Raw genomic sequence first — 60,055 nt, 5'->3', positions numbered from 1 at the left:
ACACATAATTTTTGTCTGATTTTTAGTCTCCTTACAGGTCACAATTATAAACCGATGAAAAGCAGAAATTTAGCATGAGGTTAGAGTTTAGGATGATTATCGGCTAATATTTAGACGGTGAAATGACAACAATACTTTTGTCTGAAAAATACCAAAATTTTCATTCCACCGCGGAAATTTTAGTTCTGAAAGTGGCCTCACAAATACATGAAAAGGAAACTTCTGACCTTTTAATTGATGCAAAATAAATACGGAAAATAAATTTTCGAATATTGTTTTGAATTTCCATAAAATTACCACGAAATTTTGTATGGTTAGCGTCTCGCGTCTGCTGTCAAAACGACAAAAAAAAACATTCTTTGAACCCTGATATTTGGTAATAAGTAGCGCAACAATGTGATAATTAGAGTATATTCCTATATCGCTTATGGCAAAAAATTGTAATGACTCGAAATAATAATTGGGAGTTGTAAAATTATCCATCATCTTTGAAAACCTGTTTTGAAAGCGATAAAATTTTAAAATATGAAAAAACACAAATTTGCCTTATTTTACTCTAGAATGAAATTTTTATACCACATTAACTCAACACTCTTTGGTTCAATGGGGGTTACTCCTGTTTTAAAAATTAGAGCGGAATCCGAAGCGATCGAAATTGAGCAAAAATTTACTAAGGAAGCGATATAGATGCATATTTCCCTTTGGTGATCTGCACAGAATCACAGTGTGAGTAGATTTATGCATATTCGTTCGGCTGTCCGTCCGTCTGTCCATGTATTTTTGTAAACAAAGTAGATGTCTCATTTATATGCTATTTTGCACACATCATTTGTTTGGTCCAAGGACGAAGTTTGAGGTAATCGGTCAAAATTTAGCCCGTAAAATGCTCTCTACAACAACGATATTTGGTGCAAGCAATCAGATACACCATAGAAATGCCTCTCTATTCTATAGAGATTCGTTTAGATTTGGAAATAGCTCCCATATAAATATTTATTCGATTTCACGTTTATTGTGCATAAGATAAGATGTATTTTGATGAATATCGTCTCATTCTGTCAAATTTAGTAGAATTCGGTTAAGAGAAGTACTTACTTCCATATATAAGTTCCGTTCGGCTTTAAATTATGTCTGCCTTAAAGTCATAATACGCATTCAAAAGCTATCATCACTACCCCATAAAAATGTTTATTTGCTGTGGGCAGTTAGTGCTCAGTTGGTAGTTCTCATTTTGAACTTCAATTTGGAAACATTCCGATTATATGGGGCCTATACCAAACCTAGGAGCTACATAGCAGATTATATTCAGAAAGAGGCGAAATTCCAAATATAAATTTTCAGATAATTCGGTTAAATTATGTGGCTAAAATTATCTAAATCGAAATACCGAATATAGAGAGGTACATTTATATGGGACACGTACCAAAACTTGGACATATATGTACTGTTCTGAAAGCATGTTTACAGTGAATTCGGTTTAAAATTGTGACTAAAACTGCCAACACACTTTAAATATTCTAGTATGGTTACAATAAAAAATGTGCAAATTAAAAATACAGGGTGAGATAAAAAAACGCCATAATTTTTAATTTTTTTTAAATCTTATCGAATGAAAGCACAAAATGTCGGAATTAGCATCAAATTTTAGAATAAGTTTAGATTTCGAATTGTTCACCTTTGGCACGAATTATGGCCTTTAAACGGCCAATGAAACCGTCAAACGCCCGAATGTTGCTCTGCTGTATTTTGGCCCTTTCAAGGGGAACCGCTTGCTAGAGGTGATTGACACATTGGTATTTTTTTGTAAACACGATCATTTTGTTTGTTTACAAACTGCAGGACAACGAATGTTTTCTCATCGGAGAAAACCAAATTCGGCTGTTCACCACTTTCGGCCAAGTGAAGCAACTCTTTAGCTCTTTTGAATCTATTTTCTTTCTGTTGCGGTGTAAGTTATTGCAATTTTTGGAATTTCAATGGCTTCACCCCGAGTTCATTTTTCAATATTTGCCGAATGGAATATTGCGATATGTTCAGCTCACGAGCCACTTTTTCGTCCACTACGATGCGGGTTTCGATCAAGTCGCTTCTTTACTTTTCGAACCTTTTCTGCTGATGTTGATGTTTTCTTCAGTCCACTTCCTTGACGTTGGGCTACGCTACCAGTATCACGGTAACGAGTGATGGTACGAGACACAAAAGATTTACTCACATTTAAATGCTGGAATGCTCTAATGATAGCCACTTGTGGTTTTTCAGCCAAGTATGAAGAAATCACAATATCCATCATGAACTTTTTTCTTGAAAATTCTTACCAAAATGCTTTTGTACGCTTGCAAACAATATAATGAGCTGTCATTTTAACCGCTGTCGGGAGAGTGGCTTGGAAATGACACCAGTATGAAGTTGGTTGCAGTTTTTTCATCTCACCCTGTATAGAAAATTGGCAATTGGTTTCAAAATGTACTCTAACCCGTTTTTAGTTTGTCTACAAAAATCATTCTTTTCCGTGGAAAGTCTTGGATACTTCTTCGTTTTCGCCGATAGCTCAGCGAAAATATCTCTAATAAATTATATATAATTTTTTGGTATCTGGAGATAAGAGTTCATAAAAGTATAGTGTAACAATTTCCAAATGTATACCTACATACATCAACATACTTTTCATACTCTTTTTGGGATCTAAAATTGCCATTCTTTTTCCTAGTTTATGTTTATTTTTGTAAAAATTATGAATCTTTTTATTCCTTATTTGCTGGTAAGCCTCATTTTATGAATTAACAACGGAAAGAAGAAAACTGATAACAATGAAAGATCTAACACAATTCATGTATAACAGAAGAACTTGTTTTATTCATTTGACGTCAGTTCATATCATTCTTAAGAACATTAATTCATAGACTCAAACGGAAAATATCAACTGCTGTGTATAAAAGCTTCCACAATTATGACAATAGACATCAGTTCATTACGCTCCATTGCAAAGAACCAACTTCAAAAAAAAAAACCCTACTCAAAATGAAAGTAAGTACCTGCTCAAGGATCTGCAGCCAACACTAACCAGGATTATTACTAATAGAAATAAAAATGCTCTTTACAGTTCCTTATCTGCTTGGCTCTCTTCGTAGCTGCTGCTAGCGCTCATGTCGTGGCTCCAGTGACCACTTATGCTGCTGCTGCTCCAGCTTACACCACTTATGCTGCTGCAGCCCCAGCTTATACCACTTATTCTGCAGCTGCTCCAGCCTATACTACTACTACTTATGCTGCTGCCCACCCTGCCTACACCACCTATGCTGCCGCTGCTCCAGTGTACACACGTTCAGTGTACTCTGCTCCCGCTGCCTATACCACCTATTCGGCACCAGCTGTAGTGTCAGCTCCTGCTGCCGCCGTGGTGGCACCAGCTGCCCCCGCTGTCTACACCACTTTGTTGAAGAAGAAGTAGATGCTTTGAAATTGGAACAATTAAATGAAAGTGATCCCTCAAATTTGGCCTATGTGACCAAAATATTGAAAAGTAAAATAAAAATGTTGAAAAAATAATTTGAATTTTTTCTATAACCTATTTTTTCCCAAAAATACTATTTGAGAAAATTGAAGTAGCAGTAAGCGAATACGGAGTTATTCATATAAAATTTACAAGGCAAAATTACCAGGTTGTACACGTCTACCTTCGAAATTAAAGGTCGCTTATTCGAATGAGAAAATACGAAGAGTTTGTCAACTTGTCGTTAACGATGAGTACTGTTCGTAATGGTAACGGAGCACATGGTATGCGTGACTACCAATTAGAAGATCGGAAGTTCAGTCCTTTCATCTGGGCAAAGAAAATACCAAAACAAAGAGCAAGCGTGGTGTATTCTAAAAATTGAGCGACTGCTTTTTGAAGTTCTTCATTAGTGCTTTTTGATAGGGGGCATTTGCCGAATATTTACGCTGGTCATCCAAAATTCTGCCTCTTCTCGTGCAAAATTCCGTATGGATCGGTTTTCAATTGTGACCTGTACATCGACTGCAAAATAAAAAAGAATTTAATTTCTTGGTCCATTTGAACCCCTAAATGTACATCTTCAAAAACAATGGGTTTTACTTCGGACCCCAATGCTAAATTTCATGAGAGATCCTACGATAATTGCAACCTGTATATAATAACTTTCTGTTTTTCTGATTTTGGCCCATTTCAACCCCTAAATATTTTCGATCATCTCCAAAAACAATAGGCTATTATTCTGACCCTATCCCCAACTCCATTTTCAATTTCGAATCGGGCCATAATTGCGACCTGTAGCGTGATTACAAATTAACATGGACAGACGAACGGACGGACATATATACATATATTTTTGGCCCAATCAAACTATAATGCCCCCAACACATAGTGTTGTATGGTACAAGAAGGACTAAAAATTGCGTTTTGGTGTTGCATTCTATACTTTTAGAATTAGAATCTTGAAAGTTCGCATGCAGGTCGATATAGGTTCGAGGTATCAGAAGAAATACTTCTTTGGGAAATTTGTTTTAAAAAGATTGTAAAAAGTACTAAATATTGTATTGTTGGAACTGGAATTCTGAAATTTGTTATTTAGCATTGTATGACGAAGCCAAACATTCTTGCGTAATTTAATTTTAAACCCAGTTAGGAAAGGTCAATAGTCGGTCGGGGCCAACTATATGATACCCTACAACACTATGCCTATTTAGTAGACATCCCATGACAAAAAAGTTTATATTGGGAATTTATGTCAAGTAGATAATACCGACTATGAACCTTATTTGAATGCGTATTATGGCTTTAGAGTGATTACGACTTGGAACTATATCCAACTCTGAATCGATTTTCAACAAATTTGGCATAGGCTTGTGTACCTCTAGTACCAAATAACATTGCTGTATAGTGCATGATGTGACTTCGATAAGAAATATATTAAAAACAGTTATTGGAGCAACACATATACCACACCGAGTTTCACCAAATTGTAAAATTCGGTGGAATTTGAAAAAAAAACTATCCAATTTGATAGATATACCGGACCCAGTTTCATGGAAAAATTCGGTTGAATTTGAAAAAATCAATCCAATTTGGGCTGATGTGGTGAGCAATAACCGTATAATCGGATGAAAATGTATATCATAGCTATGTATAAAAATCTGAACCAATCTCGAAAAAAGTTTGGCAGATGTGTTTCCGAGCTGTATTTGATTTCTGGTATCAAATTTCCTTGTTGTGGAGTGCATATTACGCATGTGAGGGACTTTAACGCCAAATCGGAGGAAAAATATATATGGGAGCTATAGCTATATCTGAACCGATTACTATCAAAATTTGAAACACTTGCTTTTAGGCTGAATTCCGTTGGAAGTGCCAAAATGCAGTCTATTTGAGCTGATGTTAGCCATTTGATACACAAAAATCCTGAGAAGGAGAAGGATATATATGGGAGTTATGTCCCAATCTGAACCGATCTTGACAAAATTTTTGGTTTTTTTTCTGAGCTGTATCTGATATCTGGTACTAAACATCATTGCTGTGGAGGGCATATTACGCATGTGAGGGACTTAAAACCCCAAATCGGATAAATCATACATGGGAGCGGTAGATAAATCGCGATTTCACCAAATTAGATGTTCTTGCTTCTAGACTGAATTCGGTCGGATGTGCCAAAATTCAGGTCATTTGGCCATTTGGTGCAAATTAACCTGAAATCGGTTGAAGATATATATGGAAGTTATATTTAAATTTGAACCGACTTTCACCAATTTCAATAGGTTTCGTCCTTGGGCCAAACAAATATTGTTTGGCTAATTTCATCTAAATCTGATAATAAATCCTACCTGCATTTAGTTCACAGGAATACATTGACAGATGGACGGACTGACATGCATAAACCTACTCAGATAGTGATTCTATGAAGATCTTCAAAAGGAACTATGGGTCTATTTCGCTTCCTTCTCCCTGTTACAAACAAATCACCACGTGAGCTCACCTATAGAGGTTCACCGCGTGAGCTCACCTATAGAGGTTCACCACGTGAGCTCACCTATAGAGGTTCACCACGTGAGCTCACCTATAGAGGTTCACCACGTGAGCTCACCTATAGAGGTTCACCACGTGAGCTCACCTATAGAGGTTCACCACGTGAGCTCACCTATAGAGGTTCGCCACCAGCTCACCTGTAGAATTTAACAAGAGCTCAGTTGTAGAATTTAACCAGAGCTCAGCTATAGAGTTCCACCAGAGCTCAGCTATAGAGTTCCACCAGAGTTCAGTTATAAAGGTTACCTATAGAGGCTCGCCAGAGTTCACCTATAGAGGTTCGACAGAGTTCACCTATAGAGGTTCATGAGAGCTCACCTATAGAGGTTCACGAGAGCTCACCTATAGAGGTCACGAGAGCTCACCTATAGAGGTAACGAGAGCTCACCTATAGAGGTAACGAGAGCTCACCTATAGAGGTTCACGAGAGCTCACCTATAGAGGTTCACGAGAGCTCACCTATAGAGGTTCATGAGAGCTCACCTATAGAGGTTCACGAGAGCTCTCCTATAGAGGTTCATGAGAGCTCACCTATAGAGGTTCATGAGAGCTTACCTATAGAGGTTCACGAGAGCTCACCTATAGAGGTTCACGAAAGCTCACCTATATAGGTTCACCATATACTCACCAAGAAAGTCACAGCTAGAGTAAATTATGACATGACATGACAACATGCGATCACAATTTGTTGTAGTGTTCAAAACAGTTGGCACAATAATTTCACAGGAATTTTTGTATTCACCAGGTAAAATTGATTATCACTATAATCCACTTATTGGAATCAGGAATATCCGGAGTCTAAAAATAACCAACCCACTCACAAAAAAAAATCCAAAAATCTTGATAGAATTTCTTCTACCATTTAAGGGAACATGCGAGACAGATTGATTGGCATAAGCTTATTCTTGTATGTACGTCAAAAACTGGTCCATTGCTCTAGGCATTGTTATGTCTGTACCTTAATCGTATCAATATTAGCAACAAAAAAACTCAAATAATAACTCACAAACAAAATTGCTATAAAAGCAATGATGAATTTGTCAACAGATATCAGTTCATTACGCTTCATTGCAAAGAACCAACTTCAACAAAACAAAAAACAACTCAAAATGAAAGTAAGTACCTGTTCAGAAAGGACATTGAAAAGTGCATATGAGGATTAATTCTAATTGTTGTGTTATCATTGCCTTTTCAGTTCATTATCTGTTTGGCTCTCTTCGTTGCTGCTGCTAGCGCTCATGTTGTGGCTCCAGTGACCACTTATGCTGCTGCTGCTCCAGCTTATACAACATATGCCGCTGCTGCTCCAGCTTATACCACTTATGCTGCAGCTGCCCCAGCCTATACTACTTATGCTGCTGCCCACCCTGCCTACACCACTTATGCTGCCGCTGCTGCTGCTCCAGTATACACCCGCTCGTTGTACTCTGCTCCCGCTGCCTATACAACCTATTCGGCACCAGCTGTAGTGTCAGCTCCTGCTGCCGCCGTTGTTGCTCCAGCTGCTCCCGCAGTCTACACCACTTTGTTGAAGAAGAAGTAAATGTTTTGAAATTGGAACGATGTAATGAAAATGATCCTTTGCTTGACCGAATTGGTTTCAAATGACTGATTGCTGCTAGAAAAAAAGAAATAAATAAAGGAAAAAAAACCTAAATTAGATATTGTGTTTGTCATACATTTATTTAAAAAAGTATTTAAGGATAAAAACAAAAAGAGAATATTTTGAAATATTAGTTGAAATTCGAAATGTAATTAACGAATTTTATATCGATAGATGCTTTCATGTAAATATAATTTTTTTTATAACTTTTCCTATACAAGGTGAGGTAAAAAACCTGCAACAAAATCAAACGCCACATTTTTTACATTTTATTTAAATTTTATTGAACGAAAGCAAAAATTGTCGGAAATAGCATCAAATTTTAGAATAAGTTTAGATTTTTTCGAACTGGTCACCTTTAGCACGAATTATGGCATACGGCCAATGAAACCGTCACACGCTGCCCAAATGTTGCTCTGCGGTATTCTGGCCCATTACCGGCAAAGCGCTTGCTTGAGGTCATCGACACTTTGGTATTTTTTAGTGCCAACCTTGGTTTCCAAAATACTCCAGACACAATAGTCCAACGGATTGGTATCCGGAGATTTTGCACTGGAAATCTCTGGCACATTGTGCACTGGAAATCTCTTTTCTCATCCCAAATAGAGAATAGAGTTGACAATCGAAGAGGGAGATTGGACTCTTTTCTCACTATAACATTGATCCTCAAGCCGGATCGAGAATTGAAACTACATCCAAAGGATAAGGTTGTTCTTTCTTTTCTCGCCGAAAACAAAATACAGTTGACAATCGAAGAGGGAGATTGGACTCTATTAAAACTTAAAAACTCCCCAAAATATTTATTTTGTACCCTATGAAGTATATATATTCCTAATCAGCATAATATTCTAAAACGAATCACGCTAGAGTCAAAACGAATTACGGTGGGATGATAACATTTTGCACAGATCAGTTTTTTTTTTGTCTGCAGGCAGGACAAGTTCGAAGATGGGCTATATCGACCCACGATATTGTATAGTCCTTATATAACGGTACCTTCCGATATTCGGTATTTTATTGATTGTAGCCACAGTTTTAAATGGAATTGGAATACTGTAGCTGTCGATGTTCGTTATTTTTATAATTTGGTCACATTTTTCAATGGATTTGTCTGGAATTAACTCTTTTTATACCCTACAACACTATGTGTTGTGGGTATTATAAGTTTGATTGGTCCAAAAATTATGTAACACCTCGAAATATTGGTATCCCACATAGGAAATTATATATGGACCTTCCTATCTCGCCGAGCTGAGTCGTATGTATGTCCGTCCGTCCATCTGTCCGTCTGTCCATGTTAATTTGTAATCACTCTACAGGTCGCAATTATGACCCGATTTTCACGAAATTGAGAATGCTGGGCAGAAGCCTTCCAATTTTGATGGTCATCGGGTTATATTTAGTGGTTGAAATAGACCATAGCATTTGTGATAAATAAAAGTCAAATTTTCCGATAGTAAAAATATCGGATATATATAGCGAAATATATACAATGTGTATATACAAAGGAAGGGGATGTTAGTTAGAATCTCAAGAAGGGCTGGACCGATTTTGACAAATTTTGTCAATTCAGAATGCCTTCTTGGTATAAAAGAATAAAATCTAAAAAATCGCATAAAAATATGCATATAATCATGATAATATAGATTTTGTAGTATTTTGTGATATTTATTTTATTTTTTCATATTTTTTTTATCGCATGCGATTTTTTCAATTTGACTTAAAATATTGAAGTGTAAATTTTGTGATATTTTTTCACCTTACAACACAGGTTAGGACTATTATATACAGATTTCAATTATCGTCCGATCCACACGAAAAGAGTAGGGTTAGGCTCAGAAGGGCTAGGCCTATTGTTTTCAAAGATGCCCGCAATATATTTAAGGGTTGAAATAGACTAGCTACTCAAAATGTTCCTGGTTTTGCAGCCGTTATAAAGGTCACAAATAGAAACCCAAAGGCACGAAATCTCGCATGAAGTTAGAATTTAAGACAGTGGACAGAATGGACCACTACTTTTGTGTGAAAAAAGCCAACATTAATTACAGGCGATATCCGAAATACACAATAGACGAACTTCTGGCTTTTTATGCTGATTTCGTTGACGAATATAACCAAATATCGTAGACAAGCAAATCATATAGATGAGTCTAAATTTGGAGATACAGAAGGGCCTTTTCTTTTGGAGATGGTCGCAAAATATTTAGGGGTTCAAATGAACCAAGAACAGAACAAAATTCCAGATCACACAATTGATGCCAATCGACACGCCTGAGAAGGTGGTTAAGCGCAGGGAAGAATTCTGGCATTTTGGATGACCATTGGATTATATTTAGCCGTAAAATTGACCATAAAAACCGGACATAAGGGGTCTTCTAACATATTGTAGTGTTGTAGGGTATCACATGGTCGGCCCCGCACGACTATAGTCGTTACTTACTTGTTTTTATTTGTTAATAATAATAACTCCTTCAATAATATCTTTCATGAAATGCGAAATAATTGTCCGTAGTCATATTAGGTCTTATGTAATATTGGGATATGTAGGTCCAATATTTTGCTACGTCCCCAATTTACATAAACAAGTGGTCATATGCTAAAGTAATATATCTTTGGAAAAAACGACTGACATTTTCTAGTTTGTTTTGGTCTCAAATGTTATATTTATACCCTACACCACATAGTGGTAAGGGTATTATGTCTTTGTGCATTTGTTTGTTACATGGAGAAGGAAACGAGGTAGACCCATAGTTACTTTTGAGAACCTTCATAGAATCACTTTCTGAGTCGATTTATGCATGTCAGTCCGTCTGTCCGTCCGTCTGTCCATATATTCTTGTGAACAAAATGCAGGTCGCATTTATTATCGGATTGAGATGAAATTTTCCAAACAATATTTTTTTGGCCCAATTACGAACCCTATTGAAATTGGTGAGAATCGGATCAAATTTAGATATAGCTCCAATATATCTTCATCCGATTTCGGGTTAAATGTGCACCAAATGTGAATTTTAAAATGAATTTTGGCACACCCAACCGAGTTTGGCCTAGAAGCAAGTATATCAAATTTGGAGAAAATCGGTTCAGATATAGCTATAGCTCCCATACATATCTTTCATCCGATTTGATCTTTAAGTCCCTCACATTCCTACTATACACTCCACAACCGTGATATTTGGTACCAGGTATTAGATGGAGCACAGAAATAGCTGTTTTAAAATCGGTTCAGATTTGGATATAGCTCCCATATATATCTTCATCCGATTTCGGGTCAGCCCAAATGGCCCGAATTTTGGCACATGTGACCGATATTAGCCTTAAAGCAAATACAACAAATTTGGAGAAAATCGGTTCAGAAACAGCTATAGCTCCCATATATATGTTTTATCCGATTTGGTGTTTAAGCCTCTCACATTCGTAATATGCACTCCACAAGAATGATATTTGGTACCAGATATAAGATACAGCCCAGAAATAGCTGTTTGTAATTTTATCAAAATCGGTTCAGATTTGGATATAGCTCCCATATATATCTTCATCCGATTTCGGGTTAATTGTGCACCAAATGGCCGATATAAATCCAAATGGACTGAATTTTAGTACGAAATATAGCTATAGTCGGACCAAATTCAGGCTAGAAGCAAGTATATAAAATTTAGTGAAAATCGGTTCAGATATAGAAACCATATATGTTTCATCCGATTTAGTGTTTGAGTCCCTTACATTCGTAATATTCACTCCACAACCGTGATATTTGGTACCAGGAATTAGATGGAGCACAGGAATAGCTGTTTTAAATTTTATCGAAATCGGTTCAGATTTGGTTATAGCTCTCATATATATCTTCATCCGATTTCGGGTTAAATGTGCACTAAATGGTCAATATCAGCCCAAATCACCTGCATTTTCATACATAACCGAAATTAGAAGCTAATACGTCAAATTTGGAGAAACCCGGTTCAGAGATAGGTATAGTTCGTAAAATGCACGATAGAATTAGATAGATTTTGATTTTGTACCAAATATCTCATAGAGCTCTGAAATGGCCTGTATAAACCTTTTTACGAGAGCTCTACTTAATATGCATAGTGGTGTAGGGTATCATATAGTAGGACCCGCCCGACTTTTGAGCTTTCCGTACTGGTTTTAATGTTGAAATCGCTTACTACATTTTTTTTTTGGACTTTGGTGGACCTTTTCAATAATGTAGTAAAGGGTCATAACATGTCAAAATTTTACTGATTACCGTGGTATAAAAAAAATAATTAAGAAAAGTTCAAAAATTTCAAAACATTCTTAGGTTTTCAAACTACGCCTTTAAAACTTGTCAGGAAATTCCCACGATTTAATTCATTTTACATTAAAAATAATATTTAGCCCTATGAACTTTAATGGCATACAATTTGCCCAAAGCTTTGATTGATGTAATTTCAATAACGCCATTATGTTTAATGCCCCCATTAAACAATTTCCATTCATGGCGCAAGTGTGAATGAACAACAGTAACAACAATTCAATGGTGTTGTGTTTATACCAAATATTGTAGTTCCTATTCTAGGGTGTCCAGAGAAAAAAATCAATACCTTCAAGTTCAAGAATAGGAACTCAGTGCACAATATAAGCTTATTAAATATGCTTACAACAAAGAAAACAAGAAAATAAAAACTCGTTTATTTGTTTCAAACAATTGCCCACAATACATGGTAATGCGGCGTAAAGACGTTAATTGCGCTACCAACAATGTGTGCTGTCATATGTACCTATGACAGACTGTCCACGCACAACAATGACACACAAATTCTATGCTGCGGGTTATGGCCCAGTTACTCTTTGTATACTTCTTTTTGGTATAAAAGCCTCGAAAATTTATTGAATTGACATCAGTTCATTACGCTCCATTGCAAAGAACAATCTTCAACAAATCAATCAAAATGAAAGTAAGTATTGACAAACTCAAAAATTATATTTGAAATTTAAGAAACTAGGGCAAATTTTGAAAATATTAGCAAATTTCATTTGAAATTAATATATCCTTCGGACACTTCACAGTTCCTCGTCTGCTTGGCCCTCTTCATCGCCGCTGCTAGCGCTCATGTTGTAGCTCCTGCTTATACCACCTATGCTGCCGCTGCTCCAGCATATACCACTTATGCTGCTGCTGCCCCAGCATACACCACTTATGCTGCTGCTCCTGCCTACACTAGCTATGCCGCTGCTGCCCCAGTCTACACCCGTTCCGTGTACTCTGCCCCAGCCTACACCACCTATTCTGCCGCTGCCGTAGTTGCCGCTCCAGCAGCCGCTGCTGTTGTTGCCCCAGCTGTCCCAGCCGTCTACACCTCTTTGTTGAAGAAGAAGTAAATTCTTTGAGATTGGAATGCGTATAAATACGAAACGAAATGAAAGTGATCGCTAATATTTTTGGACTCTTGATTTTGGATTACGAATAAAAACAAAACAAACCAAACACCCTATTTTAAAGATTTTTAATTCATATGGGAAATTAAGAATAGGTACGCAAGATGACCCAATAATTTGTTAAAAAAAACCGTACTAATTGGTACAAGATGTTGTTTAATAGCTCAAAACCCTAGTATATGAAGAAGAGGGTGGGGAAGGAAGTTTTAAAAGTTTGCAAATTCTTACTAGTGAAATTTGCTCAGCAAACTTTAAAAAGTATGATCAGCTCATAGGAATAACGATTTTCGATCGCAGATATCTTTGGACGTTTTCTTTTTCAGGACATTTGGAGTCCATCTAGTTATGACCGTCTGTCCGTCTGAAGATATACATCGAAGCTATATAAAAATCTGAACCGAAAATTTGGCAGAGATATTTTCGAGCAGTATCTGATGCCAGGTATCAAATATCGTTGTTGACGAGTGCATATTACGCATGTGAGGACATATAACCCCAAATCGGATGCAATATATATGTATGGGAGATATACTAACCGATTTTCACCAAAGTTGAAGTATTTGTTTCTAGTATGAATTCAGTCGGAATTGTCTAAACTCAGTCCATCTGTGCTGATATTAGCGATTTATTGCACACTAAATCCGCAATTGGATACAGATATACAGGGTGAAATAAAAAACTGCAACAAAGTCAAAGGTTTATATACCCTACACCACAAGGTGGTCAGGGTATTATGTCTTTGTGCATTTGTTTGTAACAGGCAAAAGGAAACGAGATAGACCCATAGTTCCTTTTGATGATCTACATAGAATCACATTCTGAGTCGATTTATGCATGTCCGTCCGTCCGTCTGTCCATGCATTTTTGTAATCAAAGTACATTTCGCATATATTGCCCGATCCAGATGAAATTTTGCACTATTCATTTGTTTGGCCCAAGGACTAAGTTCATCCCGAATGGTATGGAATTTTGTACATACAACGAATTAGGCCTGAAAATAAGTATGCCAAATTTTATCGAAATCGGTTCACATATAACAATAGCTCCCATATATATTGTTCATCTGATTTGTTATTTTTGTCCTACGCAGCCGTAATATGCACCCTGTAACAACAATATTTGGGAAAATATATCAAATGCAGCTCAGAAATACCTTTGCTAAGTTTTATCGTGATCGTTGAGATTTGGACATAGCTCCCATATATAACTTCGTCCGATTTACTTTTTATCGTGCACCAAACGTCTAATATTTGTCCAAATATGATGGAATTTGACACATACGACCGAATTGAGTCTAGAAGCTAGTATGTCAAATTTGGTGAAGTTCGGTTCAGTTATAGCTATAGCTCGCATATATATTGTTAATCCGATTTGTTGTATTTGTTACCCACAGCCGTAATATGCACTCCGTAACAACGATATTCAGGGAAATGTATCAAATACAGCTCAGAAATATCTTTGCCAAATTTTATCGAGATCGGTTCAGATTTGGACATAGCTCCCATATATATCTTTATCTGATTTCAAATTAATTTTTCACCAAATGGGCAATACAAGTCCGAATTTAAAAGATACAAATGCATATTTAGTCCTTTGAACTTTAAATTATAATTATAATCATGGCGTGTATGATTGAATTCTCCCATTAAAACGTCGGCCCCGCCCGACTTTAAGACTTTCTTTACTGGTTTTTTTCTGAATTCGAGCTATGGGTGTACTAAAGTAGGAATGAGTTTGGTACAATTTGGTTTTATGTGAAAAGATAAAACTAAAATTTTGGCACTTGGTATAGGAATTATGTTTGGGAAGTAGGATTGATATAAGGAGGTGGTTTCGGAAATATGTACTAAATATAAGAACTGTACTAAATTTGATACAAATTGAGTTTGAGTAAATGGATGGATCTAAAAGCCTGAAATGTTGGTATTGGGTTCACGGTGACAGGCTGTAGCACTCATTACGAACTTCAAATTCGAAATTTGAAACAATTCCGGTGAATAACATAGCTAAAATCATCAAAATACCGAATATGGGGAGGTACCGTTATATGGGGGCTATATGAAGACGTGGATCTGCATAAGCAATTTTCTGTAATAGGTTGTAGTACACATTAGGAGTTTCAAAAATTTCCGGTGAAAAATGTGATACAAATCATTAAAATACCGAATGTCTCGACGTAGTAGTAGTGTGGGGACTATACCAATATTTGGACCTATTTTGAGAGCTTTAAGCAAGGATATTTCTTTTATAATGGGAACTGAAGCAAATTTACATCAAATTCGAGTCAAACTTGTGACTAGAAGATTCAAAAAACTTTAAATCTGTCGGTACAGTTATATGGGGACTATACCAAAACGTAAATCTTTATAGCCCATTTTCAATGTCAAAGATCTTACAGAACTAACACACATCTGAGTAAAACTTTATTGACCTACTCCATTTCGTCCGGAAACTAGAGTGATTTCTGTAGACGGACATACATACAGACAGACAGACGGACAAACATAACTAAATCGACATGAAATTGTATGCTGATAAAGAATATATACACTTTGTGGGGTGTCAAATTTATGTATCGAGGTGTAACAAACGGAATGATAAACTTAATATACCCTCCATACTATGGTATGGAGGTATTAAAATTGAAACAATTTCATGGAATATATGATTAAAATAATCTATATAGTGAAAATTTAGAAGTATCGCTACATGGGTGCTATACCATAGACTGTCTGGGTGTTATGCCTTGGAATGTTCATTAATATAGGTAGAACCTATTAAGAACTACTAACTAACTAAAAAGTATGTTTCTTCCAAATCGATAATATGTGAGCTATAGCCATTTCTGAACCGATTTTCAACAAATTTGAAATACTTGTTTCCAGGATATTCTTATATTAGCCATTTGGCGCACAATAAACCTGAAATCGGATAAAGATATATATGGGAGGTAAATCCAGATCCTATCCGATTTCGCTAAAAATTAAGAAAAAAATTTTGGGCTGTATCTGATAACAAATATTATTCTTGTGGAGTGCATATTACGAGTGTGAGGGACTAAAACATCAAATCGGATGAAACATATATATGGGAGATATAGCTATATCTGAACCGGTTTTACCCAAATGTGATGTACTTGCTACTAGACTGAATTCTGTCGGAATTGCCGAAACTCAGTCCATTTGGGCTGTCCATTAGCCATTTGGTGCACAATAAACCTGAAATCGGATAAAGATGTATGTGGGAGCTATATCCAAATCTGAACCGATCTTAACAAAGTTTTAGGGCCTGTATCTAATATCTGGTACTAAAGATCAATGTTGTGGACTACATATTACGTAGGTAATCGACTTAAAACCCCAAATCGAATGCTTCTAGACTGAAACCGGTTGGATGTTCCAAAATTTAGGTCATTTGTACCGATATTGGCCAACAAATGTATCTTGAATACCGATATGGCCCATTTAAGAACTTCTTCTGCCTACTGACAAAATACACAAATAGGTTGGCCTTCTATCTCAATTCGTTTGAAAAATAGCGTGATTATAATAGAGAAACGGACAGACAGAGGGAAACCTCTAAATCGACAAGGATTTTGCGCTTATCATGAATATTAATACTTTGTAGGGTTTAAAGTGAATATTTCGAGAAATTACAAATTGAATGGCAAAGCTTACATGACTTCCATAGTATGGTGGAGTTTATAAAAATGTTATCATTTCTGGAGTCCGGTTGAAATTTTATGGGTATTTCCACAACGTTGGTTTCTTCTTAATACCATAAACAATTATTGTATGTATACATCCGCCTTTCATATTTTAAGACTTAAAAATACTTTGTAAAAAATTAATTCTGTCATTTTCATCTCATCTTCGATGTCCTATAAAATCATAGTAGCAAATTGACTTTCACTTCTTGAAAAACAGTAGCAAATTTGAAATTGCGTACTTATTTTATTCATTTTTTGCACAGATCTTATTATTTTACACCGATCATTATCATTATGCCGACTATTAGGTTTTTCCAAATATTTTTGACAATATCATTCAGCCTTAATGTGGTAGAGTAATAAATCGAAAATCAATTGCTCCCTGTCATTGATACTGTAAAGTTGGATATGCGTTACAATTTGAAAACTGCGGAAGAAGAAATAAAAAACAGACAAAAAACGAAACAATACCAAATCAACAAGACCTATAAAGTTCTTTAGTTGAGAATTGTTGATATCAACCAACAATACAACAACACATAGCACCTCTAAGCCATTGGCCACGCTAAATGGCATTACAATTATCAATTAAATCAGATCATTGAATGACAGCCCCGATATGTGGGTGATTCTGCAGAAATTTAGTGTCAATAACACAGAAACACACACGCACAGCTTCGTATCGTATTGTGGCTAAGAGAATTGCAAAATAAGTTTGAGGACTACTGATTTGTGGCTTCACATCCGCCTTCATTTTTAGAAGTATTACATACGGCCAGTTGTTTTTTTTTTTTTTTTTTTTAAGATTTGTCATAGATGAAATTCCAGATTATTAATCTTCTCGTTTGGGATTTATTTTGTCATCGCAAAGCCAGTGGGATTGCTTTTTGCCAAGCTTTACTATACATAATTATTTTTTTTATTTATGGATCTTTTTCTAGAAGGAGAAATGTGCGATTCTCCCTCTCTCTCTTAAGATTTTTTTTAAATATCGTTGCTTTGATTCTAAATACGTCAGATTCCAGAACTCAAAATAGTATAAAAACCTGAGACTTGTTGCCAAATCCATATCAGTTATCATTTGTAACTCACAAACCAAAAGCTTAATAAAAATGAAAGTAAGTCGAGGAATTGATTTTCAATATTTTGAAAAAAAATCTTACCATCTCTTTTTTTTCCTGCGATGTAGTTCCTTATCTGCTTGGCTCTCTTCATTGCCGCTGCCCAGGCTGGCGTTGTTGCTCCCATTACCACCTACAGTGCTGGCTATACCACCCATGCTGCCGCTCCTGCCTATACCGCCTACTCTGCTCCCGCTTATACCACATATTCAGCAGCTGCCGTTCCTGCCGCCTATACTGCATACAGTGCTCCAGCTTATACATCTTCGTTAGCTTACACCGCTCCAGTGGCTTATGCCGCTCCCGTTGCCACTTTATTGAAAAAGTAAACAGGGATTGGGAGAGGTTCGTATGGTGATTTTGGCTAATGACAATTGACAATTCTTTTTTGTGGATGGAATAAAGGTTACCTGAAAATAATTAAAAATTTGGTTTATTTTAGAGTCAAAGAATGAAATTACAAAACATTCAGTGGCTGAGTGTACGGTATGCCGTACTATTCAAAAGGTCACAATTTTAACAAAAAAAAAAAAAAAAAAAAAAAGTAAAAAAACAATAAGGTCGGCCAAGCCGAAGGAAAACATTTTATATTAAAATATCTGAATTCAAAAGTGTTCCACTCTAAAAACCAGTAAGGAAAGCTCAAAAGTCGGGCGGGGCCGACTATATGATACCCTACACCACTATGCATATTTAGTAGAGCTCTCGTAAAAAGGTTTATACAGGGCATTTCAGAGCTCTATTAGATATTTGGTACAAAATCAAAATCTATCTAATTCTATCGTGCATTTTACGAACTATAGCTATCTCTAAACCGGGTTTCTCCAAATTTGACGTATTAGCTTCTAGACTGAATTCGGTCTTATGTACGAAAATGCATGCCATTTGGGCTGATATTGGCCATTTGATGCATAATTAAAACGAAATCGGATGAAGATATATATGGGAGGCATATCCAAATCGGAACAGATTTTAATAAAATTAAAATCAACTATTTTTGGGCTTCATCTGATATCCGGTACCAAATATCATTCCTGTGGAGTGCATATTACGAATGTGAGGGACTTAAAGACCAAATCGGATGAAAGATATATATGGGAGCTATAGCTATATCTGAACCGATTTTTACTAAAATTGGTGTACTTGCTTTTAAGCTGGTTTCGGTCGGATTTGCCAAAATTGATGCTATTACGGCCATTTGGTGGTCAATCACCCGAAATCGGATGAAGATATATATGGGAGCTATATCCAAATCTGAACCGATTTCGATAAAATTTAAAACAGCTATTCCTGTGCTCCATCTAATACCTGGTACCAAATATCACGGTTGTGGAGTGAATATTACGAATGTAAGGGACTAAAACACTAAATCGGATGAAACATATATATGGTTGCTATATCTATATCTGAACCGATTTTCACTAAATTTGACATACTTGCTTCTTGGCTGAATTTGGTCCGACGTACTAAAATTCAGTCCAGTTGGACTTATATCGGCCATTTGGTGCACAATTAACCCGAAATCGGATGAAGATATATATGGGAGCTATATCCAAATCTGGACCGATTTCGATAAAATTACAAACAGCTATTTCTGGGCTATATCTTATATCTGGTACCAAATATCATTCTTGTGGAGTGCATATTACGAATGTGAGAGGCTTAAACACCAAATCGGATGAAACATATATATGGGAGCTATTGCTGTTTCTGAACCGAGTTTCTCCAAATTTGTTGTATTTGCTTTAAGGCTAATCTCGGTCACATGTGCCAATATTCGGGCCATTTGGGCTGATATTGGCCATTTGGTGGTCAATTAACCCGAAATCGGATGAAGATATATATGGGAGCTATATCCAAATCTGAACCGATTTCGATAAAATTTAAAACAGCTATTTCTTTGCTGTTTGCCTGGTACCAAATATCACGGTTGTGGAGTGCATAGTAGGAATGTGAGGGACTTAAAGATCAAATCGGATGAAAGATATATATGGGAGCTACAGCTATATCTGAACCGATTTTCTCCAAATTTGATATACTTGCTTCTAGGCCGAACTCAGTTGGGTGTGCCAAAATTCAGGTAATTTGGACTGATAGTGGACATTTGGTGCACATTTAACCCGAAATCGGATGAAGATATATATGGGAGCTATATCTAAATTTGATCCGATTCTCACCAATTTCAATAGGGTTCGTCCTTCGGCCAAAAAAATATTGTTTGGAAAATTTCATCTCAATCGGATAATAAATGCGACCTGCATTTTGTTCACAAGAATACATGGACAGACGGACGGACGGACGGACGGACTGACGTGCATAAATCGACTCAGAAAGTGATTCTATGAAGGTTCTCAAAAGTAACTATGGGTCTATCTCGTTTCCTTCTCCATGTTACAAACAAATGCACAAAGACATAATACCCTACCACTATGTGGTGTAGGGTATAACAAATACCAGTAAGATCGTTTGGATAATGCTGTTAAACTTTCCAAAAAACAAAGTGGGTGCGGCCGTTATATGTAGGCCATACCAGAACGGGTACCTCTATAGACAATTGTATACTTCAAGGATTGTCATCAACCAAATCTTCTTAAATATCAAATTTAAATAACAATTTCGTGGTTAAATGTGACTAGAATTATAAAAATACCGATTATCGGTGGGTATCGTCATATATGCGCTATAGGAAAACGTGGATCTAAGTTTTCAACGTTCTGCCACCGTATCTATAACCCGTTATGGGACAAATACAAATTTTTGGATAAATCTGTGAAAAAAATCTGGCAAAAATCAATACAATACAGAATATCGGAGGTACCGTTATATGAGGACTATACCAAAACGGGGACCCATACATACAATGTTCGCCCCCGGAGCTATAACACAAAAATAAAAGTTTTTTTATTGGGGCGATACAAAAACGTGGACCGATATGTTTCATTTTCAATACCAACCATCCCAGACACAATACAAATTGTTCTGCCAAATTTTGAAGCTCTACGTCAAATAATGTGGGCTGAATCGCGATTTCAACAGACAGACAGTCGAACATCGTTATATCGACTTTATGTTGATAATGAATATATAAACTTTATGGGGTCTACGACGAGTTTTTAGAGATGTTACAAACGGAATAACAAAGTTTATATACCCTCCTGTTCAAGGTGGTGGGTATAAATATATGACTAAATCCTAAAAATACTTTAACCGCAAGTATGGCTGGGCCGAAATTTTAATACCCGATAGTTATGACCAAATCGGCTATCTTCTTCTAAATCCAAAAAAAATTTGAAGGTTTCGGTACTTGTGGCACTACTAGTATTGCATATTTTTCGGACGATTTAATGTACCTAACAGAACCCAAATCCTCATCTCACAGCAGAATTGGTTGAAAATTTGGGCCATTAAAAAAATGTTTACCTACATTAACTATTTTTTCAAGGAGAATAACTACCCACTGGGAGACCGACACTTCTGGTGGTATCACAAATTGGGCCTACATTGAATATTTCTGGAGATGGAGATAAACTGCCCACCACTGATGTACACAGAAATGTATTTCGGAACAAATTCGGGGGTATACGTCCCTGCTAGCCGCTGAGATTTTTTTTCAAATATGGGTTGGATATTTGGACCAAAAGGGTGGCCCCATATATTTCATATTTACACCAGATCTATAGAGTTTGAATCTGACTTGTTTCATATTTTATAAGAGTTATAATTATTCAAAATGTTAACCCTTTGTTGGGAAGGTACCAGAAGGTGTAGTGCGATATATTCCTTGTTCACACTAGATCTTACTATTATTACTACTGCGAACTGATGAATTAGAAGGTCATTGTATGCTCATTTATCAGCTTCGTGGTTATTCTAAATTTTGACCCGATGTGAGGGAGGTACCAGAAGGAGGGGACCGATATGTACCATCTTAACATCAGATCCTTTGTTAGTAGAAATATTGGTTTGTGTGAAGTTATAGAGACATAATCTTATAAGAGATTTATTTATTCAAAAATTTGTACAGTTGTGGGGATATACGATATTTGAAGGCTAACGGACTCTTATTTCACATTTTATAAGAGTTAGGATTATTCAAATGTTGACCCTTCGTGGGGGAGATACTTGATGCAGTGGACCAATATTGTCCAAGCAGTGATAAAAGTACTAGGATTTGTAAAATTTGAACAAAACTGGATGATCCTTTTTTGTTATATGAGGTAAATCATTTTCAATGAAAATATTGAACTTTTGTGGGGGAGGTACAAGAAGGAGTGAACCAATATTGATATCGCGAGTTATCGTTATATGGTGGCTATACGTAAACGTGGACCGTTAAGCTCGTAAATGGACCAAACGAAATTTACCTGTCTACTTCTAAAAGTCACATGTGTGGAAAATTTTAGCCTTCCATCTATTAAAACAAACAAGCAGACGGTATTGTGAAGGGAATAAAAATGACGGACCGAACTCTGACAGCATAGTTTGCTGGGTAACTTCTATACTCTCACAGAGTGTTTTTATACCCTACACCACATAGTGTTAAGGTTCTTATGTCTTTTTATACCCTCCACCATACTATGGAGGGTATATTAAATTTGTCATTCCGTTTGTAACTCCTAGAAATACTCATGTCAGACCCAACAAAGTATATATATCCTTGATCAGCGTAAAATTCTAAGTCGGTTTAGCGATGTCCGTCTGTCTGTCCGTCCGTCTGCCTGTCTGTCTGTCTGTCTGTTGTAATCACGCTATATTTCGAATGAATTGAGATAGATGGCTAAAACTTTGCACACATGTTTATTTTTCCAGTAGGCAGGTTAAGTTCGTAAATGGGCCATGTAGATCCACGTTTTCATATAGCTCCCATATAACGGTAACCCCCCTATATTCGGTATTTTGATGATTTTAGCGACGTTATTCACCGGAATTGTTTCAAATCTGGTATTTGAAGTTCCAAATGGATACTACACCCTAGGACAGAAAATTGTCTTTGCAGGTCCACGTCTTCGTATAGCCCCCATATAACGGTACCTCCCTATATTCGGTATTTTGATGATTTTAGCGACATTATTAACCGGAATTGTTTAAATTTGGTATTTGAAGTTCGTTATGGGAACTACAGTCTGTGACAGAAAATTGTCGGTGCGGGTCCAGTTTCGAATTTGAATATGGTAATGGCTTATGACAAACAATGCATATGTATGTCCACGTCGTATAGACCCCAATATAACGGCTATATTCGGTATTTTTAAAATTTTAACAGAATTTTTTAAGGATTTTATTTTTTGAAAATTTCCAAGTTCGTTGCAAATGGTGGAGGGTATTTAAAGTTCGGCCCGGCCGAACTTACTGCTTTTTAACTTGTTTTATATAATCCTTCTCGATGTGATATCATGCATCCTATAGCAATGTTATTTGAATTAAAATGTCTCCGTCAAATTTAGTGAAAATCGATTCAGAATTGGATATACCTCCCATATATAAGTTTCATCTGAAACCAAACATATCAAATGTTGATATGTGGCATGATCTACTTTAAATAAATTATTTTGTTACGGAAGCTCTACTAATATGAATAGTGGTGTAGGTTCTCATATATTCGGCCCCGCCCGACTTTTGATTTTTCCTTACTGGTTTCAATATGTTATACTGTTTCGGATTTCGATTAAGTTTTCTCAATGAGTCTCATATGTATTCATATATCAATCTTTCTCTCTCTCTCTCTCTCTCTCTCTCTCTCTCTCTTACTCTCTTAGTAATAACAGGAATGTACATATTAATATAAAAGAGTGTTTATTACTATTTTCGACACAGTAACAAAAGCATTGATTAATTGTTGATATTGAATCTTGGAATTTTACTGTTAATAATCTCACCTTTATTTTCAAACTTTAAATTTATTATATTTTTCCATTTCTATATCTGTTCAAACACCAACTTCTAAGCCTGACCAACTTTAGAACCTTGCGAATTTTCATTTTGCTATGAAAATAATAATTAAAAGATCTAGAAAATTTAGATCAATTGATATAAGAGGATTTTTATTTGCTTCATTATTACAAAATTATTAATAAATCATTGATATAGACAACATACCTTGGCAATTACAACGTTAAAAATTTGACTCATATTTACTCTTCATTGAAAATTTAAACTTAAATACTGAACTTAAAGTTTTTGCAACAATAGGAACTACAACATAGCCGAAGTACTAATTATAAATGCAACAGCCTACAGGAAAAGGTTTATGTGTAAGGATGATAATGGCTGTGTATATATGTGTGTGTGTGTTTCATTTCAGTAAAACATGCCTTAATACTTCCGGTTCACTCATGGCGTCCTTTTTTCTTCTTCTTTTATTCCACGTGAATAACTTAATTTCCACATATACACAGACACACACATGCACATGCACGTGGTCTACTATTACATACGTGCCGTGTCGTTAAAATCCAATGAAGAATAAAACGTTTTATGAGCTTGTTTTCATATTATTCTTGTGTTTTTTCTGCTTCCCTTTTTTTGCAAAATGGTTCACCAGCATATCAGGTACTTGGCATTTATGGTTGTCCGTAGCTTGATTTCCGTGGCAACAACGGAAAACACAGCAACGCAACACAGCACAACACACAAAATTGGCTCAAGGCATTAACGTTCTTCATTCATAAAGCTGCAAAACTATGATGTCTTTACACGCACAACAAACGCATACACTCGACTATATCATAATATGAGTAGTTTTATATATCCTTTCACATGTACGCATAATACCGACAACTTCCTTTACGGGCATACATTTTTAAATGGCTAAAGCTGAAACGGAAGGTCGTTACCAAACCGGTCGGCATAGCATTAGGTTAGGAGGTTGAAATGGTGATCGAAAGGTGTGGGGCAGTTGATGTTGCTATCCTGGATTAACTATTGTAGTCAATTTAAACCGGTAAAAATGGTTGATATCTCCCACCATGTGCAAACTTGAATAAGCCAGAAATCAATTTTAGAATTCCGAAAATATGGGACCTATTCATATCCCAGCAAAAACTTGGCACCTGTGTGTGGCGAATAATCCATTAAAAGGTAATGTGAATAAACTATCTTCTGTATTACCAATAGGTTGAATTCCACATTCCTCCACACTTTTGGCAATGTTCGAATCAAAATTCCTCGGAACCTGTGCATATTGGGTATACACGTATAAGTTTATATTGCAAATTTATGTGAAGTTGATCATACCAACTATGAAACAAATAACATTGCTGAATAGTATATGATATGACTTCGATAAGGATTATATTAAAAAATATTTATGGGAGCAATAGATATACCGGATCGAGTTTCACCAAATGGTAAAATTCAGTTGATATTACATATATGGTATGCAATAACCGTAAATTCGGATGAAGATGTATGTATATCGAAGCTATATAAAAATCTGAACCGATCTCGATAGAATTTGGCAGAGGTATTTTTGAGCAATATCTGATGCCCGGTATTAAATATCATTGTTGTGGAGTGTTTATAACGCTTGTGAGAGTCTTACACACCATATCGGATGAAACATATATATGGGAGCTATGGCTATATCTGAAACCATTTTCACCGAAATTTGAAGCACTTGCTTTTAGGTTGAATTCCGTCGGATGTGCCAAAATTCAGTCCATTTGGGCTGATATTAGCCATTTTGTGCACAAAAACCTGAAATCGGATAAAGATATACATGGGACCTATATCCAAATCTAAATCGAACTTGACAAAATTTTAAACACTTATGAACTTTATCCGGTATCTGGTACCAAAGATTATTGTTGTGTGGGGCATATTACGCATGTGAGGGACTTAAACCCAAATCTGATGAAACATATATATGATAGCTATAGATATATCTGAGCCGATTTTCACCATATTTGGTGATAGATATTTGGAGTGCATATTACGCAAGTGAGGGACTTAAAACCCCAAATCGTTTGAAATATATTTATGGGCGCTATAGCTATATCTGAACCAATTTGATGTATTTGCTTCTAGGCTGAATTCGGTCGAATGTGCCAAAATTCAGGTCAATTGGGTTGCTATTGGCCAATTGGTGCACAATCAACCCCAAACCGGCTGAAGTTATATGTGGGAGTTATACCCAAATGTGAACTGATTCTCAACAATTTCAATAGGGTTCGTCCTTGAGTCAAACAATCATTGTTTGGGAAATTTCATGTCAATCGGATAGAAACTGCGACTTCCATTTTATTCAGAACAAGTTAAAAAGCAGTAAGTTCAGCCGGGCCTAACTTTGAATACCCTCCATCATTTGGAACGAATTAGAAAATTTTCAAAAACTAAAGTCCTTAAAAAATTCTGTTAAAATGTTATATACGACGTGGACCTAAATAGGCCTTGTTTGTCACAAGCCATTACCATAATGTAGCTAAAATCATCAAAATATCGTATATAGGGAGATACCGTTATATCGGCGCTGTGCGAAGACCTGGACCAGCATAGACATATTTCTGTCACAGACTATAGCATCCATTACGAACGTCAAATACGACATCTCAACAAATTTCGGTGGGTATTGTACCTACCGAATATAGGGAGATACTGATATATGGGGCCTATACGAAGACCTGGACCTGCATAGACAATTTTCTGTCCCAGACTGTAGTATCCATTACGAATCTCAAATACCAAATTTGAAACAATTCCGGTGAATAATGTCGCCAATATCATCAAACTACCGAATATCGGGAGGTACTTATATATGGGGGCCATATGAAAACGTGAACCTACATGACCCATTTACGAACTTAACCTGCCTACTGGAAAAATAAATAAGTGTGCAAAATTTTAGCCTTATATCTCAATTCGTTCGAAAGATAGCGTGATTACAACAGGCAGACGGAGAGACAGACAGGCAGATAGACGGACATCGCTAAATCGACTTAGAATTTTACACTGATCAAGAATATATATACTTTGTTGGGTCTGACATAAGTATTTCGAGGAGTTACAAACGGAATGACAAAGTTAATATACCCTCCATAGTATGGGGGAGGGTATAAAAATACATGGACTGGCGGCGGACGGACTGACATGCATAAATTGACGCAGAAAGTGATTCTATGAAGATCCCTAAAGTAAATATGGGACTGCCTCGCTTCCTTCTCCATGTTACTACCACTGTTGGTCCGAGCGTGGCTACGGACTAGATGACAGATATGGGCAACGGGAGGAGAGTGCCGGGGAGTGAAAGAGGGACCAGGAAGTTTGGAATTTGTAACGCGCGATTTCTAGCACTGTTGGGTTGAAGTATTGAAAAGTTGTAAAGGAATTGGCTGTGGTGCGGACATTGGAGAAACCTAGGTGGATGAAGGCTGGTGGAGCAAATTTTGCATCTGTACGGACTGGAATTGGGTGGTGTGGACAGACAATTGCCACAACATTCGTTAAGTGCGACCACCCTCAGCCCGCCGCACCTGAAATTCTTTGCTGTCCCTGAGAAGATGTTTGCCGTTGCATATCGGGCAAACTTTTTCGAATCCTTGTTCATCTGTCAGGATGCCTGAAAGAACTTCTGTGACCGTCGTAGACGGATCTTTGTTTCGTCCGAAGGAGGAGCAGCTTCTGGAAATCGGGGACGTCGTCCTCATAATCAGGAAGTGTTGCAGCCATCCTGCCCAAATCTTCCATTTTCCATAGAGTCGATGCAATAACACATCGATGAGGAGAACAATTATTACTTGGCCAGGATGATCATGTTACCACATGTTCATGTGTTGTTCGGCCTATGGAGGGGTTGAACTTGGTAATTTGGCAATTTGAGCCAGCGAACTCAGGTTTTATAATCGGCGTGTACGCCCGCGATTTATCATCGTCATTATTTTTGGTCTACTGACAATGCAGAGAGCAGGTAATTTTCATTGAGTAGTACTCAGCGAAAAATCCCATTACCAAATAATGGATTTATCAAGTACATATAGGAATCAGTAATTACCAAGCCCTCATTTTTATCATGAACATGTCATAGAAAGTAATTAATTGCAAACCTGCCACCAAGAATCAATAATCAGTAAGGGGTGTTTGTTTGCAATTGCGGAGATTCGAACCAACTATATTAGGTTATATAGTCGGACGTGCAGGCGTTGCTTATTACTTGGCAAGCCATATGGCTATAGAGGGTATATATCATTTGGTAAGACTAAAACGTGCCACATGGAAATAACAGATCCCTTTTGAATAAATCCGTTTCAGGACATTTGGAGTCGATCTAGAGGTGTCCGTCTCTCTGTTTGGTTGGTGCGCACAATAACTTGCGAAGAGAGTATTTGATTTGGTCCATACTTGAAACATTGGCACATTATTGTCAAACTTTTATCAAGTTCGGAGGTGGGCAATATCGGCTTACAACTTATGGTACCTTCAATTTGGTGCAAACATTGCAAATCCCAATGTTTGTATTAGTGCTACGAAAAATGGTGCGAAAATAGACAATATCGAACCAATCTATCTTATACCCCTCCCACAAAGGGTCAATATTTTGAATAATTATAACTCCTATAAAATTGAAAATAACCATCGGATTCTCTCCAAATTTCACGCAACCCAATATTTTTGATAACACGAGATATGGTGTAAAGATGGAAGATATATCGGACCACTTCTTCTGGTAGCTCCTCCACAAAGGGGTTAACATTTTGAATAACCGCGAAGCTTATAGAACCCGAAGTGAGCGTCCGATAATTTTCAAACAAGATCAGGTGTGAAGTTGGATTTCGTCGGACCACTCTTTTTGGTGCCTCCCCCACAATGGGTCAAACATTTTTATACCCTCCACCATACTATGGAGGGTATATTAATTTTGTCATTCCGTTTGTAACTCCTCGAAATACTCATGTCAGACCCAACAAAGTATATATATTCTTGATCAGCGTAAAATTCTAACACGATTTAGCCATGTCCGTCTGTCTGTCTGTGTGTTTGTCTGTCTCTCTGTCTGTCTGTTGTAATCACGCTATTTTTCGAACAAATTGAGGTCCACGTCTTCATATAGCCCCCATATAACGGTATCCCCCGATATTCGGTATTTTGATGATTTTAGCGACATTATTTACAGGAATTTTTTCAAATTTCGCATGTGAAGTTCGTAATGGATACTTCAGCCCATGCCAGAAAATTGTCTGTGCAGGTCCACGTCTTCGTGTAGCCCCCATATAACGGTACCCCCCGATATTCGGTATTTTGATGATTTTAACGACATTGTTTACCGGAATCGTTTCAAATTTGGTATTTGAAGTTCGTAATGGATACTACATCCAAAGTCAAAAAATGAGCCATGTAGGTCCACGTCTTCATATAGCCCCCATATAACGGTATCCCCCGATATTCGGTATTTTGATGATTTTAGCGACATTATTTACAGGAATTTTTTCAAATTTCGCATGTGAAGTTCGTAATGGATACTTCAGCCCATGCCAGAAAATTGTCTGTGCAGGTCCACGTCTTCGTATAGCCCCCATATAACGGTACCCCCCATATTCGGTATTTTGATGATTTTAGCTACATTATAAACAGATTTTTCTTCAAGTTTAGCATTTAAATATTGTAATAATTTATGACAAAATTTGCCTATGCAGGCCCACGTCGTCGTATAAGCATTAGGTATTTTTAAGATTTTAACAGAATTTTTAACGGGTTTTATTTTTTGGAAATTGCCAAATTTGTATTAAATGGTGGAGGGTATTAAAAGTTCGGGCCGGCCGAACTTACAGCTTTTTTACTTGTTAATATTTATATCTGTCATAAATGTGAAACATGCATTCGTTTTACATATCCCAATATTTTTATACCCTCCACCTTGGAAAGGAGGGTACATTAACTTTGTCATTTCGTTTGTAACATCCTTAAATATTCGTCGTAGACCCCATAAAGTATATTTATTCATAATCAGCATAAAATTCTAAGTTGATTTAACGATGTCCGTCTGTCTGTCTGTCTGTTGAAATCACGATACAGCCCACATTATTAGACGTAGAGCGCCAAAATGTAGCAGAGCAATTTGTATTGTGTCTAGGATGGTTGGTATTGAAAATGAGATCTATCGGTTCACGTTCTGGTATAGTCCCCATATAAAGGTACCTCCCGATATTCGGTATTTTGATTATTTTTGCCAAAATTTTTCATGGATTTGTCTAAAAATTGGTATTTGATGGTCATAATGGGTTCCAGCTCCGGTAGCGAAACATTGCATGTATGGGTCTATGATTTGGTATAGCCCCCATACAACGGTACCTCCCGATATTCGGTATTTTGCTGGTTTTTGCCACATTTTTCACTGATTTGTCTAAAAATTGGTATTTGTGGGTCGTAATGGGTCCTAGTTCGTGTGCGAAACATTGTATGTATAGGTCCACGTTTTGGTATAGCCCCCATATAACGGTACTTCCCAATATTCGGTATTTTGATGATTTTTGACACATTTTTTCACGAATTTCTCTGAAAATTGGTAGTTGTAGATCATAATGGGTCCCAGTTCGTGTGGCGAGTCATTGTAATTATAGGTCCATGTTTTGGTATAGCCCCCATATAACGGTACCTCCCGATATTCGTTATTTTGATAATTTTTGCCACATATTTTCACGGATTGGTCTAAAAATTGGTATTTGTAGGTCATAATGGGTTCTAGCTCCGTTGGCGAAACATTGCATGTGTAGGTCCACGATTTAATATAGCCCCCATATAACGATACCTCCCAATATTTGGCATTTTAATTGTTGTTGTCACATTTCTTCTAATGTTTCCTTTACCCTAAGGTGGAGGGTATTAAAATTATGGCCCGGCCGAACTTAATGTTTTTTTTTACTTGTTATTAACACAAGTTCTGGCACCTTCCCCACAAAGGGTCAAAATTTTAACTACGTACATCTTTCATAACTTGCGAAACAAGTCAGCGATTCTTTTCAAACTTGGTGTATCTAATGTATCTTCTGTTAACCATACATCTGATGTGAATAGGGAATTTATCGACTCATTCCTTCTAGTACCTCTTCTTTATAACAGAATTAGTTCATATGAGAAGTGGATAATATTGGTATCTCCTTCGGTATCTCCGTCTCGAATAATACCATCTGTCGGCACAACCGACTGATACTTTTTTATTTAATTTTTTTTTTTTATGCCTTTGGATAGTGGAGGGTGTATGTGGTTGTCATTGTAAGACTGCGGAAAATGACAAATGCGCTTACCAAATTTTTGATGAGTTTGTGAGTTTACCGAAGAATATTTTGAGGTGTTTGCAAATGGAAAGACAAATTCAATATACCAGTTCATGGACCAAGGAAGAGATATTCGGGAGAACCCCATATTTTTTTATCTCTCATGAGACTGGGCTCCCCTTTGCACACTAAAATATTGTCATGAAATTTACATTTTAGAACAACAATTCATTTCGATTAAAAATATTATGCTGATAGATAAAGTGCATCTCAGAATATTAAAGAAAACATCATTTATTGTTTCCTCATTTCTCACATTTTCCTGCTATTCTCATTTTTCACAACACTTTTTTTATGATTCACCCAAGACATTGACCAAATCATAGTTAGCGATAGTTTTGATTTAAAAAAGAGAAGAAAAACGTAAGAAAACGAAGAACATAACATCTCGCGGAAAGAGTCACAACGTCTTGTTCATAAGATTTTCATCACATTTCGTGAAATCTCATTAAAAATATCCTTCCGGCTGCAAACGCCATAAAATTGCCGAGCAACACAAGAAAATCTCTCAACGGTTTGTGTATGTGTTCAAACACTAGGCGAGGGGTGGGGCCGGCAAAGGCAAATTGAAATGAAACCTAGAATGATGGTGGTCAGATGGGAAATATTATAAAACATGGTGACCAACTTCCTGGAAGCCCAGTGAAGTTTTTTTCTTTCTTTTTCAAATCAACATTATACCAATATTAATACAAAACCTACACACACAGACATAGCTATTTGCTGTGTTTTCATTTTTTTTTCCATAAAGCAAAAAACTTAAAAATATCAACAACAACAACAAAACAAAAGCCATGGACATGGTGAATATCCACCAGCCCCACCAAACTCCCAAGGGGGCCATACCGTGCCGTAAAATTCCATTTAAAAAGCAATTATTTTGCGTTTATTCAATACAACACCCATACCGCATCTGTGGCAGTAGTTATGGTCCCTGATAGCTATTATCTGCTATGACGAAGACCACGACGACAGCAACGACGGACCAACAGGCAACCAGGGACCAAGGACATAAATTTCAACCATAAAAGATAGGCAAACGATAAAAGAAAAGAAACAAAGAAAGCAAAAAAAAAAAAAAAACGACACTACTTCTGTCCCGACTAGAAGTGACAGAAAAAGAAAACGCACCTAAAAAATGTTGATGCACTAACGGCTGATGACAACCTTCAATGCGGCAGAGGGAAAGCAACAAACACAACGATAGCAAAACAATTAAAAAGAAAAACGCTCCCAGAACTGTGTTCTTCAATTGCACCCATTTAGTTGAGGTTGATGTTTAGATGGTTTTTCTCGCCCATATTTTAAGAAGAAGGTTACACGGAGAGAACTTATTTGTTTGCAGTTTCAATTAATCAGTAATAAAAGAAGACCTTGAGGTCTTCTAAAAAGTAGTAGACGCTCTTACGGTAGTCTTTGAAGACGCATTTCCGATTGTCTAAATTGGTGCTTTTCCGATCGCATAAATTGTCGTCCTTCCGGTGGACTATAACCCCAAGCCTTAGGTCCCCCTTCTGAAAAATGAGCGGTTCTAAAAGATGTCCTTACCGTGAACCGAAGACACCTACCAGGTAACTTTTTTTGGTTAACTGTTGTGACCTTAATAAAATAAAGACAAGCTGAAAATAAAGACAAGCTTCTAGTAGGCAATCCCATTGCCTTTGAAGATGACCATCGGGGCTTCTATAAAGACGTAGAATTGTCCTCGTTAACGAAATCTTTCTCCCGGTATGTAATGAAGTTCTGGAAACCACCAGTAAAATTCTCCTCTGGTCCTTCCAAAATAGTAGTCTGTAGAGACGCCCTTTTTCACCTCTATTGAGACGTCGTCAGCAGACCTTCATGCAGTCCATAAAGACGGACTTCTTGGCGAATAAAAATAACTTCTTATCTCAAGGACTTCTATAAAGAGACGGGTTCTCTCCAGATAGTCTATAGAGGGCGAGAAACTAACTCTTCTGTACCTAGATAAAGTCTTGCTTCAGCTTGTCTAATTGAGGCAGATTCGCTCCAGCTTGTTTATGGAGGGAGAGACTCACTCGTTTATGGAGAGACACTCGCTCGTTTATGGAGAGAGACTCACTCGTTTATGGAGAGAGAGGGAAACCTTGCTCCTATGGAGAGAAATACTCAGACTTCTATGGACACTGGTCCATATACAGAGGAAGACTCGTTCAAGTTCGTATATTTGGAGAGAGACTCACTCGTCTATGGAGAGAGAGACTCACTCGTCTATGGAGAGAGAGACTCACTCGTCTATGGAGAGAGAGACTCACTCGTCTATGGAAAGAGAAACTCACTCGTCAATGGAGAGAGAGACTCACTCGTCTATGGAGAGAGAGAGACACTCATGAATAGAGAGTGACTCACTTTTCCTCATCTATTAAAAAGAGCTCTAGTTCGCCAATAAATATTCTATCCAACTCGACTGTAAAGATTCACTCCAGCCCGCCAGTAAAGACTTGGTTAAGCTAACCTATAAACACTCACTCCAGCTCGACAATAAAGACATAGTCATGCTAGATAGTAAATACTTGCTCAAGCTCGCCACTAAAGACTTGCTCCAGCTCGCCACTAAATAGTTGCTCCAATTCGCTAGTAAAATTTTACTGTAGCTCGCCTGTAAAGTTTCTCCCAGCTCGCCTGCAAACACTCACTCCAGTTCGAAAGTAAATACTTATTCTATCTCGTCTGAAAACGCTCACTCCAGCTCAGCCTGTAAGGTCTTGCTCCAGCCTCTCTCATGCCTCTCTATCAAGCATCCCTCAAACTCGTCTATAAAGCCTCCTTTCGGCTTGTGCATCAAGCCTCTCTTCAGGTCGTCTACATAGACCCCTCGGTCTTATCAATAAAGTCTTTTTCTGACTTGCTCAAAAAAACCTTTCACCGGCTCGTTTTCTTTTTTGACTCACTATAAAGCCTTCCTTTGACAAGTCCATAAAGTTTTCCTCCAGCGCAACTGTAAATTATCTCTTCGACTCCTCTATAAATCCCCCTTTTCGGGTCGTCTATAAATCCCCGTTTTCGGGTCGTCAATAAATCCCCCTTTTTGGGTCGTCTATAAAGTCTGGCATCTGGGTCTCGTCTATAAAGATGCCCTTTGAGAAAACACCCTCCGGTTTGTCTCCGTTTATTTATTATTACTACCCTCGACAAGACAATGGAGCCTATAAAGTCTACCTTTTCCTCGGTTCAAAAGGCTCCCTCCGGCTCGGCCAAATAAAATATAATTTCACTCGTCTATTTACTCGAACATAAAACTTTCAAACGCCTTTCTGCTCATCTTTAAGTCTCTTCGATCCGTCCAAAAAGCCTTCCTCGGACTTGTCTGAAAGATTTCCTCCGGTTTCTCTTTAATGGCCTCCTTCGGCTTATCTATGAAAAACAAATTGGCTCATATACAAAACTTCCTTCCTATTCATCTACAAATATTTCCCTTGGAGTTACTCGCCTTTGGAGACCATAAATTCTACCAAAGTTGTTTTTCTGGCGGTTTTCAAGAAATCAAATTCCCACCCATTTTTTCAGTGTAATTGAATTGAATACAACCACCACTACTCTTCCTTAATATCCCACAGATAGAATAAACAAAATAACAAACCACCTCAGGCAAGGAGTGGCTGGTACATCACTCAAGTTTCACCTCAAGTATTTGTATTTGGTTTGACAAACGTCTGTGGCTAAGGTCCTGCCCATGGTATTGCTTGGGTCATAAAACATTTAAAAATTTTTTTGTTGTTGTTGTTTTAATGATTTCTGGCATTATGCTAGGAATGATTGAAGGAGTCCTTTGCCAAAATAGTAAGTGGGAGCGGGGGAGAGAGATAGAGAGAAATGGTAGAAGGCCAACGGGCGCAATATTTATTTTCATAGTGCCATTCAAATACTTGACTTATTATTTCTTGTTGTGGCCATCTTGGGCCCGGCCAAACAATTTTGAATACCTTGCAGAAATTTGAATGCTTAAATGCTGCGTCCTTAATTTTCCTTTGGCAGCAAGATATAAATTTAATTCCTTTAGATTTTTTGTCGTGGCACAAGTGTCGTAATATTTGAAAGGTTGGTTGTTTGTTTCGGGGTCTGTTTCAATATATTTTAATAAGAAGTTGCAAGCAAGTCGATCAAAGAAATTGCTTTTGTGTCGTTTGATTTATGTGATGTCATAATCGCTTTTTATGAACGGGAAGGAAAAATAAATTAATTTAATGACTTACACAAGATTTTCTTCTAAGAAAGATGATGGCGCCCAAATGCATCGTCTGTAATAGTTAAATTAAAAAAAAATCTTACGTAAATAAAAACATTTGTAACACATATTTAGAAGAAGATTCTTTTTAAACAGATGCCTCATTGCGCGATTCTGAGGTAATTTTTTGATTAGAAACTATTCTCAGGGATTTTCTGGGTAAAATGAATTATGAGGAATCTGTTCTATTAGCAATAACGAGATTATGAGTTTTTTTATGCCCTCCACCATAGTATGGATGGTATATTAAGTTTGTTATTCCGTTTGTAACACCTCGAAATATATATATATTTTAGACCCCAGAAATTAGGTACATTCTTTATCAGCATAAAATTCTATGTCGATTTATGTCCGTCCGTCCGTCCGCCGTCTGTGGAAATCACTCTAGCTTCCGAACGATGAAATAGGTTGTAAAAATGTTAAAAAATGTATATTATGTCTACAGGACTTTTGGTATTGAAAATGGGCCATGGTTTTGGTATAGCCTCCATATAACGGTACTTCCCGATATTCGGTATTTTGATTATTTTAGCAATATAATTAACCGGAATTGTTTCAAATTTAGTATTTAAAGTTCGTAATGGATACTAAAGCTTGTGACAGAAAATTGTCTGTGCAGGTCCAGGTCTTCGTATAGCTCCGATATAACGGTACCTTCGGATATTCGGTATTTTGATGATTTTAGCGACATTTTTCACCGGAATTGTTTCAAATTTTGGATTTGAAGTTGGTAATGGATACTACAGCCTAAGACAGAAAATATTCTGTGCAGATCTAGGTCTTCGTATAGCCTCCATATAACGGTACCTCCCGATATTCGGTATTTTTGATGATTTTAGCGACATTACTCACCGGAATTGTTTTAAATTTGGTATTTGAAGTTTGTAATGGATACTACAGCCTATGGCAGAAAATTGTCTGTGCAGGTCCACGTCTTCGTACAGCCCATATAACGGTACCTCCCTATAGTCGGTATTTTAATTATTTTAGCGACATTATTCATCGGAACTGTTTCAAAGTGGGATATGAAGTTCGTAGTGGATACTACTGTCTATGACAGATGATTGTCCGTGCCGTTCCACGCCTTCGTATAACCCCCATATAATTCCCTACATTCGGTATTTTGATGATTTTAGTTACATTATTCACCGATTTTTTTTTTTCAAGTTTGGCATTTGAATATTGTAATGGGTTATGACAAAAGTTGCCTTTACAGGTCCACGTCGTTATATAGACCCTAATATAACGGTTTTATTTTTTAACGGTTTTTTTTTATTTATTTATTTATTTATTTTTTTTTTTGAAGAAAATTAACAAATTCGTTCCAAATGGTGGAGGATATTCGCCTTGTTTACTTGTTTATTTTAAATATTGTTGAAAACAAAACATTCTCTCTCAAAAAACTTTCCATAAAGGTCCACCCTGTTTGCTTTACTATTAATTATTATTGCTTGTCCACAACGCCATCTAACATACATTTCATATTTTTTCTTTCCCATTCCCCTAATTTTCCCCACCGGCTTTAGTATGTCTCTTAACATGGCCTCTTTGTGGCTATTGTCTTGTTAGTGATTGCTAAGCCTGATTCATCTTTTTTTTGCTTTCAAATATGTGTTAGATTTAATGCTTTCATTCCTCTCCTTTGGCTATCAATGTTTCTCTTGGGGTTTTGGATTTTTCCTCATTTTTTTTGTTTTTTTGTTTGCAATATTGGTGACGATATTCCATATTTCTTTCTGTTCTCTTTAGCCTTTTTCCTAGTTGTCGTTTCATCAACATCGCCAACGTCATCAGCTCCCCTGATGGCAATGTGTATGTGTGTGTGTTTGTGTGATGATTGTTTGTCAAGATAGACATTGAAATTATTTGATGAGAAAGTCATTTACTTGTTGGCTTCTTGCCAACTTGGTCGTCATCGTCAACATCAGCATTTTTTGCTTGAAAAAATGTGATGGTGTTGTTGTTAGGCCATTCTGGATTGAAATCATAATGGAAAACATCAAAAGCCTCCGCAACTACAACAACACTGCAGGATGTTTTAGCACTTATTAGAAGAAATAAAATGTAAATATTTGCATAAATGTGAAGAGATATTTATTTTCAATTAGGTCAAAAGGTCCAACAATACAATCCATAAATTATTTCTAAAAAATCACAAAAATAAACAGGTTGATGGGAAATTGATTTTTTTCATGTTTTGTGAAAAATAAACGATGACATATTTTCTAGGACAAATGGGTTTATTGTTTTTCATCTTTTGTAGTTTTTTTATGAACGGCGATATCTTTTCTATATTCCTAGACATCCGTTTGATGTTTATTTCGATTGAGTCAAAATTGTATAAATTGCTTTAATTTATGATAATGTCAAAGAAAGTTTTCATAAAACTATTCATTTGTCCTGTTTTTCTACAACCATTCGTAATACCATAATACCCTTGTTGTGGCCTAAAGGTTTATTCTCAATTATAGAAAAATCTGGAGCTAATCGCAATCGGTTCTCCATACGAATAATTCTACACAAAATGTAAACTTTTGTATCAAATTTCAAAGCACTACTTTAAATAATGTGGCCTCTAACTAGATTTCAGCAGACGAATGAACAGACGTACTCTTTTTAGACGATTTAAAAGGGGAATGAGGGGGGAAATTTCCTAGACAAATAAAGGTATGGGCGAACTAAATTCTGAATTTCTTCTTTACGCGGGGTTAAAAAGGGAGTCCTCTTTCCTTCTTTTGGAAAATTAGGGGTAGGGGCATAATGTCTTTGTGAATTTGTTTGTAACATAAATAAGGAAGCGAGATAGACCCATTGTTACATTTGAGGATCTTCATAGAAACACTTTCTGAGTTGATATATGTATGAGAGTCCGTCTGTCCGTCCATGAATTTTTGTGAAAAAAGGCAGGTCGCATTTATTATCCGATTGAGCTGAAACAACATTAGTTTGGCCCACGGACGAATCCTATTGAAATTGGTGATATAGATATAGCTCCCATATATATCTTTAACCGATTTCGGATTAATTGTGCCCCAAATGGCCAATATAACTCCTAATGACCTGCATTTTGGAACATCCTACCGAATTCAGTATAGAAGCAAGCACATCAATCAAAAATTTGGTTCAGATATAGCTATAGTTCTCATATATATGTTTCGTCCGATTTGGAGTTTTAAGCCAATCACATGCGTAATATGCACTCCGCAAGAACGATATTTGGTATCAGATCACTTACGGAGAAAGAGGTACCTCTGTCAAATTTTATCGAGAATAGATCAGATAAGGATATACAGGGTCAAATAAAAAACTGCAACCAAATTCAGACTGCTGTTATTACAAAGCCACTCGTCCGACAGCTGTTAAAATTATTCCAGTGACAGCTCATTATATTGTATACAAGCGTACAAACGCACTTTGGTGAGAATTTTCCAGAAAAAAAGTTATTCCTGATGAAATTCAAGCGTGATAGTGTGATTCCTTTATATTTAGCTGGAAAACCACAAGTGGCTATCGTTGGAGCACTCCAGCATGTGAATAAATCGTTATGCTCGTTACCGTGATACGGGTAGCGTAGCCCGACGTCAAGGAAGTGGACGGAAGAAAACAGCATCATCAGCAGAAATGGTTCGAAAAGTAAAGGAGCGACTTGATCGAAACCCGCGTCGCAGTGGCTGAAAAATGGCCCGTGAGCTGAACATATCGCAATATTCCATTCGGCAAATATTGAAAAATGAGCTCGGTGAAGCCATTGAAATTTCAAAAAGTGCAAGAACTTATACCGCAACAAAAAGAAAATAGACTCAAAAGAGCTAAAGAGTTGCTTCACTTGGCCGAAAGTGGTGAACTGCCGAATTTGGGTTTCTCCAATGAGAAAACATTCGCTGTCAAACAGTTTGTAAACAAACAAAATGATTGTGTTTACTTGCCAAGGGGGTCAGCTAAAAATGTGAACCTTCAGTTGGCCACCAGATTTGAAGCGCCGGCCATTGTGATAATTTGGGCCGCCATAACAGCCTATGGTCGCTCTCCGCTCGTATTAATCGACCGTGACATCAGAATAAATGCCGAATATTATCGCGAAAATATTCTGGAGGGTGTATTAAAGCTTTGGGCACGCAAACATTTTGGCCGCAGACCTTGGATATTCCAACAGGACTCAGCACCATCGCACTCAGCACGCGCCACCCAAGAATGGTTACAAAATGAGGTTCCTCGCTTCATTTCCAGCTCACAATGGCCACCAACTATTGTGTTTGGAGCATTTTGGAAAGCTAGGTTGGCATTAAAAAAAGCAAGCGCTTCGCCGGGACTTGGCCAAAATACCGCAGAGCAACATTTGGGTAGCGTGTGACGGTTTCATTGGCCGTTTGAAGGCCATAATTCGTGCCAAAGGTGACCAATTCAAACAAATCTAAACTTATTCTAAAATTTGATGCTACTTCCGACATTTTTTGATTTCATTCAATAAAATTAAAAAAAAAAATAAATATTATGGCGTTTGACTTTGGTGCAGTTTTTTATCTCACCCTGTATTTCTGTTCAATGTTACGACTCTGTAACAGTGTACGCCTTCTTTATTTGTAAAATAATAAGGAGGTATACAGAATATTTCGTATACGTTATATTAAATCCGAATTAAAATACGAATCATACATATTGAATATTGAATATGATTCATCATATTGTACAGTTTTCAAGAATTTGCTGAAATATTTCCCAGCTGTTAAATGACCAAATATTTCCATTATCTGTACACTATGCACTAGCAAAGCATAGGTAAGGTAAATAATTTCCCATCCAAAAATGCTACCATAGAAAGCATAACTAATCTATCTTCTGTCGGTAATGAATTTTAAAAGAAACATTTGTGTCTGTGTGTAAGTGATTTTGGAGAATCACAGTAAAATACTAAAATGAGAAAATAAAGAAGAATGAAAATATTACAAAGCAAAACATAAAAGCTATGGCGAAGAATACAACAATGACTTGACATATTCAGTTTTGCCTAAAATATCCATTAATGAATGCCCTCAAAAAAAGGATAACACTCATTCTACTAATGTACCAGCTGAAGGAAAATAAAGAAAACTGACAAATATTCTGGTAAAAAAACGCGTTCGGTAAAGGATTGCCCATTTCCATGATTCACTGCCCCTACTTGTTGTTAAAGTCCATTAACATGATTTTGAAATCTCTAAATTGCCAAATAAATATTCTATTGCCGTGGTTAAGACAAGCCATTACCGCTATAAATGAAAATTGAGATGATTCTCCACAAAATGGCCTCAATTTAAAAAGGTAAAACTTCAGGTTTGTTTTTTTTTATGTTGTAAATTACATTGCCAATATTAACAAAACACAAGAAATTGGAAAAAGATTTACAAACTGAAATGATATGGCTCATTTCGAGTTTACAGTCAATTAGAGTTGTAAAGAGGAAGGGTTTATACGTTTTAGATGGTTAATGATTTTGGTGGAATTTTCCGACATTTTTGGATAAATATTATTTTTTTAGATCGTATGATTTTCCTAATTAACAAATATATATTTTTGTATATAAAATCAACATTGTCCCCATTTGATTGACTGAAGAATCAAGTCTCTGGCAAATCGGTTGAAGTAGGGTTATTGATATTGCGTAGAAATGTATAAGACTTATCGATAAAAGTTATTGATCCTGCGGATATGTGATATAAGAAGAAAGGGTTAGAATAAGGCGGTATTTTTTTATCCGTACTCCAAATGTACGAGAAATAGTTAAAGTTGTTGTTGAAAAATTCATAAAAAATATCAAATGATTTCAAATGAGAATGAGTTGAATTAGAATTAGAAAAACTTATTTAAAACAGGATCGTAGCAAGTAATGTTCTACAAAATTATTTGTCATAAAATTATGCTATAAGTCCTAGAAGACGTCAAAAGTCTATATTTTCCTTAAACGCATTATTGTTGTGCAAAAATCTCATACAAAGCATAATTTTTGATAGGGTTCTTTAGTTTACATCCCGATTCATTAGCACAGTATAAGGACAACTCCTATTTCAGGTATTTTTTAAGTTTTGGCTTTGTTTTCCATTCAATATTCCCGATTTTGGCTTTTTGATTTCTTAGTATGTAGAAACGCTTTAAAATAAGTTATCAACACAGGTTCACCTTTTACTACAGTCCTTATATAATAACACCCCTGAGTGTTGTTGCAGGAGTGATATCCATTTATATACTATTTAATACTTTTCGTACAATAATTGTACGTGTTTGCAGAACGACCTGTTTAGAGTTTAGAGATAAACTTAAAAATGCCGCATTTAGCCATTCATCACCCAAAACCACCTCCTTATATCAGGCACACTTCCCAAACTTGATTCTGATACCAAATGTTAAGCTTTTACCTCTATTCATTCACATAATACCAAATGGTACAAAATATATTGTTCTTTTGTTTTTTTTGGTACACTTACCATTCTAATTTTAAAAAATCCTTTTGATTGTCTTTCTTTCACAGCATCAAAGACCAGCATTTCAAATTTCAGATTTCCTACTATGTGCCTTTTTCAAATGCTAAATTTAATATCATATCATATTTCTAAAATCATTATCAAATCTTATACCCAATATTAACGGTTTAAAATATCAGCTCCATTCGTATACCCAAAATTTTACCAAATTTAGGAGTATTTTCTGCAGTTCTATATATGAGGGTAAATAAGCAGCTTGGTATAATGGCTAGGCATTTTAATGTCAAATTATAAAGGGAAACGACGCAGAATTTGAGTGCGTTTCTAGCACCCCTTTATGATATGTCACAAAATATGCCATGCAAAGTCTTGAAGCTCTTTATGTACTCTAACCTTAACACTCAAAATACATTTCCAAAACTACATCCATATACAGGGTTGCCCATATTCGACGGACCATGGGGACCTCTCAACACTGGCTCGTACGGCAGCGATATTCTCGGCCGATCGCCTTGGTCGACTTTTATATGGCCTCTTCGGATTAGAAAGAGCCTTACCAGTCGTATTTCGTATAAACGCTTAATGGTGTTCTTAGAAGGCGCACTTCTCACATTTTTTAATGCTTTAAAAGCACGTTGAGTTTTCACAATTGACTTCTTCTGTTGAATGTAAATTTCAACTATTTCAGAGCGGTCGCGTGGCGTGTATTGGTTCATGATAAAAATTTGCTTGGACTGACGCTTCAAACGCGGTATGTCATTAAGCGATGTGACATCTCTGTCAAAAGTTATGGCGTTGCCAGATGGGTCCGTCGAATATGGGCAACCCTGTATCAACCCTAACTCAATTCTACCAAATGTCACGATTTTAGGTCTAGCTGTTCACATACCAAATGGTACCAAATATAGTGATTTGTAGAACTTTTGAATACTTATAGTTCGCATTTCCTAAAAACCTTTGGTTCTTCTATCCGACACCTTATCAGCGACTCTCATTCTAAATTCTACCGCTATCCGTATGACTAATACAATGGACTCCATTTTTAGTACCTTTTAGTACACCCATGATTCGAATTTCCAAACCCTAGCTTTATCTTACACCTGTACACCGTTTCGGCTGGATGTTAGTGAATAAGTCAGTCACTCTTCACTTTATCCTTTAATTTAAAGAGTCCTTATTTCGTGAATGGTAACACTCAGCACATGTCTGACTTCAAAGGTAATCAGATGTATCCTTCAGGGAATATGATTGTGTACACGCTTGAATAACTCTGGGAAATATTGCGACATTACTTTGAAAATCCGCAAGACTAGCGGACCCTTTGGTTGGTATAATTTCTGGGATAATTTGTATTAAAATGCGTTGTACTGGCCCACGTTTAGTTATTGTCGCCATTTAACAATAGATTCTGTTTTTCGCTTTTTTACATTGTCTTTTTTAATATCTTCGGACCCTCTCTGAAATTGTTACTTCTCAGACAATTTTTGTACGATTGCCATAGAAAAGATGAGTTTTATACCCTACACCACATTGCGGTAAAGGGTGTTATGTCTTTGTGTATTTGTTTGTAATATGCAGAAGGAAACGAGACAGAAGCATAGTTTAATTTGATGATCTTCATAGAATCATTTTCTGAGCCGTTTGTCCGTCTGTCAATAAATTTTCGTAAACATAGTACAGGTCGCATTTATTGGCCGATTGAGATGAATTTTTCCACAAATCCTGCCTATGTCAGTGGTGTACTTTTCTGATAATTTGTATACATTTACCATATCAAATATAAATGTTTGTTTTGATCAACTACGGAAATGGGTAATATCGGTCCACTCCTTCCGGTACCTTCCCCACAAAAATTCAAAAGTTTTAGAAGAAATCAATATCTAGTAGAAAGCGAAAAGAACTTCCGCTGTGAATGATGACGGACAACTTTCTTGTACCTCCTCCGCAAGAGGTCAATATCTTGAAAAATAAAATCTCTCATGTTGAAAATGGGCTATATATGTCCACGTTTAGGTATAGCCCCCATAAACGGCACCCCTATATTCGATATTTTGATGATTTTTGAATTTAAATTTCGTATTTGTAGTTCCTAATGGATTGTTGAGTTTTTTATGATTTCAGCTTCTGAAACGGAATTGTTTCAAACTTCGTAATGGGTACAACAGTCTATGACAAAAAATGAAATTGTATATGCCGGCACAATTCTTCGCATAGTCCCCATATTACGGTATCTTCCTATATTCGGTATTTTGATGATTTTAGCGATGGGTACTACCGTTTATAACAGAAAATTGTCTATGCGGGTCCATGTCTTCATATAACCTCTATATAACCGTACCTTCCTATATTCGGTATTTTGATATTTTTGCGACATTATTCACCGAAATTGTTTCAAATTTCCCATTTGAATATTTTAATGGCCTATGACAAAATGACCTGTGCAGGTCCATGTCCTCGTATAGACCCTAATATAATGGTTACTCCCTACATTAAGTATTTTTGAAATTTTAACAGCATTTTTAATGAATTTTATTCGTTTATTTTTTTTTTTTTTGAAAATTTCCAAATTTGTTCCAAATAGTGGAGGATATTCAAAGTTCGACCTGGCCGAACTTACTACTTTTTTACTTGTTAACTTCTTAAGACTTCTATTGCAATTTAAAACCGACTCAGCAGTAATTTCTCTGGGCAAATAAATTTCGATATAGATTTACCATTTGGGATAGCCCTCATATAACAGTAGATTTTCAAAAAATAAACTGTAATTTGTTTATTTTTTCAATTTTCCTTATAGTAAGGGGTATTTACCTCAGGCGACAGAGGCCTGACTGTCCTCGCGATACTAGAAGACATGTGAACGCAGAGGTTCTAAGTGATAGCTGAGGATACCTTGTCTCTTTTCAACTCAACTAAACTATTTCCAGTGAGAGCCAATCAACAACAATCACCGACCGTTGGCATTTGCACTCTACGGTGTACAAACATCCGTGATTAAATGGACTTGAGAACTTGTGGTGGAGGATATGAAACTTCTGCAGGGAGTATAAAACTTTCGTTCCTAAAAATGCTGCAGGACACCACAACGATGGCAAATTTTTATTAATTTGTTTAAAAATATTCAATAATGTACGTGTACTTGTGTTGAAGCCAAATGTACCATTCACTTTTCTATGGATATAAATATTGCATACATAAACAATAACACAATGTAATGAGACTTACCAACTTTTTAATTGACCAAGTTTTTGTTGACTTTACATTAATGCGATTATGTTGGGTGTGTTTATTACGACACTGTGATGGGTGATGGCCAAAGTCCTGGTGTCAGACAGCCAACCATACCTGGAAAAAATGGGTAGAGAATAAAGCCATAAATTAAACTGTTATGAGATATAAAAAACCAGAGAACTACCAAACAAAACCCCCCACTAATAAAAAATACAACTACTTATTTAGAAATATCGTTAATACCAATATGGTAATATGTGCATGTGTATTCATGAGCTGTAAAAAAGTCCACCATGATTATTGCATCATTTAATATTGTCTCTCGCTAGAAGTTTATCCTGCACGCCATACTGCATGCCATCTAATGCGTGAAAATAATAAAAGTTCCTGTTTGCGGTAGCAATTTTGCGAATTGTTATGGCCTAGCATTGTTGTCAAATATTTTTCCGATTTCTAACGAGTTGTAAACAACAACAACAACGCCACTAAACCAAAATAGCGACAGTATCACAGTCGTTATTATTGTTATTATTGTCATTATCATTGTCAATGAGATCTGTTGTGCTGTCGTGGCTCGTTAAAAAAAAGCAGCAACCACAAAGTTCACGAACAAAATTCAAACTTTGTATTCGCATTGTAATAACCAGAGGAATGTTAAAACGCAGGATTACGTTAACCATAAACCGATTGCATATTTTGCACATAATTGTCTACAATGTTTTGGAATATTGGTATGTGACGATTCAAAGTGGATTATAATGTGGAAAGACACTTTTATGACGTTTTGATGTAAATAATATTATTGGATATTATTTTATTTCTCAAATATCAGGTTTGGGGTAACTCTAAAGTTGTATTGTTGTGAAATAAGAATTGTGTAGTATAAAATATATGGGGCTTATATTTGAACTGTATTATGTACATATCCAGAGCAAACTATATAAGTTCGAAGTTTTTTAATTTTATTGCCGAGCTAAACTAGAGTGTAAACAGACGGAGATATCCCATAAAGATCGAAAATAAAAATGTCCATTAAGGATAGTTTACACATCATGTTGGGTTTATGTGTAAAGTTACTTTTCCAAAATTTCTTAAATATTATATAGCATACTTGTTCCAAATAAAAAAACCGTTTACAGTTAAAATTAATATATTTCTAGTACAGTATTGAAGTTTTTATAAGTTTAAGAATTGTTGGAAGCGCTTAAAAGTATGCTATAAAAATGCTACATATAAATATGACTAAGACATTTTGCATATTATTCTAATATAGCCTCAGTTTCAGAACTACACGAACTACGTCAACGGATTTTTCCTTTATGATATCAGCAAAATTAAAAAACTAGTATATTTTGGAGGTTCTGGAAAAAATGGGTATATTATTCGCTAAAGGTCAAACATTTATATTAATAGAAGCGTAAAGTAATTCCCTGGCTGACCTAACGATGCATATATGTACGTCCGTACGAAACGCCTGAAGCCAGAATTCTAAAATTTTGGGTGAAGGCCACTCTTGGTTCGAAGGGGTCAAATAATGTACAGTAGTATTGAAAGTAGTAAAAGTGTAAAGGTAATAAATGTAATACCCTTTGTAGAGGAAGCAGTAGAGCTAGAACTCTAAAATTTGGAATGAGATTCACTGATGGAGTGCACGATAGATGCATTTAAATGGATTTTGGAAATTTCCACTAAAAATATACGAAAAATACTAAATTGTACAACATTTGGTATCATTTTATAAAATAAACTTGTATTTTGGAATGGGAATCAAAGTTGAGGGGTAGAGTCTATATAGGTTAGGTTAAAAAGAGGATCGAAACAATCGCCACATGTCAACAATCGCCAAATGTGGCTAAAATAATCAAAATGCTGAATACCGGGGGGTACCGTTATATGGAGGCTATACAATATTGTGGACCTATATAGATAATTCTATGCCGAGGTATAAAGTACCCACAAGGAACTACTTGTGTGGATTTTCAGACAAGTCCATTGAAAAATGTGGCTAACATCATCAAAATACCGAATATTGGGGCTATACAATATCGTGGACCCATAAAGCCCATCTTCGAACTTGACCTGCCTGCAGACAAAAGCAAGATCTGTGCAAAATTTTAGCTTCCTATCTTAATTCGTTTAGACTGTAGCGTGATTACAGCAGACGGACAGACGGACGGACAGGGCTAAATCGTCTTAGCATTTTACGCTGATCAAGAATATATATACTTCGTTGGGTCTAAAATGATTATTTCTATGAGTTACAAACGGAATGACGAACTTAATATACCCTCCATACTATTTTTGGTGGAGGGTATAAAAATTGTTGAAAAAGGGCCGGCAGCTTAGAGTCTAAAATATTTGAAGTTCAGTTGCCTTAAAATAATCCTTAACTATTTTACTTCATTTACCATGATCTGATTAAGGTCTGGTATGGAGTCGTTCCCTAAAAATTGGAATCTGATATTTGCAAACGTTGGGCATTGGCAGAGAAAATGTTCCAATATTTCGTCGTCTTCCCCGCATGCCCTGCATATGCATCCTATCTTATACGAATGAGCCTGTAAGGATGACTGTTACCCCACTAATCTCTTTCTTACCTATTAATAAAATATTCTTCGTTTTTATATCATTGGGGTTGACCCATATGATTTTTGTGGTTTTCCCTATGCCTTCATTGTTCAATTGGGTTATGTGGACGTTTTTTGACCATTTCTATAACTTTAGACGTGATGCTTTTAAGGGTAGGTAGTTTTGGAAGTGTTTGGAATTTAGTACAATTTGAATTTAGAGGAACAGATAAAACTGATATTAACATTATTGGCGGAGTGTAGGATTGGACTATGGGGGAAGCTTTTGAAATTTGGGAGAATATATATAGCTGGAATTCTGAAATTTAAAAATTAGATTACTGTTGCATTTTAGCACTGAGGAATGCAGATAGCTTAGGCAATTCGTACTTATGTGTACTAAATGGTTCTAAATTATGGGTGAACCGGTAGAGTTGTAATCGTGAAATTTGAAAATATGATCTCTATTGGACTGTATAATGTAGGTAGTTATGAAATTTGTACTTAAGTTTACTAAATTTGGTACAATTTGGATCTGAATGAATCAATAGAGCTGGTATCCTCAAAATTGGTTATAGGATTATTGTCTGAGAATAGGTCTGAAATATATAGGTAGTTTTGGAAGTACTTATATTTACTAAATTTGGTTCATTAGAAAATATGTCTCAGATCATCAAAATATCGAATATCTGTAAGTACCGTTCTATGGGGACTTTTCGCAAACGTGGACCTATATATACAACGTTCGGAAACCAGAGTTAGAACCCATAAGGAACTACAAATACTAATTAAAAAAAACCAATAGAATACCGAATAGCGGGAGCTACCCTTATATTGGAGCTATTCCAAAATGTGGGCCGATATATCTTGTTTTCAATACCAACCATCCTCCACAATGCAAATTCTAGTGCCAAATTTTGAAGTTCTACGTCAAATAATGTGGACGAACTTCGTTAAATCGACTCAGAATTTATGCTGATCATGAATACATATACTTTATGGTGTCTATGACGAATATTTACCTTTCCAAGGGGTGGGTATAAACATTTGCGCGTTTTGGAGTCTTGGCTATAAAATCTTGACAAACTTGAAACTTTACACTAAATGATTAAATAACAGTTGGTCTTGAATCTTATGTGAAATCTCAAAGCAATAAAATGAATATAAATAATGTGTAATGCGTAGTTTTGAATAGCTATTTAAGGTATACTCTGATATTCTTATGAAAAACCTTTCACGCATTTTCTTTATTCACATTAGAATTTTACAAATATCATAAACGTCAACACCATTACACTTCCATTTAAAAATGTGTGTGTGTGTACGTTGTATCTGCGCAAGTTTTTATGTATTGAACACATGTGCATGTGAAATAAACACACACGTTATACTTGTGTATTAAACACATGTCTATGTTTGTGTGTGTGTGAGTGAATGCACTTAACTCGGTACAAATGTTATTTTTGTAAATAGGATAATACAAAATGCTAATGCTAATCCTCTTTAAAATTACATTTACATGTAACACTTAATATTTCTAACACTTACACGCTGACACGTTTATAGAAATTTTCACACATGCACAAAGGCACAGACACATCTGCGAGTGTGTGCATGTGTAATGTGTCGGAATTTTGCATAATTATGCTAATTATCTTATGTTATTTTAGAATGGATTTATTTAACATGTTCTGTTTTTTTGTTTGGAGGGGAAATTGTAATGAAATATGAACTGAATGTTTGTGTGAAAAATCAAAGGGAATCTCTAGAGTATAAATAAAGAATTGTAAATAAGTGAGAGGGAGATGAGAGGGATATTTTTATACACGCAACAATATGGCTATAGAGGGTACATATCATTTGAAACGTGCCTCATCGAAGTAAGGGTTTTAGGCCCTAGGTCTTTTTAGACCAAACCCGTTTCAGGACATATGTAGTATCAGATTTGGTCCATATTTGGTACATTGTAATATATTTTTCCAACTTAGATCGAGTTCGGAGATGGGCAAGAGCGGTCCTCTCCTCAGGTAACTCCTAAAAATTTTAATAGAAAATAATTTACCACGTAGGAAGATTTTTCAAACTATGCTAATCGTGATATTTTCATTTCCGCAAAATTGGATGCGATAATGGAAAAGTTCGGCTACTCTTTCTATTTTTTTTTTTTTTTTTAAGTACAGGTCGCATTTATTGCCCGATCCAGATGTCATTTTGCATAAATCATCTGTTTGACCCAGGGACGAACACTATTGAAACTGGATATAATCGGTCAAAATGTAGTATAGCTCCCGTATATATCTTCGTCCGATTTTCCTTTTATTGTACCCAAAACGTGCAATGTTAGCCCAAATGGTATGTAATTTTGCACATATGACCTAATTAGACCTGAAAATAAGTATGGCAAATTTGATCGAAATCGGTCCAGATATAGCTATGGCTTGCATATATAAGCATTGTTCATTCGATTTGTTATTTTTGTCCTCACCAGCCATAATATGCACTCTGTTACAGCGATATTTGGGAAAATATATCAAATACAGCTCAGACATACACTTGCTAAATTTCATCGAGATCGTTTCAGATTTAGATATAGATATAGCTCTTATATATATCTATCCGATTTCAAGTTAATTGTGCACCAAATGGATAATACAAGCCCGAATTAAAGAGGCGCAAATGCCTTGACAAATTTAGTAGAAATCGAGGAGGATATTCCTCCCATGTATTAAATCCTTTCGACTTTTAATTATTACTATATATAAATTCCCCATTAAAACTATTTGTTATGTGAAGCTCACTAAATATGCAAAGTGGTGTAGTGTATCATAAATTCGGCCCCGCTCGACTTTAAGACTTTCTTTTCTGTTTTTTTTTTAATTTTTTTGAAAGAAAGCTAAAAATGTCGGAAATAGCATCAAATTTTAGAATAAGTTAAGATTTGTTCGAATTGGTCACCTTTGTTACGAATTATGGTTTTCAAATGGCGAAATCGTCATACTCTGCCCGAATGTTGCTCTGCGGTATTTTGAACCACTCCCGGCGAAGCGCTTGCTTGAGGTGAGCGACACTTTGGTATTTTTTAGGCCCACCTTGCTTTCATAAATACTCATGACACATTTCATTTCATTTGTAAGCATTCTTGGGTGGCGCGTGTTGAGTGCCATGGTGCTGAGTCCTGTTGGAATGCCCAAGGCATGCGGCCAAAATGTTTTTCGTGCCCAAGGCTTTAATACACCCTCCAGAATTTTTTGTGATAATATTTAGCCTTTATTCTGATGCCACGGTCGATTAACACGGGCGGAGAGCGACCATCGGCTGTCATAGCGTCCCACACCATCGCCATGGCTGGCGCTTCAGTTCTGGTGGCCAACCGAAGATGCATATTTTCAGCTGACATCTTTGGCAAGTACAGTTTGTTTACAAACTGCTGGACAACGAATGTTTTCTCATCGGAGAAAACCAAATTCAGCAGTTCAGCACTTCACGCTTGAAATCCATCACGAATAACTTTTTTCTTCAAAATTCTCAGCAAAATGCTTTAGTACGCTTGTAAACAATATATATGCTGTCACTGGAATCGTTTTAAGGGCTGTCGGACGCTTAGATATTACAGCAGTCTGAAGTTGGTTGCAGTTTTTTCGTCTCATATGCTGTACATATACTTTATCCGATTTGGTGTTTAATTTCCTCACAAGCGTAATGTGGACTCCACAACAATGGTCTTTGGTAAGTAATATCAGGTTTAGCTCTGAAATAAGCGTTTCAATTTTTTTTTCAAAATCGGTTCAAATTTGGATATAGCTCCAATATATATCTTTATCAGATTTCAGGTTAATTGTGCATCAAATGGCTAATATCAGCTCAAATGGACTGAATTTTGGCATTTGCAACGGAATTCAGCCTAAAAACAAGTGTTTCAAATTTTGGTGAAAATCGGTTCAGATATGGCTTAAGCTCCCATATATATGTTTCGTCCGATTTGGTGTTAAAATCCCTTACTGTGTAGTATGGGCTCCACAACAATAATATTTGATGCCTGATACTGCTTAAAAATATCTCCGCCAAATTTTAGCGAGATCGGTTCAGTTCAGATCAGTATCTAGCTTCGAATACATCTTTATCCGATTTTACTGTTATTGCTCACAATATATATAAAAGCAGTCCATATTGAATAGATTTTTTCATATTCAACCAAATTTTACCATTTTGTGAAGCTCGGCTCGGCGTATCTATTGCCCAATTTTTTGTTACGGGAGCATATAGTCTGCCCGCCCGAATTTTGACTCTTCGTTAATGGTTCGTATTTTATTAGAGTTAGAGTTATTAAAAATGTTGATCCCTTGTGGGGGAGGTACTTGATGGAGTTGGTCGATGTTGTCCAATAGAGCACCTGACATAGCACTAACATATTTTTTTTTTTTTTTTTAATTTGCAATGTTTGCACAAAATTGGAGTATCCTTTCTTGTTCTGTGGGGAAATAATTTTCGATGAACAATTTTTACCTGTTGTGGAGAAGAACCAGAAGGAATGGACCTATATTGCCCGTCTCCGAACTCGATCTTAGTTTGACAATAATATTACGATGTACAACGTTTGGATCAAATCGGAGACTCCCTTCGAGAGTTTAGTGCCCGTCAGCCAGACAGACGGACGAACCCTTAGATCGACTCCAAAGGTCCCGAAACGGATTTGTTCCAAGGAGACCTTTTAATAATGAGTGGATTTTTGATTTTTTTAAATCCATGAAATGACTTCATAACATTCGTATTTCTACTAAAATATGTTACTACCCTACCATAATTTTCCGTTTACTAATCTAAGATGATGTAAAATATTCACCCATTCAGTTCATTTTTAATGGCGTATATCGAAAAGCTCATACCATATAATATGAGATGGGGACACAACTGAATGCATGGAAGCAACATCAATAAACGCGTTACAACTCTTTCTACCAGTCAAACATTAGAAAATGTCCAGAGAATTTTGCACGTACCATTACGAAGGATCATAAAATTTATGAACTATAAAAGTTATTGCAGCCATACTTTTGGTTATAGTTTTCCATTCCCTCTCTCTCTCTCTGCCTCTCCATATTTTTAATGATTACCTTCTATGGGTTATTGTGTTTTATTTGAATGCAAGTTCTGCTACCCAACCCTTTCCACCCATACCCATAAACAACTCGGTGGAATATTAAGATTTTTAATGGTCTGAACTATTGGCTCGCTGGAATGGCACGTGTTGGAGCAAAAGTTATGCTTGTTTAGTTCATTCGTTCGTTCGTTAGCTCTCTCTTTAATTTCGTTTATCACTCATTTTTGTGAAATTACATCGAAGTCATGTTTATAGTTTCGTATGCAAAAGTTAAAAGTTTAAGAGTCATAAATATTCGGGAGCAAAAATAGTAAACAGTTGTCGGGCTGGCTTTTTGGCCTGATATCAAATACAATGCAATAAAAATCATGAAAACATGACCATACCATATCGACCGTGCCACCAGCCAGCCAACCACCTTTCAAGGAATCCTCGTTGACACCGGAACAACTTTGGCAGAAGAAGTAATAACTGAATTTTTGAGAAATTTATGATTTTTGGCAACAACTAACCAAAACATTATCACAAAACTTGGTCGAAAAAACAAAAGTGCAAACAGATGTTGTCACCGTAAAATGATGCGAGCCCAAAAACAGGCAAGACATCTCCTACTTCCTCTCTTTACACACACACACACATCCCCTTTGCAAGCTATCGGCAAATATTGCTATTGCCATTTGATGCTAGACTTTAGAACACCAAAAAGTGCTCAAGTGTTTCATTTTGGAGAAAATATACCGCAATTCTTTGCTCTATGCCAAGAAATGTGTTACCAATACCGATACAAGTCACCACACACATCCTGCTGTTAGGGTAGTCATTGGCATCCAGTTCCTTGTAGGTGGTATTTGTAACCCACCGAGTTTGGTTGTGTTGTTGGTGCCTTGTAATTTAAACAACATGTTTTTTTTTCTGGGGAAAAACTAAAAATTGGCATATGTTCGAAGGAGGCAGAGAGCGAAAAGGAGAGAGAGAGCCAGAACGAAAAACATCAAACCTAACCGACCCAACCATATTAATTTGGCAACCTTCTGAGGTGCTATGAAAACCATACATCTTGTAAATGTTATCAACAATAAAGCGTTTTGCTTCAACAAGATTCCTATGGTTTTTTTTTTCTATTTTTGTTGGGGATAGAATCATTATCGTTTGGTTTCAACCGCAAAGATATTGAACATTAATTTGGCAAAGCATTTTGTGGGTAGTTTTTTTCGATGGTTGGATATAGGACACCTTATAGAAAAACAGTACAAAACTGTCAAAACATAGAAGGAGCTATATTAATGAAGCTTTTATAAATTGAGTTGTTAGAATACCTAAGAAATGTGGAAGAAATTTACACTATATGACAACTTATATTGTAGGATTATTATCAAAATTTTATTTGGATTTTTTGTGTAAACTTCGATAGGTCTTTTGGCTAAACTCAAGTGTAGTAAAACTTTTTTTTCCAGACGTAGATATTTTCTACCTGATTTTGGCAAAGTAAGTTTTTCGTGGTGGACGGACCCGGATACTTAGATATTTGACTCAAATGGCCGGGTCCAAGACACGGGTTAGATTCTGATCTACAAAACCGAAATGGATAATATATATATATATATATATATATATATATATATATTATTTGAAAGCTTATAAAAATACATATCCACCAAGTGATTATCTTCGATGGTTCCAGAGATATGGGTCTTTAGGCCCGGACGAGCAGATTCAGTATTGAGTATATAAAATGACGTTTTCAATATGAAAAATTTTACTTCGCGTACCCAGAGTTGGACGTAGCCCGAGGAGAAAATCACAAGCGAAGGCCATCTACTTAAAGGATGTATCAAATTTAGAAAAAAATTGATTCGAGTAGCAGGGGTTGTACATACTAAGGCTCGGTTGAAGAAAGTTTTATTTTTTATTTTTATAACCTCCACCATACTATGGAGGGTATATTAACTTTGTCAGTCCGTGTGTAACTCCTCGAAATACTCATGTCAGACCCAACAAAGTACATATATTCTTGATCAACGTATAATTCTAAGTCGATTTAGCGATGTCCATCTGTCTGTCTGTTTTAATCACACTATCTTTCGAACGAAATGAGATAGAAGGGTACAATTTTACACACATGTTTATTTTGCCAATAGGCCAATAGGTTAAGTTTGTAAATGGCCCATGTAGGTCCACGTTTTCATATAGCTCCCACATAACGGTGCCTTCCTATATTCGGTATTTTGATTATTTTAGCGACATAATTCACCGGAAATGTTTCAAATTTTGTATTTGAAGTTCGTAATGGGAGCTACAGTCTGTGACAGAAAATTGTCTATGCAGGTCCAGGTCTTCGTATAGGCCCCATATATCAGTACCTCCCTATATTCTGTATTTTGACGATTTTAGGTAAAATACTCACCGAAATTGTTTGAGATGTTGTATTTGAAGTTTATAATGGATGCTACGACCTGCGACAGAAAATTTTCTATGCAGGTCCAGGTCTTTGTATAGCTCCGATATAACGGTACCTCCCTATATACGTTATTTTGATGATTTTAGTTACGTAATTCACCGTTTATTTCAAGTTTTGAATATGGTAATGGCTTATGACAAACAATGCCTATATAGGTTCACATCTTATAAACTCCAATATAACGGCTATATGCGGTATTTTTAAGATTTTAAATGAATTTTTAACAGATTTTTATTTTTTAAATTTCCAAATTCGTTCCAAATGGTGGAGGCTATTCAAAGTTCGGGCCGGTCGAACTTACTGCTTTTTAGCTTGTTTTTTTTCTCTCTTTTGACTGAAGAGAAGAAGAAATAAGATACTAAGTTGACCATAAATGTGAATTGTATTTGGATTTCGGAAACATCCGAATGTATAATCGAACGAGCATAAGTGGTCTGAGAAGTGCCTACGGCTCCATAGGGTGCAGTTTTGGTTTCAAAAAATAAAATACTCAAGGAGTTACCGCTGAATGTCGTTATGGTCAGTATATCTGAGTTTTTCAGGACTCAAATCATCAAAATACCGAATATCAGAAAGTACAGACAGTGGAATCTGCTGGTACAGTGACATGGGGGCTATACCTAAAATGGTGGATCTCTATATCCCATTCTCAATTCCAAAAATCATGCAGACGTAAAACACATCTGAGAAAAATTTAATCAACCTAATTTATTTCGTTCGGAAACTAGAACGATTTCTACACACGAGCGGACATTGATAAATCAACAAAAAAAATTTTGATGATCAAGATTATATATAGACTTAGTGATCTAAAATTTATATTTTGAGTTGTTATTAGCGATATAGTGAACCGAAGTATTCAACTTCATATTATACAGATCAAATTACTAGGATAAAAGTGGAACATCTGTTTCCAATTTTATAATATAAGTGGGCCAAAAAAATTCATATCAAATCTTCTTCACACCAAATCTTGTGTTAATAAAAATATTGGAATTTGTTAAATTAAATTTAAAGACAATCGGATGCTTATTTCGCATTTTATGAGAGAGCTGCAAGAAGGAGTGGCCCTATTTATTTCATTTCACAACAGATCTTGTCTTATTAGAAATATAGGGAAATGTGAAATTTAAAGAGAATTGGTTACTCCAACTTTTGACAGTTTGTGGAGCAGGTACCAGAAGGAGTGGACCGATGTTTGCTTATCTCCGAACTAGATTCGAATTTCGAATAGACTTTCAGAAAAGAAGATCAAGCTATAACGCTTAATTTGTGGTATGTATAAGTGTATTCGGTTATGATGAATGTTAAAACAAGTAGGCAAAGGCCAAAGTCATGCGGGTCGACCATATGATATCCTACAACACTACAATATGTGGGAAAACCTCCTAAGGTTCAACCTCATTTTTGAAGATTTTTTTAAATAATACCATACAATCCTGCACAAATGTTACCTTTGGCTTTTGACCGGGGCATTTGGTATTCTAAACAATTTTACATAAAAAGACAATTTCCAAAATGCTAGACTTCTGCCCATGTCGACTGACTGCAAAACAATTTGAACCATTTAATGTTGATCTTCAAAACAGATACCTGACCCTAACCCTAGCACCATGCAAAATTTTGTGGGAATCGAACGATATTTGCGACCTGAATATAATACCCTCAACACAGGGTATAAAAATATTAAAAAATGTACAAATCAAAATTGTTTTTTGTTCGGTTTTCTTAGGTTTTATTAATTTCCGAATTGGTGAGAATTGTCAAAATCAGTTCAGCGGTTTTTGATTTATAAGAGGAAAAACTAACATTTTACCTGCTAAATATTGTCCGATGAGTGTTAGGCTTCTGCCTAGCCCTAAACTCTAGGCCCATGCTAATTTCCGAGCCGGTTTGTCTATAATTGCGACATGTAGAGCAGCTGCAAAATCAGGAAATTTTTCTGTTTTTGATCTATATCAACCGTTAAATATTATGCGATATTTTTCAAAAACAATAGGGTTATATTCTGGCATTAACTTTCATTCTCAATTTCGTGAGGACAAATTAACAGTGATTACAAATTAACAGGGACAGACGGATGGACTGACATACATAGCTAGATCGACTCAGCTCGACGAGATGGGAAGATCCATATATAGTTTCCAATGTGGGGGGAAAATATATCGAGGTGTTACATAAGTTTCGCCCCAATCAAACTTATAATACACCAACACATAGTGTTGTAGGGTATAACTATCGGCAATACCGACTGGTATACCCAAGCTTGCAAGCATTTTTCAACTAGGTCTGTGAATTTACATTTCAAAGTCTTCTTGCGTGCGGAGGGACTCTTAAACAATTTCGCAGAATGGACCCGATGTCTTGGGCTCTACCAATTTGGTGACCAGCCATATCATAACCCTACCGAAATTATGCATTTTTGAAGCATTGGACAATAAGTATCCATCAAGCCAATCAAATTAACACTTTTACGCTAGCCTATATATTTTTCAGAAATGAGATAACTTCCTCCAGGAAAATGATCAAATTGCCCGTATTCGGACAATGTTTTAATTTTGAAGTTTTTTTGTCATCTTTTTAAATTTTTCATTTTCTGGTATGTGTATTATGACTATAAAATAATCCTTTACGCTTGCCTATTGGCCATACAAATGTTTGACCCGCATTAACTCAATTTTTCCCCCAATTCTGAAAACTATAAAAACTCCAACCCAGGCTTAGTTACTCATTTCATTTTAAATTTTGAAACTAAAATATCATGCTTCATAATCACATTCACTTTTTGTTTTCTATTGTCCGGAAATGTAACCAAATTGTTACTCTATTCAATAAATTCAATATTTGCATATTCAAATAATAATAACAAACAAAATAATTGTACATTCTGGCGAACAGATAGAGGAGTCTATGAATGCATTCTATAGGAATTTATTTAACTTTTCCATTGTTATTTTTAAATATATGTATAACGTTATTTTACCCACACACGCACACACAACTATTTATTTGTTTGTATTTGTGTTCGGAAAAATGTTCATTTGTTACACTAACAACAAACAATTGGACACAGTTGATGAAGTACTCATGGACTGACAAATATCATCACAACTTATTATAAAATTTAATTTGATTTCAATTGAAATAATTGAAACTCAATTACAGGTCGGTCGGTTGGTTGGTTGTTCGATCGGTATGAATGGATTTCTGGGTAATTTTATTATTATTATTATGAAATGTATATACAATATAAGTTTATTTTTTTACTATTATTGTTGTTGTTGCTATTGTTAGTGTGTGGTTTTTTTACTTCGTTGTTCACGAAGCGACTGTGCATGATGCAGATAAGTAAGAAGATTTTATGGAAACTAATTAAATTTCATTGGAATATTAAGTAAAACGGAAAAAATATTGAATTATTTTGAGGTGATGAGGAAGGCTAAATCAGACGCATTTTTTAGCCTTAGAAATATTGTTCCACAAGATTAATCCTCCGTTTTGATTTGAAGTCACACTGTGACCAATGTAAGTATTTTCAGTCATAGGAGAAAAATGTCCCATCTATATCTATAAAAGAGGAAAATGTTTGTATGTTTGTTTGTTTGTAATTTATGGACTCGAAAACCGCTGAATAGATTTTCCTGAAAATATCCATATATACTGCAACATCGCCTGAAAGTAACATAGGCTATATACATTTTTGAATTTCCACTTGGAACTGGAGATATAGCATCAGAATCGGAGGTACATCCCAAAAATTTAGATTTTATATGCACATACTAGCTGAACCCGGTGCGCTTCGCTACCCCTTTTGATTTTATATGCATTCAAAATTATATTTACAAAAATATGTTGGTTAAAAAAAACAAATTTAAAAATTAAAAAAAAATTATTGCACTACTTTAATGCGTAAATAACCAAAACCATTAGAAAAGCAGTAACATGACATACTTACACGAAGGGTTTGTCCGAAAATATATATGGGAGCTATATCCAAATCAGAACCGATTTCAATATAATTTGACAAATTTATTTTCGGATTAAATCCCGTCACACATTCCAAATTTCATTGGAATCGAACATTCATATTGTGTTTGAGGCATCAAATGAACGAAATCGGTCGAAAATATATATGGGAGCTATATCCAAATCTGAACCGAATGCAATATAATTTGGTAAACTTATTTTTGTTCCAAATTCCGTTACTAATTCCAAATTTGGAGACTGTATCTTCAACCAATCAATATATATGTGCATATAAAATCTAAATTTTTGGGAGGTACCTCCGATTTTGATGCTATATCTCCAGTTACAAGTGGAAATTCAAAAATGTATATAGCCTATGTTACTTTCAGGCGATGTTGCGATGTATATATGGAAATTTTCAGGAAAATCTATTCAGCGGTTTTCGAGTCAATAAATTACAAACAAACATACAAACATTTTCCTCTTTTATAGATATATTGATTGGTTGAAGATATAGTCTCCAAATTTGGAATTAGTAACGGAATTTGGAACAAAAATAAGTTTACCAAATTATATTGTAATAGGTTCAGATTTGGATATAGCTCCCATATATATTTTCGACCGATTTCGTTCATTTGATGCCTCAAACACAATATGAATGTTCGATTCCAATGAAATTTGGAATGTGTGACGGGATTTAATCCGAAAATAAATTTGTCAAATTATATTGAAATCGGTTCAGATTTGGATATAGCTCCCATATATATTTTCGACCGATTTCATGTATTTGATGCACCAAACACGCTATGTATCTCTAATTTCAATGAAATTTGGAATGTGTAGCGGAAATTAAACAAATATACATTTGTCAAATTATATTAAAATCG

The 60,055-nt window shown here is 36.0% G+C and overlaps 4 protein-coding genes across 4 annotated transcripts; all 4 read left to right on the top strand.

The window, feature by feature from the left end:
- Positions 1-2,979: 2,979 nt before the first annotated feature.
- LOC131805365 (pupal cuticle protein G1A-like) lies at positions 2,980-3,468 on the top strand. Its single transcript, XM_059128478.1, has 2 exons — positions 2,980-3,024; positions 3,101-3,468. Exons 1-2 carry the CDS (start codon positions 3,019-3,021, stop codon positions 3,446-3,448), a joined length of 354 nt encoding a protein of 117 aa, XP_058984461.1. The 5' UTR covers positions 2,980-3,018; the 3' UTR covers positions 3,449-3,468.
- A 3,576-nt stretch (positions 3,469-7,044) lies between these two features.
- On the top strand, positions 7,045-7,713 carry LOC131805347 (pupal cuticle protein G1A-like). Its single transcript, XM_059128444.1, has 2 exons — positions 7,045-7,152; positions 7,233-7,713. The coding sequence occupies exons 1-2, from the start codon at positions 7,066-7,068 to the stop codon at positions 7,578-7,580; spliced, it is 435 nt and encodes a 144-aa protein (XP_058984427.1). The 5' UTR covers positions 7,045-7,065; the 3' UTR covers positions 7,581-7,713.
- Positions 7,714-12,509: 4,796 nt separating this feature from the next.
- Positions 12,510-13,107, top strand: LOC101891472 (cuticle protein LPCP-23). Its single transcript, XM_005185252.4, has 2 exons — positions 12,510-12,577; positions 12,690-13,107. The coding sequence occupies exons 1-2, from the start codon at positions 12,572-12,574 to the stop codon at positions 12,999-13,001; spliced, it is 318 nt and encodes a 105-aa protein (XP_005185309.1). The 5' UTR covers positions 12,510-12,571; the 3' UTR covers positions 13,002-13,107.
- Positions 13,108-17,839: 4,732 nt separating this feature from the next.
- LOC101890604 (vitelline membrane protein Vm26Ab) lies at positions 17,840-18,305 on the top strand. The gene is made up of 2 exons (XM_020037374.2): positions 17,840-17,885; positions 17,957-18,305. Exons 1-2 carry the CDS (start codon positions 17,880-17,882, stop codon positions 18,215-18,217), a joined length of 267 nt encoding a protein of 88 aa, XP_019892933.1. The 5' UTR covers positions 17,840-17,879; the 3' UTR covers positions 18,218-18,305.
- The last annotated feature ends 41,750 nt before the right edge of the window (positions 18,306-60,055 follow it).

Source organism: Musca domestica, unplaced genomic scaffold (assembly GCF_030504385.1).
Source record: "Musca domestica strain aabys unplaced genomic scaffold, Musca_domestica.polishedcontigs.V.1.1 50, whole genome shotgun sequence".
NCBI lineage: Eukaryota > Metazoa > Arthropoda > Insecta > Diptera > Muscidae > Musca > Musca domestica.
Note: the sequence above shows the minus strand (reverse complement) of the source record. Positions and strands in the feature narration are given on the sequence as shown.

Excerpts from the sequence above, each read along its gene's own strand:
- LOC131805347 (XM_059128444.1), top strand. The coding sequence starts at position 7,066 with ATGATGAATTTGTCAACAGATATCAGTTCATTACGCTTCATTGCAAAG. Across the intron at positions 7,153-7,232 it reads AAAAACAACTCAAAATGAAA|TTCATTATCTGTTTGGCTCT; the intron begins GTAAGTACCTGT and ends TTGCCTTTTCAG.